Source organism: Macaca thibetana, chromosome 13 (assembly GCF_024542745.1).
Source record: "Macaca thibetana thibetana isolate TM-01 chromosome 13, ASM2454274v1, whole genome shotgun sequence".
Taxonomy (NCBI): Eukaryota; Metazoa; Chordata; class Mammalia; order Primates; family Cercopithecidae; genus Macaca; species Macaca thibetana.
Genome location: NC_065590.1, coordinates 39,810,730 through 39,882,818, shown reverse-complemented (window position 1 = coordinate 39,882,818; position 72,089 = coordinate 39,810,730). Strand labels below are relative to the sequence as shown.

The 72,089-nt window shown below is 35.1% G+C and overlaps 1 long non-coding RNA gene across 1 annotated transcript; it reads right to left on the bottom strand.

Annotated features, from left to right (window-relative positions):
* Positions 1 to 15,003: 15,003 nt before the first annotated feature.
* LOC126934119 (uncharacterized) lies at positions 15,004 to 69,772 on the bottom strand. The gene is made up of 3 exons (XR_007718839.1): positions 69,163 to 69,772; positions 17,781 to 17,925; positions 15,004 to 16,528 (listed from the first exon to the last, which is right to left on the bottom strand). It is a non-coding gene; the product is annotated as an uncharacterized LOC126934119 (long non-coding RNA).
* Positions 69,773 to 72,089: the final 2,317 nt, after the last annotated feature.

Here is a 72,089-nt window from a genome sequence, read left to right as displayed (position 1 = left end):
AAAGTGGGGCTAAAACACCTAATTAAGGAAGAGCATTGCTGTTGTTACAGATAAGAAACACTTGCAGAGTAAGGATTCCTACTTGGTATATGATAGCATCCTCTCAGGAGATACACATACACAAAAGAGATAGAAATCATTATCTGGGTCTCTTATCTGCAACCTGCCCATCAGGACTGAAGAAAGAATATCACCTCAATTTACCAATCACACTTCTTTAAAGTAGCCACTTTCTAATATTCAAGTCCAGATTAAAAGTAAAAGGCTTATATTTACTCCATAAGGAAACTCCACATTCTAATTTATTTATCTCTCATGTTCAAATTGGACATTGAAGCATACATTTGATTTGTGGTTTACACTTGAATTGTAGTTATGTTTGATTTCACAATGAATAATTTTTTTTTTCCTCAAGGATAATCTATTATGTCAGGGGAATGGAAGGGAAAGTTGATAAATTACTACGTGCCGCAGTACCCCACAGGTCCTTAATCTAGTCCTAGTGGCTGTTAGCTAACTCTACCTGGTAATGTTATGAAACTAGGCATAAGATACTGCATCATTAATGTTATACGCCAAACCCATAATTGTGATTATAAACATTCACAGGTTTACCTTTGCCATGTGAAGTCAAAAAGAAGCAAAGTCCATGACTAATTCTCTCATGAATTTGACTTAGAATTTCAGTATTTCAGGGCATAAAATACAGACTATTGCCAAGTTGTGGCATGAAGAAGGACATGTGGCCATGTGTCAACTGGTGGTTATAAGGATTGTGTGGTCAAATTGAAATGCCCTTTTCTTAAATCTCAGGGCTATTATGCTCTTTGGAAGCCAAGTCTTAGCCAGTCGGTCAAATGGTATTAAAAATTCAGACTATATCTAATTTGCCCTATTTCAAGAGCTAACCTCTTTTGAACAAGTCTGATTTTATTTTGAATTTTACTGTGCCTGCAAACCTTTTACTGTAATTAGAAGGGAAAGTTCTAGCATGGGAGATCTGGGAAGAGGTTGAGTTTGGCTGGCATCTGGTGTCCTATATACAGCTAGCTTAGGGTTTATTGCAAAATATGCTCTGTTGTCTGAACTGCTGGCTGGTTTTACTCTTTCAGAGCCAAGGGAGAGTTGCACAGGGATTTCCTTTCTGCTAACTGGGTCCTCTCACGAGAAGGTTTTGTTTAGCTGAGCTCTTTAAAACAAAATCATATCAGTAGTAATTCCAATTCCCAAAAACAAAACCCAAACCAGGGAAAAGTTGTGAGTATGAATGTTCATCTACAGCATTTCTGTTAAGCGGGGAAGCTGGGGCGGAGTAGGATGCTAAGGAAGGTTTAAGGAAAAGATGAAAGGTAGATTCGTTTATGATAATAGCCACTGGACTCACAGTTCCATTATGTAATTTTAACTACTGGGCTGGTTGCCAACCCTCAAAGAAAGCCAACAATAAGGCCAGGAGGGCCGGTCACAGTGGCTCACGCCTGTAATCCCAACACTTTGGGAGGCTGAGGCAGGTGAATCACAAGGTCAGGAGTTTGAGACCAGCCTGACCAGCATGATGAAACTCTGTCTCTACCAAAAATACAAAAATTAGCTGGGCTTGGTGGTGGGCACTTGTAATCCCAGCTACTCAGAAGGCTGAGGCAGGAGAACCGCTTGAACCTGGGAGAAGGAGGTTGCAGTGAGCCGAGATCACGCCATTGCACTCCGGCCTGGGCGACAGAGAGAGACTCTGCCTTAAATAATAATAATAATAATAAGGCCAGGAGGTCTAGACTTGGTCTAAAAGTCAGAAGATCAGAAATGAGGAACTAAATGTAGTGGTTAAGAACTTGGACTCTAGAGTCAGGCAGATTTGGGTTGATGTCCTGAATATACCACTTACTAGTTCTGTGACAGTGGGAAAATCGATTAACCTCTCCAAGCCTCATTTTGCTTCAGTTTCCTCAGCTGTAAAATTAAAATAATACTATTGATCTCATTTATTAATTGACTTTTTATTTTAAAGTAGAATTATATATTCATTTATATGAGTATAAACTTGTGGATTCCTATTTTATTACCATGGTTATAATCTGTTACTACAAATATGTTACTATAAATATTTCTTTTAATTATCAAATTGTCTCAGATTTGTCCTACAAGTTCATATTTTTAAGCACTTTCTTACCTTCTGGCACAGGAAATTATTTTAGTCCATCTTGTTTTTCCCCACTGATGCCCTGAAATCTGCCATTTTCCAAGCAGCCCTGGTTCCTTTAGTGGAGAATATCAAATAGAAACCAATAGCTGGATGATACACATGTTTATTGCTACTGGGATGTCACTGCTCTTACTCTCTCTTAGTGGACAGTAACGAATATACATATTATATATATGATAAATATATATTTATATATAAATTATGTATTTATATAATTTATATTATATTATATATGAATATTATATATAGAGAGACCAGCATAAAACTAAGAAGTTAAAATATATACTATATATATACATTACACTAATATATAAATTATATGTAATATACATATATAGCCTATATATTTATACTAACTTGTTCAATTTTATTATGAAACTACAGGATTTATTGTAGCTTTCCCCATTTTTATTTTTGTATTTCTCATCTCTGAGTGAGAACCCTGACTTCTAGTGTATTTGATATCATGTGGCAAACTTCTGATTGTACTGAGTGCTTTCTAGCTTTAATGGCCTCCTCGTGTGCACCTTGGTTGCCATCATGCTGTCTTCTCTTCTATCTTGAGCCTGCCTAATACAATTCTAATGAAGGAGGGAAGGTAGAAAAGAAATAAGGAAAGTTAGAAAGAAACAATGACAGCAGAAAAGAAATGTATTACGTAGGATTCAGTATGCTGTCACAAATGTTTGAGCTGGGAGGAGGGGTGCATAGTAATTATTTAGTTCTTATTAATAAGAAATAGCCAAGCCTTAGCTTTTAATTGAGTAAGGAAAAAAATGATAAATACTGTAAAAAAGGGCAAAAGAAAGAAAGACATACACACAGGCACAGAGACAGAAACAAAGATTCAGACATAAAGCAAAATAGAAAAACCTACTTAGGGCCAATATTTTTAGCCTTGGCTGTACCACAAGTGTGTGTTGAAAACAGAAATTACTGAAGTGTATTTTGTTTGTTTGTGTGTTTGTTTTTGAAATGGAGTCTCGCCCTGTCACCCAGGCTGGAGTGCAGTGGCACAATCTAGGCTCACTGCAACCGCCGCCTCCCGGGTTCGAGCAATTCTCCTGCCTCAGCCTCACGCATAGCTGGGATTATAGGTGCACGCCTCCACACCCGACTAATTTTTGTATTTTTAGTATAGACGGGGTTTCACCACTTCGGTCAGGCTGGTTTCAAACTTCTGACCTCGTGATCTGCCTGCCTTGGCCTCCCAAAGTGCTGGGATTACAGGCATGAGCCACCTAACCCGGCCGACACAGTGTATTTTTAAAAGGAACATAGATAAATATTAAACCTTAAAAATCTCAATAGATTAGAAGCTATTAAATAAAAAAATAGAACTAAAGAGGTGAAAATAAAATATCAAGATGAAAATACAGAGACACAGATAAATGGAAAATACAGAAGATCAGTGAAGTATGATCCAATTCCCATAAGACCATAAAAGAGAACGAAAGAGAAGGCTATTGAAAAAAGTGTGGTTAAGAACTTTCCAGAACTGATTATAAAAAAATCAATTCACAGTTCAAGAATCCCAATGGATCTCAAGGCAAATAGAAAAAATTTACAGAAAAATACATCATAGTAAAATAGTAGAACCAAAGTGAAAATGTTAAAAGCAAGTAGGAGGAGAAAAATATATCTGTAAAAGTTCACCAACCAAATTAACAATGGATAATTTAACATCAGCAATAAAAGTCAAATGACAACAGCAGAATATCATCTTCAATATGTTAAGGAAAAAATAAGCACACTTGTATTAGTCTTCAAGCATGAAGATGAAATACAGACACACACACACACACCAACACACACAAATAATTGAGTTCACTATTGCTGACCTACAATTAATAAATTCCAATGGGTGTTCTTCAAGTAAAAGGAAAATTGTGCTAGAGAGAAATAGAAGGAAGGTCATAAATACAGACATGAATGAGGAGAAAATGAAATAAGTCAAAAAAACTTATTTTGACTTTACAAACTGTATTAGTCCATTTTCACACTGCCATAAAGAACTGCCTGAGACTGGGTAATTTATAAAGAAGAGAGTTTTAATTAACTCACAGTTCCACATGGCTGGGGATGCTTCTGGAAACTTGAAGTGCCAAACTTTTGAACCATCTGGTGAGAACTCTCTCACTGTCATGGATCCCTATGGAGGAAACTGCCCCATGAACCAATCACCTCCCACCAGGTCCCTCCCTCAACAAGTGGGGGTTACAGTTCGAGATGAGATTTGCTTGGAGACACAGAGCCAAACTATATCACAAAGAGTATCTTGTGATAGCTAGTTACCGAGAGAAAAAGAGTTACAGACAGATAATTAAAATGCATAATCATATTAGCAGAAGTGGCAACTTACGTTATTCTAAATTCTTTGCCTGGTCTGGGAAAAGGGTAAATTTACTGATTAAAATTAGACTGGAATAAGTTTAATGTTATTAATGCACAATGTAATTTCTGGGATAACCACTAAAAGAATACTAAAACAGTATATGATTTGAAAATAAATAGGAGGAACAAGGAGATAAAAATTTATCCAAAGGAAGAAATAAAGGAGAAAAAAGAAACATGGCAGGACAAATAGAAAACACATCATATGTTAGACATAGGAGGAGTACACGCTGAAGTTAAAGTATAGAGTAATAGATTCCATTGTATTAAAAATAGGTTTTTGCAGTTAAGAAAATTTACTTCTAAAACATAAGGGAAACACACACACATTATATATATATAGGTATATATATGTATTTATTATAAGACTATATAATATATATAAATATATGTATATATAAAAGGCTAACCAAAAGAATGCTGCTCTAGATACATTAATAACAGGCAAAGTAGATTTAAAGGAAATAGCATTATTATAGACAAAAGCTTCACTATGTAAAGATAAATTTTAATTTATCAGAAATAGAAGCAATTCTAAATATTTATGTACCTAAGAACAGCTGGAACTTATATGATACACAATTGTACAGAATGAAAGGAGTTTATAAACATACCCTTGATCAGATTAGAAGATTTTAAAACACCTCTTTCAGGAATTGACAGAATATGACAAAATATTAATGAGAAGCTAGTTGATATAAACAACACAATTACCGAATCAGACTGAACAGAAATGCAGAGTAATGCTGTTCAAAGGGCTGTTCACATACCAGATTAGCGCGGATCCACAAAGAAACCTTAATAGACATTTAATGAGAGCAATTCTATGTTTTCGGATCTAATAAGAAATCTAAGCCTATATGACTTTTTCCATTCTATTTATTAATTTATTTTCATTGTATTTTACAAATGTTTTGTATATGATAAATTTAAAATTAAAAAATATCTGGTCCTTTACTGCAGATAGTTTAAGAAACATTGATATATAGAAAACCACTCCCCTCAACAACTGAGGAATAAACATTCTTTTTAAGTACACATAAAACATTTGCAAAAATAGACCATACACTACGCCATAAAGTAAAAATTAATACATTTCAGAGGTTTGACACCGCATATGGTATAATGCTAGAAATCATTAATAAAAAGACAACTTGAAGCCAGGCATAGTGGCTTATGCCTGTAATCCCAGCACTTTGGGAGGCCAAGGCAGGACAATCACTTGATCACAGGAGTTTGAGACCAGCCTGGGCAACATAGTGAGACCTCTTCTCCATGAAAAAATAGTAATAATAAAATAAAATAGATAGCTTGAAATTCCCATATGTTTGGAAATTAAGAACTTCTAATGTATGGGTTTGAGAATAAATAATAACATTTAAAAGTGTATTTAAATTTAAATGATAAAATCATGTCATAACATTAGACATATCATAACCTGTGCATATTAGAACCTCCATATTAGAACTTCCCCCCATGTGTCTCAGACTTTATGTTTACATTCAGGTGAAAAAAGTTGATCATAAACATTGTCAGTGTTATTTTATTTTCCTCCCATCTTTTGGTCTGCATTGATAAGTCTGAGAATATTAAATGATTTGAATGGCTTATTGATTTCTTCTCTCTATTAAAAGCTGAAGATATAGCTTCTAAATACAGCCTTGAGGTAAAACCTACCTTCAAGAGGAGACATTATTAGAAAATGCATGACATGCAAATAAGCTTTTAGTCAAAATAAAGCACATTTCTGTGAACTTTTATCTGCATAATAATTCTCTTCACACCTCAGCAGAAATTGAGAGCCCAGCTATTGCACATACACTGATAAAGCAAGTAAGTACTATTCCAAGGAGGTATAATCAGCATTTGAATAAAGCGCCTTCAATAAGAAATCCTTCCCAGGTTATTAACATAACAAGTCCTGAATGCTAAGGATCTTGTTTTCTCCATCCCCTATACTGTCACTTGAAGTCTTTTTCCAAGTTGGTGTGATTTGTAGTTTTTATGTATCATTTCCCCCATATATTCATTCATCTTGAATGTCTCCCAATAACTTTTTGAAAGAGCATGGCCATCAGAGGGAATATTTAGTGTTCTTACTAGAACCTTAATGCCATGATAGGGAGTTGTTACAGTACATTTATAAAAAGAAGAGTAAGTTTTATTATTAGTTACTCAAGAACACACACCTCTCATTATGTACTAATGGCCAATAAGCACATAGAAAGATTCTCAATGTTATTAGTCATCAAGAAAATGCAAATAAAAATTACAATGAGCTATTACTTCACACCCACTAAGATGGTGATGATCAAGAAGTCAGATAATAACAAGTTATGTGCCAAGCATTGTGAAGGTACAAGAGCTAATGTGCAGTACACTGCCCTCCCTTTACAGAGTCTTCTTTACAGTTAAACTGAAGAGTGCATATGAAGATAAAAGCACTGTAGATGAAGCAGAGAAGAAACAAAGGAAAAGAGAAATAATAGAAATGCATGGGGGCAGCCTCAACAGTTTGTGAGTACATGTATGTTGCATGTGAAAGGAAATATTAAAATGATACATTTGACACGCAAATACATGTGCTGAAGCACATTGCACTGATAACTGATAAACTGCAATATGCTTCATTAACAAGAAAGAAGATAAGAAGTCTTGGTGAAGATGTGGAAAAATGGAAGCCTCGCACACTGCTGGTGGGAATGTAAAATGGTGCAGCCATTTGGAAACGGGCATGACAACCCTATAGGCTTGATAAATGTATAAAGTTGTATCCACCACAATGATATAGAACGTTCTGTCACCGCCACCCCCAGAATTTCTCCAGCTTCTCCTTTAAAATCAACATCTCCTCCAACACCCAATTGCTGCCACCACTGCTCTGTAATTTCACAATAGTATCGCCTTTTTCAGAATGTCATATAAATTATATTATACAATATGTAACATTTTGGTTTTCAGTTATTTTACTAAGCAGCATGAATGTGAAATACATTCATAGAGTTGTGTGAAACAACATTTTGTTCTTCTGTATTGCTGAGTAGTTAGTATCCCATTGGATGGATATACCGTGTCTTTGTTCACCAGTTGAAAGATATATGAGTTGTTTTCAGTTTGGGGCAATTACTGCTAAGCATTCACATTCAGGTTTTCATGAATATAAGTTATTTTTTCTCCTGGGTAAATAATTATGAATAGGAAATATGATAAATGTAGGTATAACTTTGTTAAAAATTTGCCAGATTATTTTTCTTACTGATTGTACATTTTATATTTCCACCAGTGATGCATGAAATATTCTGTGGCTTCACATCCTCCTCAGCATTTGGTATTGCATGTTTTCCTTTCTCTCTTTTTTTCTTTTTTTGCCATTCTAATAATGTGTAGTAATGATATGGTTTTGTTGTGTCCCCACCCAAATCCCAACTTGAATTATATCTCCCAGAATTCCCACATGTTGTGTGAGGGACCCAGGGAGAGGTAATTGAATCATGGGGACTGGTATTTCCCATGCTATTCTCATGATAGTGCATAAGTCTCACAAGATCTGATGGGTTTATCAGGGGTTTCCACTTTTGCTTCTTCCTCATTTTCTCTTGCCACCACCATGTAAGAAGTGCCTTTCACCTCCTGCCATGATTCTGAAGTCTCCTCAGCCATGTGGAACTATAAGTCCAATTAAACCTCTTTTTCTTCCCAGCCTCAGGTATGTCTTTATCAGCAATGTGAAAATGGACTAATACAAATATAATCTTGTTGTGGTTTTAATTTGCACTTTCTTAATGGTTAAGAATCTTTTCACATACTTTATTGCCATCTATTTACCTTCTTCAGTGAAGTGTCTACTCAGATATTTTACTTAGTTTTTCGGTGGTGTTTGTTTTGTTACCATTGAATTTGGCAGTTTTGATTATAGTCTAGATACAAGTCTGTTGTCAGAAATAAGATTTGTATTGACATATACATTCATTTCACTTGGGTAAAGATGGAAAAGTGCAGTCACTAGATTGTATGGTAGTTGTTAGTTTAACTTTTTAAGAAACTGTCAAACATGACCAAACACAGTTTATCTCAGGAATGTAAGGTTGTCTAATATTCAAAAGTCATTGACTAGAATTTACCAGATTCAAACAAACAAACAAAGAAAAAACTAAAAAAGAAAAAAACCATATTACCATCTCAATAGATGCAGGAAGAACATTTGACAAAATCCAATGTCTTTCATGATAAAAATCTGCAATATATAGAAATAAAAGAGAACTTCCTCAACTTGAGAAATGAATCTTTGAAAGACTTTTAGCTAATGTCATATTTAGTGGTGAAAGACTGAATACTTTTCTTCTAACATTAGGAACAACACAAGGATATCAATGCTCGCCACTTCTATTCAATGTTGTACTGGAGAGCTGAAGAGTCTAGACAGTGTAGAAAGGCAAGGAGAAGAAATAAAGGACATCCATACTGGATAGGAAGAAATAAAATTTTCTTTGCAGACAACATTTATGTGAAAAACTTGATGAAATATAATAAAAGACTAACAGAACAAATAAGTGAGTTTACCCACATTGTACAATACAAGATCAGTATACAAAAGTATGTTTATCTTATATTTCTATGCACTGCCAATAAACAATCAGAAATTGAAATTAAAAACAATACCATCTACAACAGCATAAAAATATGAAATATTTAAGCATACAACTGATAAAAGGTATGAAATAGCTGAACACTGAAAACCATAAAATATTGCTGACAGAAATTATTTAAGACTTAAATAACAGTAGAGATATACCATGTTCATGGTTACAAAGACTCAGTATTGTGATATTAAGTATTTCTGAATAAATCTTCAATGCAATCTCAGTCAAGTTCTCAGCATGGGTTTTGAAAAATTCACAAGTAGATTCTAAAATTCATGTGGAAATGCAAAGGAGATAAAATAGCCAAAGAAATGTTGAAAAAAGAAGAAATAGTCGATTTTACAGACTCATTTATGAAGTTACGTGATAATCATAGTATCGACATCAAGATAGACAACAATGAAACAGGATAAAGTCTAGAAGCATAGTCACACATATTTTTAAAAGGTGCAAAATGGTGATATGATAGTCTTTTCAACAGATTATGATAGGACAATTGCATATATATTTGCAAGAAAAATTAACCTCAATCCTTGCTTCTTACTACAAACAAAATTGAACTGAAAATGGATTATAGACATATATTTTTAAATATAAAAACTAAAACTATATAGCTTTGGGGAAAAATAAGAAAATACTGACTTTGATTTAGGCAAAATTTTAAAGGCATGGCATATAAATTGCAACCTACAAAAAGCAAATTGATAAACTGAACTAAAGAAATGGATATTTTCAAAATACTGTTAAGATACGAAAAAAAAGCCAAATACTCCAGTGCAATATTGAACAATAGGGGTGACAATGGTAGTTCTCTTGTTTTTAATATTAGGGCAAAAATACTTAGGTTTTTAAATTATTACACATGATGATGTTTGCTATAGCCTTTTTATTGCAATATCTTTTATCAAGTTAAGAAAGTTTCATTTCATCTCTATTTTGCTAAGAAATTTTATCAGAAATGGATGTTAGATTTTTTTGTCAATGGTTTTATTTATTTTTTGTCTAATGAGATAAGTATATGGCTGATTCCTGTATTTTACTTTGTTAGTTTGTTTAATTATATTGACTAAGTTTTCAATATACAACCACTCTCAAATGCTAGAATAAATTATACTTGGTCATAATGTATTATAATTTTGTATATTAGAAAAGAGTTTTGATGAAATTCAACATCCCTTCACATTACACATTCTCAACTAGGAACATACCTCAAAATAATAAGAGCCATCTATGACAAACCCACAGCCAAAATCATACTGAATAACCAGGAGCTGGAAGCATTCCCCTGGAAAGCTGGCACAAGATAAGGATTCCCTCTCTCACCACTTCTCTTCAACATAGCTTTGGAAGTCCTGGCCAGGGCAATGAAGCAAGAGAAAGATATAAAATGCAACCAAATAGGAAGAGAGGAAGTCAAACTATCCCTTACATGATTCCATATCTAGAAAACCCCCATAATCTTGGCCTCAAAGCTCCTTCAGCTGATAAATAACTTCAACAAAGTTTTGGGATACAAAATCATAGTACAGTAATCATTAACATTCCTATACACCAGTAACAGCCAGGCTGAGAGCTAAATCAGGAACACAATCCCATTCGCAATTGCCACCGAAAGAATGCAATACCTAGGAATATAGCTAACCAGGGAGGTGAAAGATCTCTACAAAAAGAACTACAAAACACTGCTCAAAGAAATCAGAGATAACTCAAATGGAAAAACGTTCCATGCTCATAGAATCAATGTCATTAAAATGGCCATACTGCCCAAAGCAATATATAGATGCAATTCCATTCCTATCAAACTACCAATGACATTCTTCACAGAACTAGAAAAACCATTTTAAAATTCATATGGAACCAAAAAATAGCTTGAACAGCAAAGGTGGTCCTAAGCAAAAAGAACAAAGCAGACTATCACGCTACCAGACTTCAAACTATACTTCAGGGACTACAGTAACCCAAACACCGTGGTACTGGTACAAAAACAGACACACAGACTAATGAAACAAGTTAAAGAACTCAGAAATAATGCTGCATACCTACAGCCATCTGATCTTCAACAAAGTTGACAGAAATAAACAATGGGGAAACTACTCTCTATTCAATAAATGGTGCTGGGATAACTGACTAGCCATATACAGAAGATTGAAACTGGACCCTTTCCTTATACCACATACAAAAATCAACTCAAGATGAATTAAGGACTTAAATGTAAAACCCAAAACTACAAAAACCCTGGAAGACAACCTAGGCAGTATCATTCTGGACATAGGAACTGGCGAAGATTTCCTGGCAGAGACATCAAAAACAATTGCAACAAAAGCAAAATTGACAAATAGAATCTAATTAAACTAAAGAAAACTGCCAAAGAAACTATCAACAGAGTAAACAGACAATCTACAGAATGGGAGAAAATTTTTCCAAACTCTGCATCTGACAAAGGTCTAATATCCCACATCCATAAGGAACTTAAACATATTAACAAGAAAAAACAAACAACCTCATTAAAAAGTGAGCAAAGGACATGAAAAGACACTTTTCAAAAGAAGACATGCATGCAGTCAATAAGCATTTGGAAAAAAAGCTTAATATCACTGATTATTAGAGAAATGCAAATCAAAACCACAATGAGGTACCGTATCACACCAGTCAGAATGGCTATTATTAAAATGTCAAAAAATAACAGATGCCGGTAAAGTTGCAGAGAAAAGGGAATGCCTATACACTGCTAGTGGGAATGTAAATTAGCTGAACCATTATGGAAATCAGTTTGGCGATTTCTCAAGGATGTTAAAACAGATCTATCATTGAACCCAGCAATCTCATTAATGGGTGTATATCAAAAGAACTATAAATTTTTCTACCATAAAGATGCATGCATGTATATGTTCATCACAGCACTATTCACAATAGCAAAGACACGGAATTAGCCTAAATGCCCATCAATGGTAGACTGGATAAAGAAAATGTGGCACATATACACCATGAAATACTACACAGTCATAAAAAAGAATGAGATCATGTCCTTTGCAGCAGCATGGAAGGAGCTGGAGGCCATAGGTGAACTAATGCAGGACCATAAAACCAAATACCACATGTTCTAATTCACAAGTGGGAGCTAAACATTGAGTACACATGGACACAAAGGAGGGAACAATAGACACTAAAGCTTACTTGAGGATGGAGGGTGGGAGGAGGGAGAGTAGCAGAGAAAATAACTATTGGGTACTAAGTTTAGTACCTGTGTGACAAAATAATCTGTACAATAAACCTCTAAGACACAAGTTTACCTACCTAACAAAACTGCACGTGTACCATTGAACCTAAAATAATAATTTTCTAAAGAAAACAAAGAAAAATAATAATTTTGTATATCATTGGATTTGATTTGCTATAATTTTGTTTGGAATATTTGCATCTGTGTTCATAAGTGATATCTGTTTTTTTTTATTGTAATGTATTTTCACAGCTGTGATACTAAGATAAAAGTAGCCTCCTATAATGAGTTGAAAAGTATTTCATTTTTTTAACTTTTTGGAAGAATGTATGAAGAATTGGTATTATATCTTCCTTAAATATTTGGTAGATTTCACCTGTGAAACCACCTGAAATTGAAACTTTCTTTGTGGGAAGGTTTTATATAATAAATTCAATTTCTTTAACGATATATATTAATAAGGCAATTTATTTTTCTTAGAAAATCTTTGATTGTTTGTGGCCTTAAAGAATTTTCCAATTTCGTCTATATGTCACATTTATTGGCATAAAGTTGTTCAAAACATGTCCTTGCTACCCTTTCAGTATCTGTAATATTTGCAGTGATGTCACCTCACCTCTCTCATTCTGGATGTTGTTAATTTATAACTTATCTCCTAATCAGTCTGACTAGAGATTTATCAATATTATTGATGTTCTCAAAGAGCCAGCTTTGGGTTTCATTAATTTTCCCATCTGTTTTCCTGTTTTCTATTTCATTGACTCCTGCTCTAACCTTTCCTATTTCCTGTTCCCATTTCCTGCTTATGTTGGGTTGAGCTTGACCTTGTTTTTCTGTGTTTTTTTCTTTCTTTCTTTCTTTTTAAATTGACACTATTGATTTCAGACCTTTTTTTCTATTCTAATTTACGCATTTATTAGGTTAGATTTCCCTGCTTTTTTCTATGCCTGGAAAGTTTTGGTTGGATGCCAGCCATTGTATAAGCCTTGTTGGGTGTTGGATAATTTTGAACCTTTAAAAATATTCTTGAGCTCTATTCTGGGGCACACTTAAGTTACTTAGAAACAGTTTGATCCTTTTAGTATTTGTATGTAGGATTTGTTAGGCACAAACAGGACAGTGATCGTTACAGAGACAATTATTTTTCTCTACTGAGACAAGACCTTTCTGAGCACTCTTCCAAATGACCCATGAATTTTTCCAGTCTTACTGGTGGGAAGAATTACTAATCCTGGCCCTGCGTGTGTGAAAATAACAGTGCCAGGTTAGGCACTGGTTATTTTAACCCTTTCCAGATATTCTTTTGCCAGCCTTAGGGGGCTTCCTCACACATGTGCTGATGATTACTCAACTGAATACTTGAGGAGGGTCCTTTGCAGCTCTCCGGAGTTCTCTTTATTCATAGATTCCCCCTTCCCAGGATTTTCTTCTGTGAACTGTAGCTCCTCTCCCTGGACTCTCAGCTCTGTCTCCTTAACTCAGTGATAAGGTTCTGCCTCAGTTTCTTTTTTCTGCATCACAGCTTGGAAACTCCCTCAAGGCATTTAGCTGGGCAATTATAGGGCTCACCTTGTATGTTTCTCATCACTCGGGGGTGATGGATCTTTTTTCCTGATATCCAACATCTTGAAACTATTCTATTTATTTTGACCATGTTTTATTGCTCTGGAGGGATAGGTAGATCCAATCTCTGCTACTCTATCATGGACTAGTTATAAAACTCATGTAGAAGAATGGAAATGCTGGGAAAAAGTACTAAAAATATCTCATTGAGGGCATCAGAGAGGTACCATGGCAGGATGGACTTGCTAATAGCCAAGAGAAAGTCAATCTCTGAATTTTCTGTGGCTGAGGAGGAAACCTGATTTGAGACTTCTGTTTCTGGCCATGATTCTGAGAGCAAAATTCCTGCTGTGCAGTAAATGTCTTATCTTCATACCTTATCATTTTTGAATTCTTGACACATTCTCCAAGACACTGAGTAATCTTTCTAGCCCTAATTGGAATAACTCGACAGATATTCCTTTAGTGACAATTGTGTGTAAGGCCTTATATGAAGCAATGTGAGAGACGTAAGATTTGGTCATTATTCACATAGATTTTTAAGTGCTTAACTTAAGAAGTCATAATTAATTGGGGTAAATATATAATAATGCAGTGTATCTAATAATGTTAACAGCCACTTAAGTGCTTAACAAAGCATAGGAGTAACATATTTGTAAAAGTATTTGCGCTTCTGTTGTCAAGACAAACTTTTTTACTTGTAGATATAAATAGAGTCATTAAAACATCAAATTGTTACCCTAATTCAGTTTCCTAGAACAAAAAACCAAAACTTGTAAAATAAAAATATTTTTATAAAGTGTAGCCTTCACTTTTTCATACTAATTAATTTATATTACATGAATATGTTGAGTGCCTACAATATTGTTCTAGGCCCTTAGGTGGCAAAAATAACTGAAACAAAATTAAACACAAACCTATAATAAGTTAATGCACAAACATATTCATATTAATATTAAAAATAAAACTTTAAATGAAAAATCGAAATGAGATTTTTCCAATTTTATTTTGGTTAGATTGATATAAATTACCATCCATCATAGTAATCATTTGTGAACTCACACAAATGTGTACACATGCATATACACAAATAGACAAAATGTTACTTTAGAATTAAGCAGAAGAACAAGGACACATGATTAGGAGTCAGGAAAGAATTTGGTTATTAGAGCTTTTGATGCCATGCAAGATATCGAAGTATATATCTATGAAGGCTTAGGAGTACTGAGTTTAGTTGTTGTTGTTGTTGTTGTTGTTTTTAATTGAAGTTTTAAGAAGTTTTTATCTTAGAAATATTCTTCTTTAAAATTGGGTGAAAAGTAATACAAATAAATTTTAGGTGACTCTCAAGTGCCAGTCTATTGACATTGCTGAATTCCTTTGAAAGCCAAAGATTTTGCCCTTTGTAGACATCGTTTGCACCACTAGAGTAGGTGTTTCACTTTTTAACTAAAGTTAGCCAACTGCTAGTCAGTTATGAATTTTTCTGTCCTCCAAAAGGTTCACATAGGGCATATGCATCAAAAACCATAGGGAACTAAACACACTGAAGCTCTGAGGCCTCCAGTGATCCACATTTCAGTCAGAATACAGTCAGAATTTTCAATTATTTCTCTGAACAAATACTTGAGATTAATTGAGAGGCTAAGGATAGAATTTGTAAAAAACTTTTACTTGTCTTCAGTTGACGAATCAGATTGAGAAAGTTCAAGCAAAAAATCAGGTCAAAGCTGCCCAACATTTTTTAGTAATGTTGTAATAGTTTTTAAATATTGTCATTCATATTTATGCCAAACGTCTCTGCACAGAGCTTCCCTTGCAATTATGATTTTAAAGTTGAAGAAAATGGTAAATTTTCTTTCAAAACCATTTTGGATAACAGATTTATGAGAACATTTTTCTTTATAAAAGAAGGATACTTGGTTATGAAACTTTAATTTCAAATTGTACACTCCACTCAAAGACTATAAGGTTCTTAATAGCCATGATTTAGTGAAAAATATTACTTTTGTGTTATACTCATATTCAGTCCTTCCAGTCTGCCTTTAGGCTTTAGAGAAATGAATATAGTGGCCTTAATAGGTTCAGAGATTTCCCTAGGTGCATAAAGAAAAATAGCAATCTCTTTTTTGATATATAGATATATGTATATATGACTATACAGCTTTATGACTATATGCCTATGTGTATATATATGCATGTGAGTATATGAATAGAGAGATCTTGGTTCACTACATCAATTGTGAAGCCAGATAAAGTGTAACAAGGAATTCATAATGTTCAGACATTCATTTAAACAAATTCTTTATTCCATAAACATTGCCTTAGCCTTCAAATATAAATAAGGAAAGATGAATTGTTCATATCATCTCTCCAGATGTTTTGTGTTTTGAGACTGCATATCACAGCTGGGCCAGGGATCTCCGAATCCTGGGAAACTTGGAACTCTGGAACTCAGCTTGATCAAAGAGAAGGTTCTTTATCTCTGAGGTGGAAGCAGGTAGACTCCATTTTCTGCATTTGTACCCATAGAACAAAATTCTTCTTTAAGCAGTAGTTTCAGGGAGAAAAATTGATACAACTATTATAATCTGAATTGCATTTTTAAAATCTTAGTGAGTTTAGCTATCTGATATTACCTTTTCGTCTCTTGGACTAAATACTGATGTGTGGATAGATAGATAGATACATAGATAGATACACACAAGTATACACTGAAAATAATCTCTGGTCTCTAAGGCTTAGATCTAGTCACAGTTATCAGTGGACCTCATTAAAATTAGTTCTTGAGGTTAAAAAAATCCAAATACATTAATTACTCATTGAACTGGAGCATTTGTTAATATTCTGATTGAGGTTTTATCTTTGTATAAGAAGCTCAATTGTTCTCTTGGGCAGGGGTTTATGATTTAAAGTTTTTGGAATAGTGATTAAGGTTCCAAGGAAACTCTGAGATAACCAGGGTTGATCATGAAATTGCCCTTTATAATAAAATGATAAATAATTTAATATCAGGTATGTGGAGGGATAGCTGGTGTTTAAAAAGACTCAGAAATGCTGGGCATTTGGTGGAGGATGAGGAAAAGATGGAAGAAAAAACCCATTTGGCCATTTGGTAAAGAAATGACTGTAAGCATTATTTTCCTAGTGTGACAATACATCAAAATCTCTGGGGTACCTGATAAAAATCCAGGTTCTTCAGCCTCCTCCCATACCTATTAGATCAAAATCTCAAGACATGAAGCTTCCTGATCTGAGTGTAATGGATGTCACAGGCAATATACACAAAAACTTGAGAACCACTGGAAGAGGGAAAACGGAGATGTCAGGTGGGATTCAGGGAAAATAGGGAGGTACACTGGTACAATGTGAATATATCTTTAGTAAAGACAACTCTAGTTTTGAAATGCTAGATGGGAAAGGATTTCTCATGGAAATCAGCAAAATAATTGAGTTCTGCTGGCTAATTTATGCAAGGCCCAAATAGCCCATGTGATTGAAAGGGAATTGTCATCTAAATTACGCTAAGAAAATTTTAGTTCATGTGTTGCTTAAGAAAAATTTTCTGTAATATGAATTTATTATTTTGTTAGGAAGAACAGTCAAGGGCAGATAATCTAATTTTTCTTTGCTGATTGAAGATCTTGCACTTTCTCTAGGCCATAATTGTGATGATCATCATTTTACATTTGTCAGTGATGATAACAGTAGGTGTAAATACAGTAGGAGATTGGGCTAAATATGTATTGATGTCTACAGTACTCACAGAGAGTAAATGGTCTCAGGAAGGTGCTAAAAGTGTTGAATTACTTGGAGTCTGTATTTCCACAACCACAGAGGATGTGAACAGGGCTGGAATGAGACTCTGTCAAGATAGCCAAGCCCCCATTTAGTCAAGTCATGGAACTAACCTGAAAAAAAGAAGATGGAAAAAAATGAAGAAGAAGATGAGAGCAAGGAGTACTATGGCACATGGCCACTGAGCTCAGTTCTGCACTAATTTGAAATAGAAATAGATTATCTTTTGTCTTCAGTTTGTTGTTCCTAACAGAGAGTGTACTTCTGTGCACCATACCAGGCAGCAACTACCTAAAAATGACTCGAAACATGAACTTAACTGATGTATGTAGGTGCTAGTGTGTGTGTGTGTGTGTGTGTGTGTGTGTGTGTTCACCAAATTCCTGATGTAGACATCTTTTGCATGGGAACAGAGAATGCTCTGTTTAGTTGAAGATGTCAGTCAGTTAATGGGGGGCAAACCATGTACTCTTTTCTTTTTTGCTCACATTTTGCTGGCTATTCTTTAGAATGTCTATTCTAGGGTGAGAGAAATGGTCTTTCCCTACAGCAAAAAAATAAAAAGGAATCAAGGCTGAATAAGGGGCAACAGCCAAAGGAGCTTTCACCACTGAATGAAAATAGCATCCACACAAGTTTGTGGATCGAATTGATCATTTCTTTTTTACAAAATGAAGTGTATTTTGTATTCCACATTATAAAAGATTATATTCTTCTTAAAGAAAAGCCTGAAAAAATGGATGAGTAAAAGATTATAATAATAATGAAAATAACAACTGCTATTATTAATAAACTTCTTAATAGGCTTCTTAAGCCTATTATCTTGAAGACAACCACTGCAAACCTCAGCAAATATATTTTCAGAGATTGTACACGCAAGCACATATATTCACACAGATGTTTTGTTTTTATGATTTACAAAAATGAGATGATACCTTAGTTTGGTAATAAATTACAGATAATCATTTTTGACCTATAAAGACAATTGTATATAGTTCAATCTATACATACTTTTCCTCAGTCTGCTTGGTTTTTCTTTCAATATAGATCATGAATATCTTTCTAAATTATTACAATTATTTCATAATTTTCCCTTTTGTGGCTGTATGGAAATTAATTAGCCAATCCCCTTTTACTGATCATTTAGATTTTCATTTTTTCCTATTGTTGATAGTGTTTCTATAAGTGCACTTATAGCTAAATCTATTCTACATACTCTTAATTCCCCTTGCTAAGGGGTACATTTTTGTAGCTCACTAGAATGCCTGAGTAAAAAGACATGTACTGCAAATATATTTTTTAGCCTACTATTTTATTTACAAATATTCTACGATGTTTACTTGCTGTGGCTGCATCTATACACAAAAACAGGTTTGGCTGGCTGGGCGCAGTGACTCACGTCTGTAATCCCGGCACTTTGGGAGGCCGAGGTGGGTGTTTCACTTGAGATCAGGAGTTCAAGACCAACCTGACCAGCATGGTGAAACCCCATCTCTACTAAAAGTACAAAATTAGCTGGGTGTGGTGGTGCACACCTATAATCCCCAGGTACTTGGGAGGCTGAGGCAGGAGAATCATTTGAATCCCGGGAGCCAGAGGTTGCAGTGAGCCAAGACTGCACCATTGCACTCCAGCCTAAACCCCATCTCTACTAAAAAATACAAAATTAGCTGGGTGTGGTGGTGCAAACCTGTAATCCCAGGTACTTGGGAGGCTGAGGCAGGAGAATCAGTTGAATCCCGGGAGACCGAGGTTGCAGTGAGCCGAGATTGCATCATCACACTCCAGCCTGGGCGACAAGAGTGAAATTCTGTCAAAAAAAAAACAAACAAAAAAAAACGCTTTTGTTATTGACTACTTGTACTAGCTACTAATATATTGAATGTAATAAAATATTTGGGAAGAAAAACACTTTAAAAATAACATTTTTTCATCTGTTTGTGTGTGAAGTGTGGGGAGGTGGCAAAGCTACAGACCCCAAATGTGTTGATATCATTATCTTCATTCTCTTGGTTCAGAAGTATTAACACTGTGATATTTAGATTATTACCACGGCCTACATTAACCAGAGGAAATCTTCTCTCATCCCTCAGGTGAAAACAGGATTGATTGAGTGAGAAAGATTTAAGTATAAATTCCTGGCATTTTCTACACCTTGGGCCTGTAGAAACCTTGTCTGTAATTGCCTCTTCATTTTCCAGCACCTATGTTTCAGTTGCCATCACAGACATCAACTAAATCTTGAGAATCTTTCCTCACCTAACCTTGACTGATTAGTGAGAAAGCAAAGATAATAAAACTTGCAATATCAATTTGCGTCATAATCTGGAGCTAGGCTTCATGTTGAAGGACAATGAAATTATAAAGCATTGTGACTGGTTCTGTTGGAAATAATAATTCAGCAACTGCAGCCATAGCTCACTCAATGGTTCAAGAAAGCTGGAGCAGCAATTATGTGACTGATTAAGATTTAAGGTAAATACCTGAGAGTGTAGTGTCTTCTTCCCAGAAGCTGGAAAGGTGAGATTGGATCTGCGGTTGCCCTCCTCGTAGTGTGCTGAACTGGCGATGTCAGGGGAGCTGGAGACTATAGGCCTAACTCGAGCCACTCTCCAACTTCTTCCTAACTTGCCTTGCCCTTTTTCCAGAGCAAATGAATTGACTTTTGGGTACCCTAGGACTTCATTTCTGCCTCCTTCTGCTACTATCTGTGTTTTTGTCCCCCGTACACTGTGGGAGCTGCGAAAGTGGGATCACACTGTGTTCACTCCTCTCTGTGTAACCTAGGATCCAACATTCTGGAGACCACCCCAACAAGAGGATGAAGGAAGCAATGATAATATTTTAAAAATTACAATGTTTCATCAATTTCTATCAAAGATTGAGTCAATAGGAGTAGCGCATATATTCCCAAATTAAGGAACAAATCTAGGTGTGTCAGAGACCCCAACAGAAAATAATAATTTCATGAATTCAATCATTTTATATAAGTAGAAACTGTTTAAAATAAAAAGCAGTATTTAATCAGAAATAAGGCAGCAAGTTGCGACAAAAAGACATTATTCAAGGGCAGAGAACTGAGGGAAGGGATGGGATAGGATGGAATGGAATGGAATGGAGTGGAGTGGAATGGAATGGAATGGAATGGAATGGAATGGAATGGAATGGAATGGAATGGAAAAGACTGGAACAAAAAGAGTTACCAGAAAACCAGGTCCATTTCTTCCCATCATTTATATTGGTCTTTTGCTCTGTGAGATGAATAAGCCATTTACTTCTACCTCACAGATTAGATTGTATATTGGAGGTGTTCAATTTTGATTTTAGTTTTCTTGATGATCAGTTCCTGAGTAAGGTGCAGGGGAAATAATCAGAAAAATTCAGTGTGCAGGCGCCTGACTCCACTGAGCCATGACCACCCTAAGATTCAGAGCTAGAGGTCAAAGGATGCAGGTGTCTCTTTCAACACACAGATAGGCCCACGGGTTCCCCTCCAAAGGTCCCAACTAATAAAAAGCCCAAACTGGCCACTCCAAAGAGCATATGGCTTTTTAGTCCATTTTCTCTGATACTCCAAACAATTTCCTGATTCCATGCCTTTGTACCAGATGCCCACTCTGACTACAATGTCCCCATGCCCTCCTACAGCTAGCTCTTTCTTATGATTTAACTCAGATATCATGTTCTCAGGGTGGTCTTCCCAAGCATTCTATTTAATATTAAACTGCTACTTTCCAGACCCTTTCTCTCAATGGCAATGCTCTTGTTAGTTTGTCTGTGGTTCTCAGTATTAGAAACCATGTTACTTTTATATATGTACTACCTGTCATTCCCCACTGGAACGTAAGCCCTAGGAAAACAGGGATTCTGACCTAATCATCACTATATCAGTACTGATGCACGGTAGGCACCCAATACCTATTGGGTAGATGGACAGATGGATGGATGGATGGATGGATGGATGGATGGATGGATGGATACGTATAGAACCTCAGGTCTAGTTTTTTGCTTATCTGTTTGTTTGCTTTGCCAAGAGTAGGACAACGCTTTGCGTCAGTCTTCTTTATTCTCAGTAACTTATCACTTAAGTGAATTTTTTTTAAACACAGTAAGACGGTCCATATGGAACACACAAGCTCTCCTTGGGAATTAATGAAACAGAAAATAGGCCGGGCGCGGTGGCTCAAGCCTGTAATCCCAGCACTTTGGGAGGCCGAGACGGGCGGATCACTAGGTCAGGAGATCGAGACCATCCTGGCTAACACGGTGAAACCCCGTCTCTACTAAAAAATACAAAAAACTAGCCGGGCGAGGTGGCGGGCGCCTGTAGTCCCAGCTACTCAGGAGGCTGAGACAGGAGAATGGCCCGAACCCGGGAGGCGGAGCTTGCAGTGAGCTGAGATCCGGCCACTGCACTCCAGCCTGAGCGAGACTCCGTCTCAAAAAAAAAAAAAAAAAGAAAAGAAAAGAAACAGAAAATAGCAAAAGGAGACACAGGTTCTGGCCTCAGACAAATTTCTGGATGGGGGTAATAAGAAGGTGGCTGCCATCAGAGAAAAAGGCAAGTGCCCTACCTGGGTTGTAGGTAACACTAATTATATCTCAGGCACAAGAAGGAGATAAAGTTGAAACGCCAAACCAGTGTTTGGATGGAGGCCCTACAAGAATTGCTGAACATCAGACCCCTAAAGCTGTCCAACAGGAGGGCACAATTCTATCTTGATTTTACATGCTTGTAAAGGAAATGTCTAGATAAAAGCAACTTTCACACAAAAACATGAAGAATCCGTGTCTCTGGAGTCTGAGTAATGTTTTGTTAAATTTTGAGTAGTTTTATGTCAAGACAGAGAAGCTCAATGAGATTAATAGCTGAAAATGGAGAGTGGGGGAGAACATCGAACTAGAGAATGAAGCTGAATCATGTTTAGCCAGGGGTAACAGGGGTGAGAGGATTTATGAGGGTTTCCAAATTGCTAAGATTGACATTCCTCGTAAGTTTATCTTATCAATATTATAATTATTAAAAAAGAAAAAAAGTTACATGAGAGTTATTTTGACTATCACCCAAACAATTAAATATCTCAATTCCAGACTGGTTTATATTCTGAAACTTGTTCAGGGAAAACTCTAACATGAATAGATGTTACTCACCAAAGGCCTGATTAATGAAAAGAGAGCTGTGGCATTGACTGAGAGAGGACATTGTTCTGCAATTAGGGCACAAATGACCTTTCACTCTTCTGGCTGCAGATTATTTACTTTGGCCATATTTAGAATAACTTGATATATGACAAGATTTATGAAACTTGGACAAAACTTCCAAAGTATATACAAGTGCTGCTGACAATATGGGATCTTTCAGTACAGTCCGCATGGAAACAAAGCCACGCATTTCCATAATGCAACTAAAGAGCTGTGTTAAAATTTCCCTATAAGCACGATCTTTTCTCAAGTTAGCCCCCATTTGCTTAAATCACTTTCTGTTAATACTGGGTATTAGCAAAGATTACTGGATGGTATGAATGTCCAGACCACAACAGTGGCTCTGTGTACACATGCCTATACACAGATATGCATATATATATACACATATATACACATATATATGTATATATACACATATATATACTTGTGAATATATACAGAATAAATGCAAAATAAGATTGGCAAGTAGAAAATTTGGTCACACCAAGTCTCAGTCTTGGAAGCATATAAATAATAAAAGTTTGGCTTTTTAAACTAAATTGAATTGGCTTTCAAACTAAATTCAGAGAGTTGATTTTTGTCTTTGAAGACAGAACCATTTTGTACAATATACCTTTTAGTGCTTAAGTTTTGGCACTTCTTCCAACGTATTTTGTGTGTGTGTATCTGAGAGTAAGCCTTCCCCTTTATTTATTTATTTTTTTAATTTTACTTTAAGTTCTGGGATACATGTGCTGAACATGCAGGTTTGTTACATAGCTATACATCTGTCATGGTGTTTTGCTGCACCTATCAACCCGTCATTTAGATTTTTAAACCCCGCATGCATTAGGTATTTGTCCTAATGCTCTCCCTCCCCTTTCCCCCCACCCCCCAAAAGGCCCTGCTGTGTGATGTTCCCCTCCCTGGGTCCATGTGTTCTCATTGTTCAACTCCTACTTATGAGTGAGAACATGTGGTGTTTGGTTTTCTGTTCCTGTGTTAGTTTGCTGAGAATGATGATTTCCAGCTTCATCCAAGTCCCTGCAAAGCACATGAACTCCTCCTTTTCTCATGGCTGCATAGTATTCCACAGTGTATATGTGCCACATTTTCTTTATCTAGTCTATCATTGATGGGCATCTGGGTTGGTTCCAAGTCTTTGCTATTGTAAATAGTGCCGCAATAAGCATACATGTGCATGTGTCTTTATAGTACAATAATTTATAATCCTTTGGGTATATACCTAGTAATGGGATTGCTGGGTCAAATGGTATTTCTGGTGTTAGATCCTCGAGTAATCAGCACACTGTCTTCCACAATGGTTGAACTAATTTATACTTCCACGAACAGTGTAAAAGCATTCCTATTTCTCCACATCCTTTTCAGCATCTTTTGTTTCCTAACTTTTAATGATCACTATTCTAACTGGTGTGAGATGGCATCTCATTGTGGTTTTGATTTGCATTTCTCTAATGACCAGTGATGATGAGCTTTTTTTTCATATGTTTTTTGGCTGCATAAATGTCTTCTTTTCAGAAGTGTCTGTTCATATACTTTGCCCACTTTTTGATGGGGTTGTTTTTTTCTTGTAAATTTGTTTAAGTTCCTTGTAGATTCTGGATATTAGCCCTTTGTCAGATAAGTAGATTGCAACAGTTTTCTCCCATTCTCTAGGTCTTCCAACCTATTTTTATATAAATCTAAGTTCTTGAATTTGTTGTTGTTATTTTGGGTATTGATCTAATTTTCAATTTATATTGACGTGCAGTCTCTATATCTATGAATTTACATATTAGTTGCTTAGAAAACACAAACCATGTCTATTCCAGATTATATATTTTCATAGTTTTTAGCATGAGCACATTTCAGGAGCACATACAATGTTAGTTAAATACAGTTACGCCACTTTCATTTTAACTGCTTCTATATTTTACTTAAAAACAGATTAATAGATCTACTATTTATTACTATCATCATGTAGTGTGAACATGCCATTCTCATTTTATACAAATATCTTGTTGAGACATATTTTTCTCATTCATGGTAATCAATACTCAATGAAAAAGAGGTTAGATTAAATCAAATAATGCCTCCTTTGAAATAAAATAATTACCTATTTATGAGTAATGTTATGTCAGTTTTAAAAATATCAACTTTTTAAAACCAAAATTACAACACTTAATTGAAATTTTCTGGGCCAAGTAAAAATTTCGGAAATCATGTAAATGACTCCCCAATTTCTACTTATTCCATAATGTGTTTCCACACTGAATGGAGAAGTTGTTTGTAATTGCAAACATTCTCTAGTGGTGGGAGAGCAATTTCATGTAGTGTGTAGGGATGAGGTCTCTGGAGCCAGACTGCTTGAATGTGAATTTTCATTGGTCACTTAATATTTGTAAGACCTCAAGCAATTCATTTAACAAATGCCTTAGTTTCCTTATCTGTGAAATGGGCATGAAATAAATCAGTATGGGTGGAATGTGAAGAATGGAGCATTCCACATAAGAAACATTCATAACTGATAGCTATTACTCATATTAAAAGGTCTTTTCGCTGCCACTAATACCAGTACATTTGCTTCATTTCCTCTGGTAAGTTTTATCTTTGAAGAAAAAAAAAAAAGCAAAACAAAACAACTTCTACACTTCCCCATGAGTCTGTACCTCAGGAATGTTATTTTTTGACAAACCTACTATATCTTTAAGAAGAAAAAATGGTAGACCAGTTAGATATTACATCAGGATCTAGTCTTAGTAATTGCATTAATGTATCTACCCTTTAATTCTAACATCAATAGTAAGATCAAAAATTGCCATTTATATACATCAACTTGACAAAATTAGAAATTAGATCCTCTCTCCAAAAGCTGAGCAAGTTTCTGTCAAACAAGGGAAGCTATGTTAAAATAAGATCATTCTTTTGGATCCTAGAAAGGAAATAAAACATCCCAAAAAATCAACAAACACAACAAATAATAAAAATCATCATTCATATATGTGTGTGTGTATATATATATATTCATATATATGTGTATGTATGTATAAACACACATGGGTATTAGAATCTGTGACACTTTTAACATAAGTCTTTAGGATAGGATTAAAATATTACTCTTGTTGACATTTTGGGTATTATTACAAGTGGTAAGAAAAGATTCAAGAATTTGGTTTGAAAAATGCCCAGGTGTTAATGCCCTAGTTCAGTCAAGCATGCCCTGGAGACCTAACCTTCCCCCCACCACCCCAGGGATGCAATACTGTTCTGGTCTAGTGGGTACCACCATTAATGTGACCTTTACAGAGGTGGCCTGAATGAGTTATCACTACAATGCTCTTGGAATGAAAAGCACCACATCAGTACTTATTGTGCTTTGCATTTTTTATGATTCAAATCTTTTACAAGAGATGAGCAGCTCCTAAAGATATTAGAAGAGTGGTTTATAAATAGGAAGTGGCCATAGTTGCAATTCATTGGTTTCTGAAGAGCTGTAATTGCTACATGAATATTTTTATCTCGGAAATGTTAATCGAAACATTCACTAAAAAACAGAAAAAAGGCAAGACTATAAATAATAATGCTACTTAAGGAGTATAGAGTTATTTTTAGAAAACTTGAAGGTACAATTTTGTTTCCTTCCTACAGGAAGACTAACAAAAATAAAACCCTCTCTCAGAATAGACCACTATTGCTTATGACATCTGCGTCCACGTGTTGCTCCAACAGCAATGGCCACTGATGCCTCCATCTTGGCGTGGGGCATCCCACGTTGGCTGCCATTTTGTGTTTCTCCCTATATAAGAACAGGCCAGCAGTCTACATACAGCTGTTTTTATCAGCTATAAAAGATAATTTAACTGTATTAACTCCATAAATTTGATAGAGCCAGCAAGACTTCTGTGGCGTAATGGCTTAATTTTTCATTCTAATAATAACTGCCTGCCAGTTGAAATGAATAGGAGCAAAAACAAACATTCCTGTTCTATAACATGATCCGTGACAGATGTACCACTTAGGAGGCCCTGGGCAGGGAAGGCCTGTCCCCCTCCAATTCTGCTCATGGCAATAAAAGCATGAACACTAGGGAGAAATTCTGACAGGAAAGGAACTCACGAGAAAGTGTCCCGGCTGTCCCACACTTAAATCCACAATTGGCTGGAGGCCTGATTTAAGATGAGGCACATTTTAGATCTTTACATAGTGCTGTGTTTTTTTTCTCAGTCGCATTCTTCTTCAGCTTTGAAGGTTCCCTGGAAAATTCTAGTCTATTTTCTTCCATCTTTTTTCTTTTCTTCCCCACCCTTCTACCACTGTATGCATAAGAAGTGAATAATTCAATTATTCGCTTGTTTGTATAGATTTTTTGGTTGACAACTTAAAAGTGTTTCTTTTTAAATGCCAGGACAAATCTTGATACATTTGAGTGAAAATAAGGTCATGCAAGTTTGTGCCAACAAGCTACTCAGGCTTTATGTAGTTATTGATTTATCTACCTAATGAGACTGAATATCAGCAAATTGTTTTTCATTCTTTATAAGAGAGATCACTTTCTGGAAGGAAAATGTAGTGAATTCCAATGCAAATTTACTATTTTGAGAATGCAGTGGATTTATTTTCATCAATAAATCAACATTTTCATCTACTCTTGTCCTCCCTTCCATTTTTTTTTTTTTTTTTGCAAATGATTTTGATCCTTCATCCAAGAAAGCTCAAAACCTTTTAACTCTCTTCTCCTTCATTAGATTATCACAATAATTTTTCCTTTCCTTTTTATATATTTTTCTATATTTTCAAGGTTTTCTAAGAGAATATCTTTTGCGTTTTAAATTGCAAGTGGAGAGATTTCTAGATACATAATTTTTAATATACCTTTCAAATTATTTAACAACTTAATGTTATACATGTGGAAATTTACAAAAGAATACCTCGGCATAACTGATGGGTGAACTATGCACAATTCCATTTCACAGGAAACAGTACTAAGCTGGAAAGAGGATAAAGGATCATGTAGAAATCCATTGTTTTAAAACACCTGTATTGCAGGAGAGGCATTTTTTCTTGATGATCATGAAAAGTTTATACTTCTCTCCATCCAGTCAGTATTAATATTAACCACTTGTAATGATACAATAAAAAGTATTTCCTCAGAAGGTGTTACTAAACACAATTTTCTGTGCTCCATTTTTTGAACTATTTTTCCAAAATAATTTCAAACTCACAGAAAAATTGTGAGAACAGTAGAAGAAATTTCTGAATATTCTTTACCCAGATTCCAAGTTAACACTTTACAACACGGCTTTATCATTCTTTCTATAGATATTTGCATATTTTTTTCAGAACTGCCCAGGAGTAGCTGCATACAATATTATCTTCTAACCCCTAACACTTCAGTGTTTATTCCTAGAAACAAGTTTTAAATTCAGAATATTTAACACTGATTTAATGCTATCATCTACTTTACACTGTATATTTCAAATAAATTGTTGTAGTAATATCCTTTATAAAAATATTCCCCCAGTACAAGATGCAATCTAGGATCTCTTTAGTATCCTTTAATCTGGAACAGTTCATCCAACTTACTTTGTATTTCACATCTTTGAAATCATTAAAGAAACACAGGCTGATGTTTTATAAGAAATATCATAATTTGGGGTGTTTTTTTTTTGCTGTTTCCTTATTATGTTCAGGTTATGCATTTTAGCAGAAATACTACATAAGCAATGCTTTCATACCTGATTATTATATCAGAAGGAACATGATGTCCGTGTGCCCTTTACTAATGATGTTAATTTTGATCCCTTGGTTAAGATACCACTGCAACAAACATCCCTATTACCAAGAGGTAAAGATTTGTCTGCAGTTGTTTTTTCTTTTTTTGAAGACCAAGGATACATAGTCAAAACTGCATTCAAGTCACTTGTATTTTTTTCCTTTAAGTGTAGCTATTCTGTTTGAAATAAGTTGAATTATTTTGCTTATCTTTGCATTGAGTTTTAGATTCCCCCCCCACCCCTAGCCTTGTCAGTTTTATTTTGTTTTTTGAATCTGCAGAATATTTATGTAATTACAAAAGTCAAAATTATGCAAAAACACTGTACTTAGAAAAAAATTACGCTCTCCCCTATAAATTCCACCATGAACTCCTTTCCATAAAAAATTAGTTTTAGTAATTTCTGATTTATCCTTTTTTATATAAAAATAACCATGTTTTCTTATTTCTCCTTTCTCCCAAAAAGGGTAGCATGCTGTAGATACTTCTTTGTACTTTGGTCTTCTCCCCTTAATAATATGTATCGAAAATCAGTTTCTATCAGTTCATAGAAATTTTCCTCATTCCTCTTTACAGTTACATAGTACTTTACCATGTGTATGTTCCATAATTTATTCAGTCTTCCTTGCTTAGGAAATTTAGTAATTGCCAATAGTTTCTAATTACAAGTGATACTTGTTAGAGGTGTATCTTTAGGCTAAATTGCGAGAAGTGGAATTTATGGGCCAAATGAGTTTGTAGTTTTGTTCGATATTGTCAGATTCCCTTTTAAAAGAGTCACGTTTTGGATTGTCACCAACAGTGAAAGACAATGTCCATTTCCAACAGGTGTGTCAACAGTATATTGTTAACCTTTTGCGTTTTTGCCTATCTAACCAGTGAGACCTAATATTTAGTATATTTTAATGTAAATTTAAATTTAATAGTATTCAGTACACTTAAACTTGAATTTCTCTTTTATAAATGAACAACTTTTAATAAATTTTAGGGTCATTTTAACATTTAAAAAATATTATCTGTTTAGGTACTTTGCTCATTTTGAACATAGCCTTTTTTCCTTCATATTAAAAAGTTCCCTCCCTGTTAAAACATTAGCCCTTTAAGATACCTTGTGAATATTGTTTCTGAATTTGCCATTTGTTTTTAGGCCAATACCTACAAATGGTTTGATTATTTTTATGTGGCAAAATGTGTCAGTCTTTTATTGCTTCTCATTTTTGAATGATAGTTCAAAAGCTTTACCCTAAATCTAAGTTATAAAGACACTTACTGATGCTTTAATCTAATATTTATGCATTTTTACATATAAATTTCTGAACCATTTGGAGTTTGTTGTTTTCTGTGGTTTCAGGAGTTAGTTTATTACTTTTAATTTTTTCCAAGTGAGTATCTAGTTGTCCCAAAATCATTTATCAAAATGTCCAGTTTTTGTTTTCTTATTTTTAATAAAATGGGCCTTCTTAATGGAAAAAAAAATGAGTTTGACATTCAAAATGTGTTAACCAACCTAGACTTTCATCAGGCTTTCTCTACTACATCCCAACCAGGAAACAAAAGACTGGGCCCAATAGCTGCCCTAGAAGAGAAAGTCTTAAGTAGTTAATTATTAATAATTTTATCCCTATTCTCTAAATAAATTCTTGGTTTCAATACAACACTCATTTGTATTCAGGAAGTACCTGGCCTCGTTAGAGCAATCTCTGATGGTTTGCAAGGAGCTTTTGTCTTGGATTAAATTAGTGATAGAGTTAAAATGTTGATACGGATATTCCCATTTCCTTCATGATAAAATAAATGCTTTCCAAATAATAGTGTCGTCATTAATGCCTATGAATAAAAGATAAAGAAAAAAGTGCAGTTTTGTTTCTGATTTGAGATACCACTTTATCATATATGAAATTTCCATATGAACTTAGGTCTATCTCTGGTTGTTCTCTTCTAGTCTGTTGATCTGTCTATTCAGGTATCAGTACCACACTGCTTCAATTATAGAGGTTGTGTAATGCATTTTAATGTTTGTCAGGACTAGCACCTACCCTTTCCTCAAAAAGCTTTTCATTTTTATTATTTTCCTCAATATTTTTGTATCATCACTTTTTCATAAAATCTTTAGCATCAAATTTTCTAGCTCTAGAAGTAAAGCTTGTTTGTTTGAGAACACATTCAATTCATATATTGGGAGAAAGTGACATATTACTGATGTTGAGACGTTCTTTCCATTTGCAATGTGTACTTTTCTGTCTTTCAGGTGTGTTTTATAATTTTCTTCATGTTTTTCACATTATTTTGTTAAGTTTATACTTTAGCATTTTTATTGTTGCTGACAACGTAATAGGTTTTTATTCTTCCATGGTATCTTCTAAAACTAGTTATTATTAGTGTATTAGTCAATTTTCACACTGCTATGAGGAACTGCCTGAGACTGAGTAATTTATCAAGAAAAGAGGTTTAATTGACTCACAGTTCTGCATGGCCAGGGAGGCCTCAGGAAACTTACTCTCATGGCAGAAGGAGAAACAAGTACCCTCTTCACAAGGTGGTGAGAGAGAGAGAGGAAGAGAGAGAGTTCAGGGTAAACTGCCACATTTAAACCATCAGATCTTGTGAGAACTCCTTTACTATCGCAAGAACAGCATGGGAGAAACCTCCCCCATGATCAAATCACCTCCCACCAGGCACTCCCTCCACATGTAGGAATTACAATTCGAGATGGGATTTGGGTGGGGACACAGAGCCAAACCACACCAACTGGTATATATGAAGACTAATGATTTTTGCCTGTTAATTTATGGCCTGCTACAGTGATGAATTACTTTATTGTTTAAGTTAGTTTTACCATTGATTATTTAGGGTTTTCCAGCAGGCATATATACTATCACTTCATCAGCAAATAAAGACTGTTTCACTTTTTTAGCAATTTGTGTGTCTCTAATTGTTTAGTCTTGTCTAATTACAACGGCTAACAATTTCAGGATAACATTAAATGTAGTGGGCAGAGTGGACATATTGGCTTATTCCTGATCTCAGTGGAAATTCTTCTGCTTTCCTGTTAAGTAACATGCTGGCTTCATAATGGAAGCATATGTTTTTATCAGGTAGTCATTTATCCTTTCTTAAGGGCTTTTTAAATTAAGAATTGGTGTTGAATTTGTCAAATGCTTTTTCAGCTTCTATGAAAACAGACAATTTTTTTCCTTAGACTTAGTAAAATGGTGCTTGATATTCAGATTTTCTATTATCAAAATTTACATTCTTGATACAAATAACACTTTGTCATGACCTATTTTTTTTGGATACTTTTCTATTTGTTAATATTTATTTAGAATCTTTGTGTTAATGTTGATGAGTGGTATTGGCTTGTAATTTTCTTTTTTTCTATTAACAGCAAGTCTATGTATGAATGTTGTACTAGCTTCATATAAAGAATTTCAATGTTTATTTTTATGCTTCCAACATTTTATATAGCATTTGAACTAATTACTAAGTACTTGAAATAATTATGAATTATTTGGGGATAGTCATTTTTGTAGAGTGGTTCCCTGTCAACTTCTTACTTTTAAAAGATCTCTCAGTGGGTTTATTTTGGTGAACTCTATTTTGCTTGGAAATCATACATTTCATCTAGATTTTCAAATTGCTTGTGTGGAGGAGTGCAAAGTAATTTCTTATTTTGTATATTTGTGCTTTCTCTCCTTATTTCTTGATTAAATTGTGGCTTGTGTGTGTATTTTAAATACTTTTTCTCAAAGAAACAGGACTTTGGTTTATTAAATTGATCTACAGTTTTACTATGTTCTACTTCATTAATTTCTGTTCTTTCTTTTATTGATTCTTTCCTTATGCTTCTTCCTGTTTACTTTGTTTTTCTTTTTCTAGATTTTTAAGTTGGAAATTGAATTCATTTATTTTTATTTTTAAATTTTTACCGATATTGGTGTTTAAAACTATAGATGGTTTCCTGGTTGCTGCTTTAAATCTATCACTTAGATTCAAATGTATAGTATTTCATATTATTATTTTTTAGTATTCTGATTTTTGTTTGCATTTCTTCCTTCACTTAAGGTAAGGTTTGTTTCTTTTTTTTTTAATTTCCAAGCAGAATGGGTTTTAGTTTTATTTTTAGCTTTATTTCATTGAATCAGGCATGTTGATTTTATAAATGTTTTGAAATTCATGAAATTTTCTGAGCAACTTATATGATCAATTGTTGTGAATATTCTGTATGCACTTGACAAGAAGCCTCATTCTCAATTATTATGGCATAGTGTTTGATATATTTCCAGAAAATCTACCTTACTTATTTTGTTTAGTTCTGCTACATCTTTACTCATATTTTAATACAGTTGATGTGTTTTGCACTAAGAATGGAATGTTAAAATATCATTCTATCAGTGTTTCTAATTTTATTTGACTCAAAAATATCCATAACTGTTATATGTACATTATAAATTGTTGCTTAAGGTTCTCTGTCATTTCAGCAGCCTCCTTAATTTTTCTCCTACTTCATTCTTTCTTTTCACTGCCAAATCTCAAACATCACACCCTTTATTTATGTCTATATCTCCTAGAAACAATACTTCTTTTAGGCTTCAACCTCTACTCTTCCTCACATTCAAGCCCTTTTTCTGTAAATGATGTAGTGAACCACTCAGGCCCAGGTCTCTGCTCAGTATTGGTCTTTCTCTTTCTGAGGTTGATTTTGCCTATGCTTCATTGATGACATTGAATCCTATCTACTTTTTCACATGTAGTCACCAAGGATTCCCCTCCTCCCTGTTTTCTTCACCCACAGATTTGTAGAGGCAAAGGAAGCTCTGACGGATTTTAGTATGTATATCTCTACTTCCAGGCAATACAAAGTTTATGATATTCTCAGTTTCTAGTAGTAATGCTGAAGGCATGGGTCCTGTGTGCTTTTATTAAGCAAGATCCTGTTGATCTTGTTTGTTATTTAGGATCATGTATACATAGAGAGAGACTTAGGCAGCCACGATTTTCTTAAGCCAATCACTTTTAACTTGAGTTGGAGGCACTGGACCCTCTGAGCAGAATGTGCTTTTAAATGTGGTGTTTGCTGTAAAAAGTAAATGTTCTTACTGTCTTGCTGAATTGACCCTTCTAATGCTGTTCTCTTCTGGCACATAATCAAACATTCAGAAAAAAGTTTCATGTGAATTTTTGCATAATCATCCTTCTCTTTCTTAAGTGTTTCTTTTTGGAGTGGGACAGACATTTCCTGACCCAATTTGTAAGGGAAGATTATCTGTTGGCTTGAGTAATGTCTGCATATTTCTCCCAAGAAGAAGGTCTTAGGAAGACTCATATTTTCAATTTTAAGAAATTTCATTTTAGCAATCTCCTCTTCTCCTGATAAAAACACAATGAATATCAGGACTACGAGAAATGTGAAAAGCTTGGCCTTATATAAAATTAACATGAATGTAATGTTCTGTGCAACTCATAACAAATGATCATTTGAAGGTAAATCAGTCCTCTGCTCATTGTTCACACTACCAAAACACCTAAGCATAAATCTATGTATTTAATAAGAATAATCAGCAACCACAGGAACAGCAAGCACTAGAGAAAGATAAACATCAAATAAACAGTATGATAAAGTAATGTACGTTTAAAATTTCCCTTTTATATCTGGAAAGAGCTGTTATCTGCTACTGTTTAAAAAAATACTCACAGGTGGAACAAGGAATACAGTTCCAATCTCATGTGTGTAAAATTAATAAGTATTAAATTCAGGAAAAATTTTGAAATAAAATCATGAGTTTATGCTGACACATCTCAGAAAACATAGTCTTTTTTTTAAGTTTTATGTTCTATTCTGTCAGCAAACATGCCTGAAACTTTAGGATCTTTGAATAGCAGATCATTCTGTAGACAAATATTTCAGTGCATTTTGGTACCCTTTTGATGACATTGGTCACATAGGCTAGACTTGGCTAATTATTTATTGTATAGGAAGTGGTGGTGGTAAATATACATTCCATGCAAAACTCTTAGTGACTGGTCAGTTCAGCTGAATGTATACTCAAAAGTAAAATAAGTTAATATGCTATTAAGTAGGAATCTGAATAACCTATCACATGGTATCAGTAAATGTCTAAAAGACAGTTTGTTCATTTATGTTATGAAGTTTAAGACCTCACCTAAGCTCTATAGTTTGTCTTACCCATATAAAAAACAGTAGGAATTTTGCCTATAGACCATCCAGCACTGGAACCTGATAAGGTAAATTATCCCTGAATTAAATAATGAGTGGTGTAATTCAATACTATAACCACATCTGTATTTTTGAAAGAAAGAGGTAAGAGATATGAGTAGCTTACATGAGCAGCTACTTACTCCAGTGTGTCTTTTTCATTTCTTTAGTTACTTCAAAACCTACAATTAGCCCACAAAATCCTTTAGGTTCTCTGTAGCCAAATAAAGTAAAATTGTGATTAACCCAAGGTGGAGCATTATGGTCACTAGGAATGGTGGTTAATTGTGTTATTGTTGTTACAAATTCACAGTAATCACTTTCTGTTTCAGTATTCTTGCTGAAATACTTTGAGAAAATAAACCAACTTAATTTCTCCACTCAGTGAGAGATAATATAAATAAAGTTGTACCAGTATACTAGGACATATGCTAGAATTATTTCTTTGTTAAAAAAAAAAAAAAAAAAGTCCTGATCTTAAAACCCAGAACAATACTTTACACATAACAAAGCCTTCAATAAATATGTTGAGAGGATGAATAATTAGAAATTTCTTCTCCATATAAATGTAACACAAAAATAGTTCATTATGAGTCTTATTAGCAAAGTTCTGGTTAAAAGTATTTTAAGGTAATTGGTTCTAAATCCTCCTTAGCAAAGAGTGAATATTTTTATAACATCCCACTTAGGATCATAAGGCTTGCCAATTCATTAGGGTACCTGTGAAATAGGGATTTAGATGAAAATTTTAGGGTTCATTAATAATCTCCAATTCTAAGAACAATTAATCTTTGTATTGTGAATGATAACCAAGCTCACGTACAAACTCTCTGAATTACTAATAACCTTGGCAGGAGGTGTGTTTTAGTAAGGTCTGTAGTAGGTAAGCTTAAGTGTTAGTTGATGGAATCTTGAAGAGAAACAGATTTGTTCCTGTTGAAATGCTATAATCCTTGGGGTGGTAGACGGATGAAAGAGGAATTCACTTTGTTAATAACGTGTAGCATTCTAAATCCGCTAATAGGTCATTTATTTATATGGCTCTTGAATGACTACCTTTGGGAAATCCCAAATGATTTCAATTAAAGTGGTCATTATGGAAGTCAATAATTATGGTGGTATTTGAGAGGCAATTCTTTTGTAATATGAGATAAATGAAGAGAAGATATCACCAAAGCCTTAGGGACTTGGAAAGTGACAAGAAATATGCAACAATATTTAATGTACATGTGAGGACATATTTGAAACATGGCTGTGATCCTTGTGGCCTCATCAAAAGTTTCTTAACTTGATGATCCTGGAACAAGTGTGAATGTGAGTGTTGGAAACTAAGCAGTGTTGCAGAACAAAAGCAGTGCCTTTGGACAACAGTTGCTATGCATGAGGAAATGAAATCGTAATAATCCTATGGAAGCAGAAAGTAATGTGAGAGAATTGGCTGAGGGTTTCCTGCAAAGAACCCAGGTTTCCATCTTCTGATACCCAAATATAGTCCTTTCACTGACCTCAACACCTGCCTCACACTAGATTTTAGAACTTCCTTGATATGGATTCAGTACTAACTTCCCACTTGCTGTCTGGCTGTACTTTTTCAGCTCACAAAATGTAACTATTGCTGGTAAAAGATTGTTGGTCATACTCTTAACATTATTACTGAATTATGTGGTACAAACTAAATGTGCTACTGTATTTCTTTGTTTCCACTTTCTGCATTATGTTGAACATGACATTATTTTACCAAAATCTGCCCACTCCCAGCTAGCTCACTGTAATATTTGTGATTCATTTACAAAGAATAACTTACTTTAGCCAAAAATCTGTACTAGAGCAAACAGGTACAGCTTCTGACTCAAGAGGATAAATTATTCATAGCCACTGAACCATGTCTTTGCTTGGTTTCTTGGAGTTCTTTGAAAGGTTTTATGGGAATTATCCAAAACTTGTACCTCTTCCCATTCAGTCGTCATTGAATTCATTTTTTCTTTTTCTAGTTGTTTACTTGCTTATTTATTTATTCATTCATTTATTTTAGGAAGAATATTTAACATGTGATCTATACTTTTAACAAATGTTTAAGTGTACAATTCAACACTATTAACTATAGGTATGATGTACAGCAGATCTCTAGAACTTATTTATCTTGCATAACTGACATGTTATCCCCATTGAATAGCAACTTTCTATTTCTCCCTCCTCCCAGCCCCAGAAACCCCCATTCTACTCTCTGCTTCTACGAGTTTGGATATTTTAGATACCTCATGCATTCTTACATTATATAGATGAAACCCAGGTTCTGTTTAACATCTAAGCCAAAAGGGGAGCTTGAAACCTCTATGATTTTATGATCTTTCTCGTCATAAAGATATCTAAAATCACTTTAAGATATTTATGAAAATTTTCAAAAATTAAAGACTTGAACAGGAAAATTATGCACGAACAATAGAGAACGTGTTTTTCATGCCTTTCGCTATACACTTAATAGCAAAGTGTAAAACGATCATCTTTCTAACACCTAAACTAAGTCTTTGTCTGCAATGATTTCGGCTTTTTCTGTTCACTCTGTCGAGACACTGATCACCCTATTCAAGACCAATGCATGCCACTGGAGAATGTCAGCAAAAACCTCCACCCAGTTGTGCTGTGTAAGATTTGGAAGCACAGTTTCACAGTAGGTTGGTGATCCAACACTCAAAGACTAGACATCACTGGATGACTCAAGGCCCATGAACTTGATACCAGAGACTAAGCTGACATAACAGACGTAAAACTCCTATCTCATGATGCCACAATCCTATCTTCTTTTAGAGGTTATTGAATAAAGTTTTCTGTATTCCTGAGTGCTGAAATACATACTGTATTCTTGTATAATTTCTTAGCCTATTTTATTACATAGCTTTACATTACCAATTGATTCAGGGAAGCTGAATCAATACTTTCCAAATGTAAGCAGTTGGAATTTGAGTTTGCCTGAATTCCAGTTCCTGAGCATATCACCGTGCTACAGAAATCCATATATCCTTTATCTAGCCCAGTGTTATAAGATGGTGAGACCTCATGAATGTGAGCAACCAGCACTATCCAGTGTGTTTGGATTATAGCCAGGCCTCATTGCATGCTTTTCAATACTAGGACTTCCTCAGCAACTGTGATACTCAGTGACTCCTGCCTCCCTCTGCAACCTGTGCTACCACCACATTTTAACCTCAATTGTGCCACATCTACTTACCAAGAAGATATCAGGGTCCACTGAGGTCTGTGTTGCACAGGGTTAGCTCTGTCCTGACACCACAACATGTGTTGATCTGTCTTGATTTTTCCTATAACAAACCTGCCAATGCCTCAAAGCAGTTTAACCAGCAATGATCGTTTTTAATGTCAGCAAAGTGTGTGCCCCTGCCTCGGTGTTCACATAAATAATCATCTAAAGCATAGGTACTTAGAGTAGTTTTTCAGGTAAATTTCTTTGTTTAAGTGAAATATGATATGGAGTTGCCCTAGTTGAAGTAGGAATGGAGGATCCAGAACACTTCCTTTTGGTTCTTTTCTTTGCTGCTCCACCTCACCCCTTACTATTGAATTCCCTGAGATACCTTCAGGTCTGGTCTAGAAATTCTCAAAGCTCCAGTTGACCTTCCTGACCCCACTTTAGCAGCTGAATGCTGGTGAAATATTTACCATCTATAAGCAATGCCTCCTTAGGGAAAGACCAACTCTGAGCCATCCCTGGTTTATCTGACAATCCCAGCAAAGCAGTGATTGCTACATAGAAGCCATCTGCTCCACTGGTTCCCATGCATGGTTTTCCATCCTGGATCTTGCTGTCCTGCTGTTCCAGGATAACCCCACACACCCAGCATCAGGGTGTGATCCTAGTTTCTATTGAAGACCAGCACCCTGACTCCACACTAACAAGGGCTGAATTGAACTAGACTTCTGATGGTTCTAAAACAGAACTCAAATACATGGTTGATTTGGAGAGATTTTTACCCTGAGATTCAACTTTAACATGAGTAGTACATTTAATCCAACACAAAGGGTGACAATTGGATAGATATAGTGCATAAACAAGAGAAAATCATTAGGAAAAACTTTTATGAAGTACCTGAAGCCAGTTTCCTGTAATCTAACCAAGTTCTTTATCTGTTCATTTCAATCTTTCATTAAACTACAGTTTTCAGAACATCTTCTTGGTGGTACTTCATAAACTTTCAATACCAGTTGGCACTTTTTCTTCTGAATGTGGCTATTTAGTCACAGATTGTACTGCTGGCCATTCACCTTTATCTAGGACTGACCCAGCATTCCCCATCTCTGCACAGCCACCACCTAAAGCCACCACAAGCATTCAAATTTCATGTTTGTCATATGGAGCATAACTGTGATGAGTTATTAGAAAAATATTTCAGGTTTCTCTTAAAGTTGATGCATCTTATTGCAAGTATAATATCATTTCATTAAAAAATGAGAAAAACATTTTTCTTTGTTTAAATAAACTTTGCAAATAGTATACCTCTGAAAATAAAGTATAGGACATGATGGGGATATAAAAGAGAAAGAGAAATTGTACATGGGAAAATGACTTTGAACACTTATAAGTACACTTACAAGTATGTTGAGTACACACACATGTATATATGCACACAAAATATATAAATATAAAATATATATAACAATGTATATGTATAACAATATATGCACAAAATTCCTAACCGTACCTTTAAAGAGTTGTTTTCATGTTCAAATGCATTTTTCCTGTATTATTTTCACCTGGGTGTGGAAAGGCTTTAGTGTAAAGAAAAGATACTAAGTATAAATACTAATACTGAGGAGAGGCAGAGCAAGATAGTGGAATCGAAAGTTCCACCAATTGTTCCTGCCACCACCCCCAGCAAGACACCAAGTTAACAACTATCTACACAGAAAAAACACCTTCATAAGAACCAAATATTAAGTGAGCACTCATAGTACCTGGTTTTAACTTCACATCTCTAGAAGAGGAACTGAAGAGATTAAAAAAACAGTCCTGAATCATTGACACCACCCCTTCCCACCCCTAGCAGTCATGGACTGGTGTGAAGAGCATCTCTGGGTGCTGGGAGAGGGAAAACACAGCAATTGTGAGGCACTGAACTCAGTTCTGCCCTGTTAGTGCAGAAAGGAAAAACAGACCAAACTCAGATGATGCCCACTCACAGGGAACACTGCACATCCTAGTGGTCTGAACTTGAGTGCTTGCAAACCTTCCTTGAAACAGAGATATGTGACCTTTTGGACAGAGAATTCAAAACAGCTTTTTTGAGGAAATGCAAAGAAATTCAAGATAACACTGAGAAAACTCAGAATTCTATCAGATAAATTGAAAGAGGCTGAAATTATAAAAAAGAATGATGCAGAAATTCTGGAGCCAAAAAAGATAATTGGTATATTGAAGAATATATCAGAGTCCTTTAATAGGAGTACTTTAATGAATCGAGCAGAAAAAAGAAATAGTGAGGTTGAAAACAGCTATTCGAAAATACACAGCCAGAGGAGACAAAAGAAAACAGAATAAAAAGCAATGGAGAATGCCTATGGGATATAGAAAATCACCTCAAAAGGTCATATTTAAGAGTTACTGGCCTTAAAGAAGAGGTAGAGAAAGAGACAGAGGTAGAAAGTTTATTCAAAGGGATAATAACAGAGAATTTCCCAAACCTAGAGAGAGATACCAATATCCAAGTGCAAGAAGGTAAAACACCAAACAGATTTAACCCGAAGAAGACTACCTCAAGTCATTTAGTAATCAAACTCCCAAAGGTCAAAGACTAAGAAAGAATACTAAAAGCAGCAAGAGCAAAGAAACAACATACAATGGAGGTCCAATATGTCTGGCAGCAGACTTTTCAGCAGAAACCTTACAGGCCGGGAGAGAGTAGCATGACATCTTTAAAGTGATGAAGGAAAATAACTTCTACCCTAGAATAGCATTTCTGGTGAAAACATCCTTCAAGCATAAAGGAGAAATAAAGACTTTCCCAGACAAACAAAAGTTGAGGAATTTCATCAGTACCCGACCTGTCCTATAAGAAATGCTAACAGGAGTACTTCAATCAGAAAGAAAAGGACATCAATGAGCAATAAATCATCTGAAGGTACAAAACTTACTGGTAAAAGTAAGTGCACAGAAAAACACTGAATATTATAACACCGTAACTGTGGTGTGTAAACTACACTTATCCTCAGTAGAAAGACTAAATGATGAACCAATCAAAAATAGTAACTACAACTTAATAACTTTTCAAAACATAGTACAACAAGCTATAAATAGAAATCAAAAGCTAAAAAGTGGATAGATGAAATTAAGGGAGTTTTTATTAGTTTTCTTTTAGCTTGTTTGTTTATGCAAATAATGTTAAACTGTTATCAATTTAAAATAATGGTTTATAAGGTAGTATTTGCAAGCCTCATGGTAACCTCAAGCCAAAAATCATACAATGGATTAAAAAATGTAAAAAGCAAGAAACTAAATCAGGTTAGCAGGGAAAATAACCTTCACTAGAGGAAGACAGGAATGAAAGAAAGGAAGGAAGAGAAGATCACAAAACAATCAGAAAACAAATTTTTTAATGGCAGGAGTAAGTCCTCACTAATTAATAATAATGCTGAATGTAATTGAGCTAAATTCTCCAATCAGCTAATACTGGAAGTCCTAGCCAAATGGATGAAAAAGTAAGAGCCATTAATCTGTTGACTACAAGAAATATATTTTACTTATAAAGACACACATAGACTGAAAATAAAGAGATGGAAAAAATATGCTAATGGAAACCCAAAAAGAGCAGGAGTCATTATACTTATATCAGACAAAATAGATTTCAAGACAAAAACTATAAGAATAGATGAAGAATGTCACTATATAAAGATAAAGGGAGCAATTCAGGAGGATATGACAGTTTTAAAGATATGTGCAGCCAACACTGGAGTACCCAGACATATTATGGAAATATTATTGAACTAAAGTAAAAGGTAGGCCCTAATACAATAATAGCTGGAAACTTCAACACCCCACTTTCAGCATTGAGATTTTCCTGAAAGAAAATCGACAAACATCAGACTTAATCTGCACTATAAACCAAATAGATCTAGTAGATATTTAAAGAACATTTCATCCAAGTGCTGCAGAATATACATTCATTTCCTCAGCACATGGATCATTCTCAAGAATAGATCATATGTTAGGTCACAAAACAAGTCATAAAACATTTTTAAAAATTTAAATAGTGTCAAGCATCTTCTCTGACCACAGTGGAATAAAACTAGAAATTCATAACAAGAGGGATTTTGGAAACTATAAAATACACAGAAATTTAACAATATGCTCCTGAATGACTGTTGGGTCAATGAAGAAATTAAGGAAATTGAAAAATGTCTTGAAACAAATGGTAGTGGAAACACAACATACCAAAACCAAAGGGATACTGCAAAAGTAGTTCTAAGAGGTAAATTTGTAGCTATAGGTGCCTACACAAAAAAAGAGGAAAAACTTTAAATAAACAATCTCATGATGTGTCTTAAGGAACTAGAAAAGCAAGAGCAAACCAAGCCCAAAATTAGTAGAAGAAAAGAAATAATAAAAATCAGAGCAGAAATAAATGAAATTTAAATGAAAAAAATACAAAAGATCAATGAAACAAAAAGTTGGTTTTTTGAAGTCAAAATTGACAAACATGTAGCCAGACTAAGAAAAAAAGAGAAGATTCAAATAAATAAAATCAGAAATGAAAAAGGAAACATTATAACTGACACTGTAGAAATTCAAAGAATCATTAGTGCCAACTATCAGCAAGTATATGCCAATAAATTGGAAAATCTAGAAGAAAAGGACAAATTTCTAGTTATGTGTGACCTACCAAGATTGAACCAGGAAGAAATCCAAAACCTGAACAGACCAGTAACAGGTAACAAGATCGAAGCAACAATAAAAAGTCTCCCAATAAAGAAAAGCCCAGGACCCGATTGGCTTCACTGCTGAATTCTACCAAATATTCAGAGAAGAACTAATACCAATTCTACTCAAACTGTTCTGAAAAAATACAGGAGGAGAGAATACTTCCAAACTCATTCTATGAGGCCAGTATTACACTGATACAAAAACTAGACAAAGACACATCAAAAAAAGAAAACAGTAGGCCAATATCTCTGATAAATACTGATGCAAAAATCCTCAACAAAATACTAGCAAACCAAATTCAACAATACATTAGAAAGATCATTCATCACGACAAAGTAGGATTTATCCTTGGGATACAAGGATGGTTCAACATTCACAAATTAACCTATGTGATACATCGTATCAACAGAATCAAGGATAAAAACCATATGATCATTGCAATTGATGCTGAAAAAGCATTTAGTAAGATTCACTATCGCTTCATGTAAACCCTCAAAAAAATGGGTCTAGAAGGAACATACCTCAAAATAATAAAAGCCACAGATGACAGACCCACAGCTAGTATCACACTAAATGGGTGAAAAACTGAAAGCCTTTCCTCTAAGATCAGGAAAACGACAAGGATGACCCTGCCAACACTGTTATTCAACATAGAACTGGAAGTCCTAGCTAGAGTGATGATAGAAGAGAAAGATATAAAGGACATCCGAACTGGAAAGGAAGAAGTCAAATTATCCTTGTTTGCAGAGGATATAATCTTATATTTGGAAAAACCTAAGCTCCACAAGAAAGTGATTAGAACTGATTAACAAATTTAGTAAAGTTGCAGGATAAAAAATTAATATACACAAATCAGTAACATTTCTTTAGGCCAACAGTGAACAATGTGAAAAAGAAAGAAAAAAATATAATCCCATTTACAATAGCCACATGTCAAATTAAATACCTAGGAGTTAACCAAATAAGTGAAAGATCTGTGTAATGAAAACTATAAAACAGTGATGAAAGAAATTGAAGAGGACACCAAAAAATGGAAAAATATTCCATGTTCATGGAATGGAAGAATCATTATTGTTAAAATGTTCATACTACCCAAAACAATCTAGAGATTCAATGCAATTGCTCTCAAAATACCAATGACATTCTTCACGGAAACAGAAAAACAAAATACTAAAATTTATATGGAACAACAAAAGAACCAGAATAGCCAAAGCTCTCCTAAGCAAAAAGAACAAAACTAGAGGAATCACATTACCTGACTTCAAATTATACTACAGAGCTACAGTAACCAAAACAGTATGGTACTTGCAATAAAACAGACGGATAGACCAATGGAACAGAATAGAGAAACCAGAAACAAATCCACACACCTGCAGTTATCTCATTTTTGACAAAAGTGCCAAAAACATACACTGGAGAAAAGACAGTCTTTTCAATAAATGATGCTGAGAAAATTGGATATCCATGTGTAGAAGAATGAAACTAGACCCTTATCTCTCACCATATACGAAAATCAAATAAAAAAGGATTAAAGACAAATCTAAAGCCTCAAACCTTGAAATTACTACAGGAAAACATTGGGGAGAATTTTCAGGACATTGGTATGGACAAAAATTTATTGAGCAATACCCCACAAGCACAGGCAACCAAAGCAAAAATGGACAAATGGGATAACATCAAGTTAAAAAGCTACTGCAGAGCAAAGGATACAGTCAACAAAGTAAAGAGGCAACCCACAGAATGGAAGAATATATTTGCAAACTACCCATGTGGTAAGCGATAAACAACCAGAATACATGAGCTCAAATAACTCTATGGGGAAAAAAATCTTATAATCTGATCAAAAGATGGGCAAAATTTTTAATAGACACCTCTGCAAAGAAGACATACAAATGGCAAACAGGCATTTAGAAAGGTGCTCAATGTTATTGATCATCAGAGAAATGTAAATCAAAACTGCTTATCATCTCATCCTAGTTAAAATGGCTTATATCCAAAACACAGGCAATAAGAAATGCTGATGAGGATGTGGAGAAAAGGCAACCCTTGTATACTGTTAGTGGGAATGTAAATTAGTGCAACCACTATGAAGAACAGTTTGGGGGTTTCTCGGAAAACTAAAAATTGAGCTATCATATGATCCAGCAATCCCCCTACTGGATATATACCCAAAAGATGGGAAATCAGTATATCAAAGAGATATCTGCACTCTTATGTTTGTTGCAGCACTGTTCACAATAGCCAAGATTTGGAATCAACCTAAGTGTCCCTCAACATACAAGTGGATAAGGAAAATATGGTACATATTCACCATGTGGATATGTGTATCAGCCATCAAAAACAATGAGATACAGTCTTATGCAACAACATGGATGGAACTGGAGATCATTATGTTAAGTGAAATAAGCCAGACACAGAAAGACAAATATTGCATGTTCTCACTTATTTGTGGGATCTAAAAATCAAAACAATTGAGCTCATAGAGAGAAGGATGGTTACCAGAGGCTGGGAAAGGTAGTGGGGGGCTGGAGGAGAGGTGGGAATGGTTAATGGGTAAGAAATGAAATAATTAGAAAGAATTAATAAGACCTACTATTTGACAGCACAACTGAAAGATTATAGTCAATAATAACTGTATATTTTTAAATAAAGGATATAATTAGATTGTTTGCATCTCAATGGATAAATGGTTGGAGTGATGGATACCCAATTCTCCCTGATGTGCTAATTTCACATTGTATACCTGTATCAAAACATCTCATATAACCCATAAATATATACACCTTTTATGTACCCACAAACATTGAAATAAATAAAAATACATACTAGTGCTAATAGTTCTCATGAAACAGGGATAAAAATCAAAGACAATGTATTAAAAATCTCAAAGTGGTCCTTTTTATATATATTAAATACAAGAGTAAAATAGGTACATTATTAAAGATGTATCATTCCATCCAAAACTGTATAATGGTCTGTTTCTCAGTCATTGTGGTGAAAACCATTTTTTTAATGTAGGAATGCTCTGTGAGGGAAACATTTTATCATCTCTGGGTCTTAACCTAAGCATTTGGGGTTTTACACAACTTCTTTTCTCTACAAAGAACATATCCATCCTTCTGAAAAAAAAAAAAAAAAAAGGAAAAAGAAAAAAACACACAGAGGTTGTAAATGCACAGAAGTCCTAAACATATACGAGTCATTAAATGGTTTCCTTGCTATTTAGTTTTTTAACATTTTATTCCAACTGCCTGAGGAACCATTATTTTTCTTAATGTGATAGATTGGAATAATGAATCTATTTGCCCCTTAGAGTTGCTGAATAAAGCTGTGCATACTACACATTACCAGTTTCCAAAAATTCTATGCAAACCCCATTTTTGTTTTGGTTTGTATGGGTTCAGAGCTGCTGAGCTGTACTTTGAGAAAAAAAAAAATCAAAGTAAAACAATTGAAACCATGAAGCTTCACAGGAGCTCTAAGTTATTATATATCAATTTAGACTTGTTTAAAAAAAATAGGCTGTTGGTTTACAATAGTTAGTAAATCTTTAAACATTATTGCCTGAATATTTTGTTCTGCATTACAGGCCAAATATAACACAGAGTAGCCTAAAGACATTTTAGTAGCCTAAGGTTCTCATAATACTAAACAATTCAGTCCCTTTTCTTTGGGTTCTTATTTTAAACTGTGCTCATAAGAACAAGGCCATGTACTCTGGAAAAATTCCATACCTTTAAAAGAATGGTATTGTAAGATGTCATCTTAGGACTCTCTTCCAAGAAGTTTTGTTCACACCATTTATTCAATGGATATTTCTTGAGCTCCTATTTGATGCCTGGCGCTGTTAGGCAGCAGAGATATGATGATGATCAAGTACCAACTCGCCCTCAAGAAGCTTACAGTTAGCTAGTAAACAGATATGTGCAAATAAGAGTTAGAGGTGCACTGCAATGAGATACCATCTCACACTAGTTAGAATGGCAATCATTAAAAAATCAGGAAACAACAGGTGCTGGAGAGGATGTGGAGAAATAGGAACACTTTTACACTGTTGGTGGGACTGTAAACTGGTTCAACCATTGTGGAAGACAGTGTGGCGATTCCTCAAGGATCTAGAACTAGAAATACCATTTGACCCAGCAATCCCATTACTGGGGATATACCCAAAGGATTATAAATCATGCTGCTGTAAAGACACATGCACACATATGTTTATTATGGCACTATTTACAATAGTAAAGACTTGGAATCAACCCAAATGTCCATCAGTGACAGACTGGATTAAGAAAATGTGGCACATATACACCATGGAATACTATGCAGCCATAAAAAAGGATGAGTTCGTGTCCTTTGTAGGGACGTGGATGCAGCTGGAAACCATCATTCTCAGCAAACTATCGCAAGACCAGAAAACCAAACACTGCATGTTCTCACTCATAGGTGGGAACTGAACAATGAGATCACCTGGACACAGGAAGGGGATCATCACACACCAGGTCCTATTGTGGGGAGGGGTTGGGGGAAGGGATGGCATTAGGAGATATACCTAATGTAAATGACGAGTTAATGAGTGCAGCACACCAACATGGCACATGTATACATATGTAACAAACCTGCATGTTGTGCACATGTACCCTAGAACTTAAAGTATAATAAAAAATAAAAAACAAAAATAAAAAAGAATTAGAGGTGCAAAGGAAAGAGAAAGTATAGGACTGGAGGGAATATTAATGAGGAAGGGGAAAAGTCCACATGAAGATGGTTTAGAAAATTTTCATAGAAGAGGTGTGCACTCTGGGCTACATAGTGGTAGCAGTGAAGAACAGGCAATTCTCAAAATAGACTCTGGATTCTGCGTTTAAATGTTGAGTCGGTTATTTCATAACCATATAAATTGAGTAAGTTACCTATTTCTAATATCAAAGGCTCAGACCCCTAAACAGTAAAGGGGACTGATAGTGGTGTCTTCCTCATAGAGTTATTGTGAGGGTGAAATGACAAATTCCAAAATGTAAAGTATTTGTGTCTGGAAAGTCTCAATAAATTAGGTTATTAGAAATATTAAAAAATAACTAGTTTACCAGGCAACAGAAGTGAGGAATATCAAATGGTCCTTCCTTAGAATGTATAGGAAGAACATATTTTCCCACTAATACATCTACTGAAATTAAAGCAGTAATACATTTTAACAAAGGCAAATATTTCCAAAGGCCCTCTTCCCTTTTCTGTCTGTTCACAAATAGTTTGAATAGGTGCTAAATGCAGACTGCTGCTGGAATGGGAATATTACACCAGGTTGTTGACAACATTTTATGGGTGTATAGACTACATGAACCAAACTGCATAATGGGAGTTAAGACAGTGGTTTGGGAATGAACTAGAAATAGAGTGTAAAGATACAGTTTTGTATGCCAAACATTTTAGAAATATCTATCAGAAAGAAAATGTAGCCTTTTTGATGATAGCTCGGCAATATAATTTCAAAACCCTCACAAAAGTCCACAATTCTTGACCCAGTAATTCCCTTTGTAATCTATTTTAAGCAAACCACTTGAAATGCAGTAAAGGATTTAAGTACAAAGATGTTCATTACAGCATCAGTTGTAATGGAAAAAATGTTGTTGATATGACAGTCAGTTGTGATCTAAGAGGCTTTTCATGATACAGGAAAATATTCAAATTAAAATGTAAAATCAAGAAGGTACAATACGATCTTCATTATGTAAGATCCATAAAAGAAACACTAGAAATAAACAAGTCAAAATAATAATGATTTCTTCTGGGTGGTGGAAATAAAGGTAACCTTTTGTTATTCTTTTTTACTTTTGGCACTTTCGAAATAAGGTGCATACGTTGCTTTTAGAATAAGGCAAACAAAAGACTGAAAAAGGAGAGAAAAAATCAGTGTAGTTCTCTGAAATTCCTCAATGAAAGAATGTCCAAAGGAAGAATTTTACGTGACGGTTTCTCTTTGGCCATTCATCTTTATCCATCAAACTGTCATTCGTGGCCTTATACATCCTTTCTTTGCTGTGAGTCATGTAAAATCATTTGCTTTCCCAACAATGCATCCACTGTGTGGTGCCATCTTTTTTGCATTTACTCATATCCTCATGTTCTGGCCTGGGAGGCTCTGAAAAATCTGTCCCCAGAGCATAAAATGCCTTTTCCAGCAGAGACTTGAGATGGGAACCAATCACTGAACAGAGTCTTTATTGGGAAAATGATGCTCCTCTATTTGTAGCTGTGAATAAACTCTTGCTCAATGTGACCACCAAAAATTATTCCTGTGTGTTTTTTCTTCTCTTTGTCATAGTTAATAGAGAGATATTTCCCACTGCCATATTTGAATTTTATGCATAAATGCATAGATGCTGAAATTCAGCCTTAGGCCTTCAAGAAACTCCATATGTCAGCTTTCTGTTTCAATCCCATATGCAGCTCAGGTAGAGTATGTGCTGTCAAACTGCATGTGGCCTGAAGAATGATCACTGGCTTGTTTGGTTGCGTTTTGTTTTGTTTTTTATGCTAATAAATGTGCCCTGTTGACTACTATAGTCACAAGGTAAGTGAGATGGTAAAGGCAATGGGAAATGCAAATCTGAAATATAAAATGAAGCAGAAAACCTAGTTCATACCTTCAAGGTGTTTATATTCTTTTGCCACGCTATCTACTGTAGCACTAGCCACATGCAGTTATCAAGCGTTTAAAATGCAACTACTCCAAATGAAGGTCTGCTTTAAATGTAAAATATGTAACAGATTTTGAAGACTTAGTACAAAGAAAAAAAAATGAAAATGTGAAATATCTAAATAATGTATACTAACTAAATATTGAAATAATATTTGGCTATATTAGGTTAAATAAAATATATTAGTAAAATTAATTTCACATTTTTCATTTTTCTCTTTTAATTGTGGCTCTAGAAAATTTTAAGTTACATACGCTGATTATCTTTGTGACTCATGTTATATTTCTACATAAAGACATGAAAATTAAATGATCAGACAAAATTAATGACAATACTGAAATATTAACCTGAGCAATATTAAAACAAATATATAATGGATTTATAAATTTGCAATAAAGACTATAAATACCATTAGTTCAGAAGAAAAAAAAGATGGCCATGGACAAAATGAGGACAGGCCTTGGAAAATGTGTTCAGAAATTCACCACGGTCCTTCAACTTAATGGCCTAGTCCACTCTGGTGATTGTTTGCTCTTACTTCCTCCAGTTATGTTTTGATCTAATTCCTAACTTTTTAAACATTAGTTCGGTGTCTTGGACTTCTATCCTACACTATGATGCTGTCTGTCTGACTCACTTCTAAATTGAAGTGCATATATAAAAAAAATTGAATCACTCCAATGATTTTAAATCACTCTTCAATGTGCAGAGCAATTTAAAATTACTGGAGTGCTTCCAATTTTTATTAGTCCTTGAATTTGGAAGTGATCTAGGCTTTTCTGGGCATGTGCAACACACTGTGACTTAAAATTATTAAGCTCTCATGCACCCCCACCTTTATTTGTAAGAAGCTGATTTCACTTTGCAATGGAAACCATCAGAAGGGTATGGCATGGAAATAGTATGGATAACAAAAAACACAGGGGGAAAATAGCTTCCATTTAATAATGAGAACTATGCTTTGTAATTAGATAGTGTCTTGCCCAAGGATCTCTAAGTGCTTCATAAACATTAGCTCATTCATCATGAAAACGTCTTATTGGAGGCATATTTCCAGTGTGGGAGGGTGGTGATGGGGATGGGCAAAGCCATTTAGATTGGCTTCAAACATTGAATTGGGTAATTTGAATGATGTGAGAACTATGCCTAGGACATTTATTTTTGGTACTGCTTTTTTTTTTTCTTCTTTTTTCTCTATGCAAGGAGAAGGAGGTAATGTTACACTGTCTGGTCCATTTGCAAATGTCATAAAAAATTAACTTGGCAATGCAGAATCTACTAAATAAATGGCTTATCCCAAATAAACTCCAGGAGCACACATAAAGTGATTGGTTTCCTAATTTAATTACTTTAGTTAAACTTTGGAAGAAAATACATAAACTTGTCCACTATTTTCTTTCAATTTAATTCTTTTCTATTTAGCATATGCTGAATTCACTGAACCTAAAATATTTACCTGTAAGATGGTTTATCTGAGAATTTTCAAGTCATAGACTTTTCCTCTGTTACAGTTATATGAGAACTTTTAATCAATATAGGAGTCTAGTAAAACCTTTATTGTAGAAGTGGCGTAATTTAGAAATAAGAAAAAGAAATTCAGTAAATTTTTAATGTTGACTAAGAAGTGTGCCTGCTTGTTCTTCACTATCAAGGAATCGATTTTTGAGACTTACTATGATAAGTGCACGACGCTAGGCATTGAAAACATTAGCAGTGAATCTGGTAAAATGAAGCTGTGAACAAATAGGCCTATTTAGAAGGAAAGATTTCAAGTGAGCTCACTATAAGATAATACACTGGTAGTAATATGTAATATGTCTCACACACAATAATAGTATGAATTACCCAGAGTACTGACTGAGATCTTGACAAAGGCCTTGTGTTTCATTATCTGTTATAAACAAACAACAGTAACAACAATAAAGCATTAAAATTAGAGAAAGAGGTGCTTAGGGTCCACTCCTACAAAAGACTATAAGAAATAAAAAGCAGGTCAAACAAAGTGACCTCTGTAGAAATGACAAAATAAATGCCCATAGTTGTTTGCTTTAGACAACATGCAAAATCATATAGATGAGTATAAAGTTTTTATGTCAATTCATGCAAAGAATCACAGTTCATTCTTCCAAATTCACAATGGCAAGGTCCTGCAGAAATCCAGGGCCACAACTCTCTCACCCAATTCAGTAACATCTCAGCAAAGGTGATCTTAAACCAGAACCTAACATGAAATATGTGTGTATTGTTGTTGTTGTTTTAAATCCTATTTGGAACATTATGACCCATAGGCGGAAATAGAATTTACAGTAATGCCAAGGATTAAAAGGAATGAGCCTCTTGTTTAGAAAATTAGCTAATCAATATGCCAAGCTTATTTTTAAAAATGCTTTAATTTTTTAAAATACAGCATGTCCGCTCTAGCTTCCTGTATTTGACTCTGATAATAAAACTTTCAGTATGACTAATGTAGTTTAGCTAAACAAATTAGAGAACTGCATCGTTTGTGCTGAAGAGAGTTTCCATTAGCCATTGTGATGTTCTCTTCCTGGTCAGTGAGTAATGACTGTGATCCAGGCCAGGAGAGCGAGGTTTATGTCTTTTGATGGAGAGACAGGAATCAGTGAGCAAAGACTACAGGAAAGGGAGGGCCATGGTTTCTCCATCCGGAGACTATAGGCTGCTTTGGGGAGAGAGAAGAGAGGAAAAGACACGAGCATCCCTCCTATTTTCTTGGTTGCAAAGCTCCTGCTATTTTTAGTTAATGGAACACTGAATGTTAAAGAGAACCAGGGGAGGAAAGAGGGATACCCAGAAGAACTCACTGTACTGGACTCTCCATTCTTCCCAGCATCTCTGTTGACCTCAGCCTGCAAGCTAGGGGGTATGTTACGAGTTGAATTGTGTGAATGCCCCCAACCATGATGTTGAATTCCTAGCTTCCAGTACCTCCAAATGCTACCTTATTTGGGAAAAGGGTCATTGCAGATGTAATTGGTTAAGATGAGGTCATGCTGGAATAGGGTGGGCCCTTAGTCTACTCTGGCATTTTTATAAGAAGAGGAAAGATGATGTGAAGACAGACGCTCAGGGGAGAAGGCCATATGACAGCAATGACAAAGATTGCAACCGTGTAGCTGCAAGGCAAGGAATGCCAAGAGCCGCCAGTCACCACCAAAAGCTAGGAAGAGGTGAGGAAGGATTCTACCTACAGCCTTCAGAGGGAGTATGTTTCTGTTAATACCTTAGTTTTGGACTTCTAGCCTCCAAAACTGTGAGAAAAGATGTTTTTGCTTTTATAAGCCACACAGTTCGTGGTACTTTGTTCTAGCAGCCCTACAAATCTAATACAGGGTATGAGGAATTACAGAATTTTCTGGAAATTCCCTGATGTCAGAGAGGCTGAGTATGAATAGCTGGGACTGAACTAGAAAGGAGACCTGAGTTTCATAGTGATTTTGCCAGAAACTAACTCTTTGCCCCTAGTCAAATCAGTGCCCTTCTCCAGCTTCTATAAAATGCCATTTCTATTGTCCCTTCCAGTCTTACTATTTTGTGATGTGGGAGTCACTAGTGGCAATAGATCACATCTAGGGGAGGGGGTAAGGCTGGCGAGGAAGAGGGTGGGAATCAGGTCAGGTTCTCCTTATCTTCATGGCAAGCGGGCAGATAGGACGTATGAGGAGAGAGGATATTTGCTGTGGTTGCCTATTTAATCTCTGCTTATTTAATCTAATTCTTGAGGCCTATGGTTGACGTCAGCTCTCCCGCATCACCTCAGGTCACTAAGCACGTGCCCTATACTCAATGTACACTTACTGATGCACCATCCTTTAAAACAGCACTGCATTCATTCTCTCACTGTCTCCATTATGATGTATCTGTGGTCCACAGGGTAATGAGAAGAAAGTCCCGACTTTAACGTGAAGCCAGAAGAGAAGGTGTCTGCATTTAAACGGAGACTTGCAGTATCTCCCAGGAACACTTTGGATGGAAAAGAAAATGTCCTTAGCTAAGTCAGTATAAATCAAAGCTTATCAGTCTGGCAAACTATATATTGGAAGAGCAAGACCACTTAGGTCAAGGTACAGTTCCTGTCAAGGTTTCTGAATCTTGTTCTAAGGTTGGAGATTGTGGCTATCCTTACAGCTTCATGGAGCAGTAGACATGTTGAGATAGGATTTGGTCAGCAAAATGGAGAATTAGCAAGTTTCAGAAAAGGTGCCCACCTGCCAGCAAGTCCAGCTTATCTTATAGTTGACAAATACAACCTAAATTGATAGTAAAGATCAGCTGGTTTCACTTCATTTTACAGAGGAAGAAACTTTGATTCAGAGAGGTTATTGCTAAAGAACATATATTTAATAAATAGATTAACTTTGATCTGTTCGCAGTATTTTTGATTGATATAATCTTTATGTCTTCTTTCCCGTCTTAATAAAGATTTTATAAACATTTGGGATCCTGTTTTTATATGTAATTATAAACATGAAGCAATTTTCATCAAATATATAAAAGTTAAAAACATAATAGCATTTCTTGTGGCACATATACACCATGGAATACTATGCAGCAATAAAAAAAGGATGAGTTCATGTCCTTTGCAGGGACATGGATGAAGCTGGAAAACATCATTCTCAGCAAACTAACACAGGAACAGAAAACAAGGTGCATATTCTCACTCATAAGTGGGAGTTGAACAGTGAGAACACATGGACACAGCGAGGGGAACATCACACATTGGGGCCTGTCTGCAGGTGGAGGGCCAGGGGAGGGATAGCATTAGGAGAAATACCTAATGTAGATGATGCGTTGATGGGTGCAGCAAATCACCATGGCACACGTCTACCTATGTAACAAACCTGCACATTCTGCACATGTATCCCAGAACTTAAAGTATAATTAAAAAAAAAATACAATTTCTATAACTCTTACTGAATAAATGATTAGAAGAATAAATAAGAAATGGATTACTTTTATGACTAACTACAAATTAATTATTAGCTGCAAATTTTTAGCATTTCTAAGTCATTTCCTATGCCCGAATTCTTATATTGCATCACATCCCATTAAAATTTTACCCCCATTATTAAATTCCAATGAAATACTCTGCACAAGTGATTTAAATCACCTTACAACTTATAAAATGGAAATAAGGCATTATTTTTGCTGTTGTTCAAATAGAGCACTTAGGTCCTAGATTAACTTAGATCATCATCTTCTTTGGAGACACCTAGTATTGTTTTTATACTTAACCCATGACAACAGTATTCATTTAAAAAATGATAATGATAATCACATCCAATTAAGTCCCTTTATCTCACCTCTAAGAGAACGTAGGGGTTATTTTTCCTTTAGAATTTTGATGTTGTACGATACTATAATACTCCACACTTTAATAAGGAATGAAAAAAAAGGTGAAAGTGTTAACAATGATGGATCTTCAAAAGATATGGCTGAGTGTGGTTACAAACTATACTGTTTATTCTGTTTGGATTTCAAAAAGAGCAAATCTACTATTGATTTTTTTCTCACTTATGAAATGTAAACTACACTACCAAAGTTTTTCTAGAATATCATCAAATAGTGTAGTCTTAAAAACTATAAAGAAACTATTATTATTTGTGATTTTAAAAAAATTTTATTGTTGTTTGTTTCTTGTGAGCATATTTATGTTGAAAGAAAAGTTTTCATCACTATCAGTTACCGAGACCTTTAGCCATTGCTGGCTTCTGGACACATTATACAATTAAGGACCAGTGCAGTTCCCTAATAGTTCTGACGTCATTGGCAAAAAGTCCTAGAGAGTCAGTGGCAATAAATAGACTCTCGAAAGATGAAACTCTTAAAGGAAGACTCATGGGACAATAACTGAGTCAAACCATCCCGCAAAAACAATGAACAAAAATGAAAACATTTTTACAAAGTTGGAAAATGCATTGTTTTATAGTAGGCATCTTGCTTACATAAAACGATTTAAAAAAATAATTGATATATTTTGTATTATCTCATAATCTCAAAAGATAAACTGTAAATAAAGGTTTGCTAATATATTTGAGGCTTGAAAATGACTCATAAACTAATGTTTGAAAACCTTGTGCTTAAAATAGTATAACATGTAATCTGTGAAAGATGATAAAGATCTACAGAAACTATAATACAAATTTATAAACAGAATGAGTCTAGCCTCTGTAAATTAGCCCATGTGAAAAATTTTTCCCTGTAACTTCCAGAGTCAGTATCATGAGGACTTAACCATCATCCACAGAATTGTTAATTATAGATCCCTGATGTAGAATACTCAGAAATTGAAATTTCTCAACTAATATTTAATTTTTTTCTCTGCTTGATTCTTGATGTGCCTATCACTTTAGTAAACCCATGGTTTAGAGGCCACATTTCACATTTCCACCTAGACAAATTAGAGAAACATAATTTGAATGGACATTATATACCACAGATCTCTTTTCAAAAGTAAATCTTCAAGTGACCATAAATTAACTATACTATTATCTGGACAATTTCAAAGACTCCTTCTTAGAACCCTGCAGTAGTATACAAATGTAAGAATTCATTTAAAAATTACATTAAGCCAGTGCTTTTCAAATGTTAAAATGATATTTCAGTGATTCTTACAGTGTATAATTACTGCAAGCAATTGCTGTACTACTTTCATCTACTATACACAAGAATGCATTCTAATTAACAATATCCAACAATTGAGCTACAAGGCTATAAATGCCAATTTGTGGCCGTTATGGACTGAATTTGTCCCCCAAAATTCATATGTTGAAGGCTATTGCTCAATGTGATATTTGTAGGTGGAGCCTTTAGGCAGTAATTAGGTCATGAAAGTAGAACCCTCATGAATGGGCTTAGTGCCCTTGTAAGAAGAAACAGGTAACAGATAGTCTCTCTAGGCCGTATGAGAATGTTCTTAGAAGGTAGATGTCTACAAGCCAGGAAGAGGGCTCTCACAAGACACCAAATCTGCTGGCACCTTGATCTTAAACTTCCCAGCTTCTGAAACTGTAATAAATAAATGTTTATTGTTTAAGCCACCAAGTCAATGGTGTTTTTGTTATAGCAACCCAAACTAAGGCAGCAGACTATATTTAAAAGCAAAAAATGCATTTTTGATATGTATCATGTGACATGATTTTTGCTGTCTCAGATCTTTTCATAGGACCAAAGTGATCTCTCTGTCTCTCTCTCTCCCTCTCTCGAGAATTTGTGTAATGTGGTATTAGGTGACCAATGAAATAAAACAAAATGTTGTAGGCTTTTTCTTTAGATTCGCTGAAAAAGTTACTCTGATGAAGTAACTCACTTTGGACACTGTGCCGGGACCCCAGCTCACTTCTTTTACGAATGGCTTATAAATACCAATGTAAATGTAAAACTGCTGACATGGGCAGCACTTCCAGGAATTATCTTAATTAAGACATACAGTACCAAGAAGGGTTAATATTATTTGAAAGTAAAAGCTTTCATACCAACAGCAAGCCCACTCTGTGTGCACTGCTGGCTCAGCACTATAATTAAGAAAATTGCCTCTAGTGTGCTTGTTTGGTAATGCTGTTATCATCTTTTTTTCCCCTTTTAACAAGAGTAAACTACTTGGAGATGTCCCCATTTATTCTTCTTGCTTCCACTAACCCCTGATCCCACGAAGGCCATGCTAGGCTAGCATTTAAATGACTAAATGAGCTACTTTATCATCTGGTTCACCCTGAAGTCTTTTACATATTTTTCTTGACCTCTAACCCACAGACTATTATTTTGACAGCTATCATTAATGCTGTGTCCTGAGTAACCACACATTGACTATGATGGATGGTGAAAGAGCCGAGGAGTTGAAAGAAATGGACACCCACTTTCATCTTCCTCTTGATTAAATCGAAACCATCCAAAGCTATTGCACACTGAGCTTCCTGTGGCAGTGTTGGAACATATTAACTGAGATTTTTGTGGGATACCCCATTCAGAAAGAGAAAAAGAATTCCGCTATAAAACAAATAAACCACATAAACTAAACATCAGAACTCTATAAATTTGATAAATTATGACTATTCAAGTATGAAATTAGATGAATCAATATGTGGTTAGAATTAAAATATTTCATAGTGTTCCACTGAAGAAAAGCCTTGCTGGTAAGGTTAACAAAGAGAATCCCCGTGTCAAGAGATATAAGTTAAAATGACATAGTTACAAAGTCTTGTCATACATCTCTTAAGTGCAGGCTCCCATTTGAAAGGTCATGTTGACCTGCTGTGATCATTTACATGGAACACCATGCTCTGTGGTTCCTGTATAATTGTGAAGTCATTACCAGCTTTGAACCCACACAGCTTAATTGCCTCCCTCCTCCAGGAAGTGACTATAACTAAATTTGATGACTAAATTTACACTATAGGAAAGGCACCTAGTGAACACGGCATTGATAGCATCCCAGAACCCGGTAAGCTTCAGAGTGATAGAGAAGTTGACCAGCATGTTGAATCTTGATAATGTACAAATACATAGCAGCAGCAGAGACCAGAATGCTAAGAATAAAATTAATGGGGAAGGATGTATGGTATTGATAAGAAACTGTAGTTAAAACTGGGGTATTAACTTTTATTCAGAAATGTTGCCATGCCATAAAACAAATTAAGAGTAATTATCTGGGGTTTGGGAGACGGGATAGAAGAACAAAATACCATATTTCATATTCAGGAAATGAGTCCTTCTGAACAGAAAAAGTATGGGACCAACTGCTCCTAAACGTATTTCTTTTTCTGACGTTGTTAAGATTCCATTAAGACTCCATTCTCTGGCTACTATTAAAGTAAAAAAAATAAGAGATGCTGGCAAGGTTGTGGAGAAAAAGGATATACGCTGTTCATGGGAGTGTAAGTTAGTTCAGCCACTGTAGAAGACAGTGTGGTGATTCCTCAAAGACCTAAAGAGAGAAATACCATTCAACCCAACAATTCCATTACTGGGTATATATCCAAAGGAGTTTAAATCATCCAATTGTAAAGACACATAGATGCATATGTTCACTGCAGCACTATTCTCAACAGCAAAGCCATGGAATCAACCTAAATGTCCATCAGTGATAGACTGGATAAAGAAAATGTGGTACATATACACTAAGGAGTACCATGCAGCCACAAAAAAGAATGAGATCATGTCCTTTGCAAGGACATGGATGGAGCTGGAGGTCATTATTCTTAGCAAACTAACACAGGTACAGAAAACCAAATACTACATATTCTCACTTATAAGTGGGAACTAAATGATTAAAACACATGAACACAGAGGGGAACAGCACACACCGGGGCTTGTCGGAGGCTGGAGGGTGGGAGGAGGGAAAGGATCAGGAAAAATAGCTAATGGATACTAGGCTTAATACTTGGGTGATGAAATAATCTGTACGAAAAACTCCCATGATACAAGTTTACCTATGTAGCAAACCTGGACTTGTACCTGTGAATTTAAAATAAAAGTTAAAATAAAGACTCCATTCTCCATTGTTAACAGTTAACATTGTCAATTGTAAATATTGCAATATAGATGTTTCCCAGCTCTTCTCCCCCTAATTCAAATGCAGACATGAAATGAAAATTTATCAGACATGAAACGAAAATTTATAGATCATTGTAGAATCACTGTCAGTGAAGCTCTTTTAAATTTTGTAGATGAGAATTCATCCATAATGGCCCAGTTATATTTCTTAAAATCTTGAAAAGTTGATAAAATCAGCTCTTGAAATAATACGTAATATAATTATTCTATGCTTCTATTTACCGATTCTAAGGGGAGAATTATTAAGCATAAAAGTCTCAAGAATAACCCCTCCCTCATTTTGAGAGTCAATGATAATAATTCAGACAAAGAGGCATTATTTTATAATAGCCACACATTTTTCTATTCTTGACACTAGTCTCTCATATGTGTTAACTCTCTCATCCAGTAAAATTTTACACCAATGGACACTCTCCATATTCTAAATTCTAGATAGCTACTGTAGTATATCTTTTTTTTTTTTTTTTTTTTTTTTTTTTTTGAGATGGAGTCTCGCTCTGTCACCCAGGCTGGAGTGCAGTGGCCGGATCACAGCTCACTGCAAGCTCCGCCTCCCGGGTTTACGCCATTCTCCTGCCTCAGCCTCCCAAGTAGCTGGGACTACAGGCACCCCCCACCTCGCCCGTCTAGTTTTTTGTATTTTTTAGTAGAGAAGAGGTTTCACCATGTTAGCCAGGATGGTCTTGATCTCCTGACCTCGTGATCTGCCCATCAATCTCTTCAAAGGGGTTGAGTGCAGTGGCTCACATCTGTAATCCCAATGCTTTGGAGGCCAAGATAGGAGGATCACCTGAGGCCAGGAGTTTGAGACTAGCCTGGACAACATAGAGAAACCCAAATCTACAAAAAAATCAAAAATCAGCTGGGTGTGGTGGTGTGCACCTGTCATCCCAGCTACTTGGGAGGCTGAGAATGGAGGATCTCTTAAGCCTGGGAAGTGGAGGCTACAGTGAGCCATGAATGTGCCACTGCATTTCAGCATGGGTGACAAAGTGAGACCTTGTCTCAAGAAAAAAAAAAAAAAAACCCTCTTCAGGGTTCATGCTTTTATAACAAACAAAAGAAAAGAAAAGAAAAGAAAGAGTGTTTTTGACTCCTCTTTGTTAGGTGAAAATGTGGGAAAATAAGTAAGCCTAGTTTATTTTCCAGAGGCTGCTAACTGAATTAAGTTCAAGCAACATACAAAAGTTCAACTTTTGGCTTTGTGTAACTACAACTCCAATCCACTCACTGATTCTCTTCTAAACATTGACTCAAACAAGTAACATTTATTGAGCACTCAGATATATTATCACTGTAGATACAAGAGAAAAAATGAGCTCTTAGAAAAGATTATGAAGAAAAGGAATTCTACTCATACATACATTTTGTGCACTTTGGAAGACCTTTCTCTAGGCTAATAAGAAGAAAAGATAAACTGACAAAAATATTGGAGTAAACTTTCAGCATACGAATCTCTTGGAAATAGTACAGGAAGACCAGGGTAGAAAGCACAGACTTAAACACAAGAGAAAACATCTTTATTTTTTAAAAAGAAAAGTAATATCCAGATTGAAATAACTTTCTTCAACTTTGCAGTTTCTTTCAAAATACTCAATAGGATTTATGGAAAATGTTTCTAAGAACTAAGGCTATTTTGCTGAAAAGCAGTGTAATGATCATGTGTTTTTAAAACCAGACTAACTAAAAAAATTTTAAACTCTACAGAGGGCAAAAAAATTAGATTTCATCTCTATTCGTTTTCTAGGGCTGTCATAAAGTAACACAGATTGGGTGACTTTAGTGACAGAAATTTATTTTTCCATAGTCTACAGGCTGGAAGTCTATCACTATTAGCTGACATTATCAAGGTGTGAGCAGGGTTGGTTTTTTCTAAGTTCTCTCCCCTTGACTTACAGCTGGCCATATTCCTCTGGCGTCTTCACATGGTCTTTCCTCTGTGCGTATCTGTGTCTTAATCTCCTCTTTTTGTTTTTGGGGGGTTTTTGTGTTGTTTGTTTTTTTGAGACAGAGTCTCGCTCTGTCGCCCAGGCTGGAGGGCAGTGGCATGATCTCCACTCACTACAATCTCGCCCCCCAGGTTCAAGCGATTCTCCTGCCTCAGCTTCCCGAGTAGCTGGGATTATAGGTGCCCACCACCATGCCCATCTAATTTTTGTATTTTTAGTAGAGACAGGGTTTTGCCATGTTGGTCAGGCTGGTCTCGAGCTCCTGACCTCAGGTGATCCACCTGCCTTGGCCTCCCAAAGTGCTAGAATTACAGGCATGAGCCACCATGCCTGGCCCCTAATCTCCTCTTTTTATAAGGATACCAATCATATAGGATTAGGGACTACATTAATGACTTCTTTTAACCTTAATTACCTTCTTACAGATCCTATCTCTAAATACAGTCACATTCTGAGGCACCGAGAGTTAGGATTTCAACATGTGAATTTGAGCAGGTGGCACAATTCAGTCCATAACAGGGTCTAAGCTGTGGCATGAGTTTTGGGGTTACAAGTGTTGGAAACATATGTAACTACTAAGTAAGAACAACTTTGTAAGTACAGAGTGATTCAACTTTAAGACAATAAAAAGTCTGCTTTCAGTAACTTATTATTTGGTTTTGTAATTTAACATCTTTTCACTTTAATTCAAAACAATGTGCTTCCAATAAAAAAAAAATCAGATTCCTTTTTATTCATCTTTCACAAAATGCTTCTGAGCACAATGGTAACCTGAGACTTCCATTGAAATTCTTGTCTTCATCATCATGATCATCAAGCTAACATTTATGAATCACTTCATGTCAGATATTGTGCTACGCACCTATGAGTACTATCTTGCTTGATTCTTACACTAATGTGATGAGTGGAGTACAATTACTGTTCCTTATCATGAATGAGAAAACTGAGATGGAGACAGTTAAATTAGTTCATGAAGACATAATACGGGTAAATGTTGGGGGTTGATTACTCATGTCTGAGTTTGGAATCTCACTTCTCACACCTGATGTGATAGACCTAGAAAGGAAAACCTACATCAGCAATAAACACTAGAGATACACAAAACGAGAACTTCCGAGAATGTCTGTGACACAGAGACCACATTGAAGTAAACCCTGTTCTGACCCCTTTGTGAAGGAGCATGTGGCCCAGGAAAGAGAAGGAAGAGCTCCAGGCAGAGCATCCCCAATGTCTCCTGGAATAAGGAGAGCTGGAGGCAAAGGGTAGGCCCAGCAGCAAGAGGGGAGCTTGCCATAAGGCGAACTCCCAGCCCAGCTCACTGTCTTCTCTGATGGCCAAAGGGTAAGCAAGAAGGAAAAGAATGCAATAAAAAAGCCTTTTTAAAAAGAGGATGAAAACAAGAGATGATATAGAAGACAAAACTTGTAAAATACTAAAATCGTTGTGCATGGTTTAAAGTCCCCAAAGAGTCTAAGTTGGCATTTAAAAAATAAAATCCAAATTTGGACATTTGGAAGTGAAAAAAAAATGGTGCCAACCTAAATGCCCAAAAAAAGGAAGCTGTTTTTTTAGAAAGGATAACATGTTCAATAGAACACCAAGCAGCCATTTAAAGTTATGATCTATAAAATTATTCATAAATATTGAATTTCTTCAAGGTAAAATTTTTCATGTGAAGTATTGGTTATAAAAGGTATTTTGATACTATAGGATACTGTTTGTAAACAAAATGTTTATATATATATATATGTTTATATAAACATAGGAAAAAGATTAAAAATACATACCCTGAGAAGTACTGCTTCTTGGAGTAACCTTTGTTCTTATTTTAATGCTTTACTAATTTTCTATAAAAATACATTATTTTAATGCCTTACTAATTTTCTATAAAAATACATATTTTATAATAAAAATAACATATGTTCAAAAAAGGAGGAGAAAATTTAATTCAGTTTCCAGCAAAAAGGCATATTAAGAACTAGATGAAGAAACTTGCCCCAGAATAAGAGGAGCACACTACTGCGCTAAAAGGGTTATAACTGGCTGTTCAAGGAAATGAAAATGAAGCAGGGAGAAGCCCAATGCTTCTGGGGCTTCAGAGAAAGCAGAGGAGGTTAATCCAGGCTGTTATAAACCCTAGCAAGTAGTGAGTCCTATTAATATGGTACTTGAAAGTTGAAGGATTTACTCAGATCTCAGATAGAGCTGATAGAAAAAGGCCACTACTCTAAACCAAACACTCAACTCTTGGCAGGACAAAATCAACTGGGGAGCTCTATAAAAATACTCATTCCCTTAGCCTACCTCAGGCCAATTAAATCAGATTGTCTGGGGTGGAAACCAAGCAGTGTATTTTTTTTAAAGATCTACAGGTGAATCTAACATGTGACTGGGATTGAGGACAGCAACTAATCTAATTCTAAACAATCATCTATTTAAATAGAGAGTACAAGTACTTTCATTCTTGACATCTTCTTGCTTGAGAATTATCTACTGAGAATTGTTAAATATATATGTTTTAGTGTGAATTCCTTCATGAAAAGAAATATTTACTTTACTAGGAGCAGCAAACTCCCATTCAAAGCAATCATCAAACACTTACAGTCATATGAGGACTAAGTGAAATGCAGGTGCCATTCAGAGGTGATTACAAGAAGGAAATAAATAAAACTCAGAGGGACTTTCTTCCAATCCTCACTCATAAATAAAACTCAGAGGGACTTTCTTCCAGTCCTCACTCAGATTTGTACCCTCTCTCCTCTCAAAGCTCCCACCAATCTATTGACTTGTGTCCTTGTGTGTCACTCTCTCCCTCTTGGCCCTTGCTCATGGATGGAAGATACCTTCTCTATCTTTTTACTATCAGCATCTGGCATGTAGTAGAAGCTTAATAAACATTTGTTGATTGGATGAAAAGATGAAGTGCTAGGCATTATTATTTTTTCTCTTACACTCCTTTCAGTTCTATGCCTCTATAATACTATGGTAACGCTTCCTGATGTTCCAAATGTCCTCATTTTCCCTCTACACTTTCATATTGTTGTTTGGTAACAACCAACATTCATTATAAAAGGTTGTTAGCAATTCTGGAATAACTTACAATATTGTCATCACATAGATAATGAGTTTTAAAGGTTACCAATAACATTTAGCAGTGCACATAGTAAGCTATGTTGTTTTTTATTTGCTTCAAAAGCCCTTCGACTTAATGAGTATCAAGTTATTTATGCAGGTTGAACTAGACTGGCGGTAAGAATAATTGTAGTAAACAAATTTAACATGTTTAGGTAGGTGTCCTATAGACCTATCGTCCAGACTTCCTCAACTAAAGATAAAAATTCTGGAGCTACATGCATAAGTTACAGACAAATCCAATGTGTTCTGGGATGTGCCAACTGGAGAGTGAATTGGTTTACACTAGGGGCCACCTGTCAGAAACTTCAAGGGTGAGGAAGGACATGTTGTCCCAGAAAACATGTATAATCTTTATTTATATACACTATGCAGTGCTGATTTAAGATACTGGGTATTAGAAAGATCAAGCACTGTGTTTTTTTTAACCCATAGTAATTGTAATTAATAATTGCAAGGAAGAAAATGTGAAATAGATTTTAAAAGATTTTGCATGGCCTGCCTGCCCAAACAGGGTATTTTGGCACACAAATTAAAATATTTGTCATAGAATATTTTATGCTTGTGCTATTGCAAATAATTGAGATTTTATTTGTTGAAGAGCTGTTATGAGAGTAAAAATATGAATATGAGTGTATTTCACATACTGATTCTTTTCCCTTTTTCACTTTGGGGATCTTGATGCAAACAGGTTAAACAGAGTTAAGATCTTAAAACTTAAAATCAAAAAACAATATTATATAATCTTTGTTTTGGCTTCTCCACCAAGCAACTTGAATTATATTGTTAATGCCATTGTGATATTGAATAACAGTAAAAGCTTTATTACAGTTTGTATATCAGTTGAGTGTAAGGACCCAATGTAGTCATATTTCAGAAGATGTTATCATTTGCATTAGTCTGTGAATCTGCCTTTCTCCAGTAATAGCAAGTTTCAAATATTCTTCATTAAAATCATTACTTTTTATTTAGTGAGTGAGTCACTATTATTTGTTGAAAGGTAATGAGGACCACTCGCACTGTGGAACTGTCATATGTATTATTCTGCATTCAGAAAACTGCTTGCTGCATACTATAATGCTGGAGATTTTACTGCAAACATGTCAAAAGTTACTACAAAGATTTTTAAATGCTCCCTATATACACAGTTGAATACAAGTGTTTGAGTGAATATTTAGTCCTGGAAATTAAGGGTAAAAAAGTTCACCAAGTAATTTCAGAAAGATTAGCATACTTCAAGCTTGAGATGCCAAATCAAGCAAACTTGAGACCAAATGAACAGAAAGGAATGGACTGTTGATACTTATACAATAGTTCAAACATGTATCCTCGTTATATCTGAATATTACCTTTTGTACCTTCCCAATGCTGAAGTTCAGAAACCTTTTGTTATAATAAAAATGTAACAAATCAGAAATGAAAAAAGAAGGCTTAAGGTCTGAAGTTACTTACTTCTAGCTATGCGTGGAAAAAATAAACCAAATATATACATATATTTGGGACCTTACCTACATATTTATTGGGACCTTATGTGGATTTTTGAGACCTTCCTTAGACCAAGACTCTAAGAACCCAAACCTGTGTGAAGAAAATTTAGTAATATTCTTATTTAGCTACAGTGTATTGCATTTTCTTTTAACCACTAACTTGAGAACAAATTGGAAAGTGCATGGTTTCGGTTGTCGCATACTATAAGTTGTTTTTTCCAATGTTTTATTATGAAACATTTCAAAAATACAGAAAAGGTAAAACAATTTTACCATGAATACCCTAAATAGGAGTGATTTTAAAAGATGTGAGCTGGTCCATCTATATCTTTTATGAAATAAATATCATTGATATAAAAAACTACATGTTCACACACATATTTAATTATACATGGAAACTGGGCATAGAGCTGACCAGAATGACAAGGAGTTTAAACTAAGAGAGGATGGAGAGCAATTTATTAGCAACATATAGTTTAACTATAAGTAGCTCTATATTATCGGTGGTAGAATGATTCAAATAAAATTTAAGATACCATTCAACTGAAACCAACCATCACTGATGTATTGGAGAAAAGGAAACAACAACACTTTTAGATCTCATCAAATTGTGGTAAAATGTGTATAGGACACTGCCAATTGATTTAGCTGCAAGTTACTATTTTAATGCATTGTTTGCAAAGTGTGGGAGGTATACTACTAGCGGTATTGGTTTAGATGCTAAATAACATGAAGTTATAATGTTATAATTATCTTTCAACCCTTCTGATTTCTCAAGGAGAAAGCATTCATTTAATACCAGTATATATTGAAGGCCTCTCCACCCATCTGAATGTCTATTTTTATGATTTATTCTTCAATAGGAATAGTATCTAACTAGAATTAATAAGATTGATTTTATTTTTTAATTACCTTTCACTTACGGTTGTTAAACATGGCTTTAATTCATAGTTGTGATATCAAATTTCCCTTATGTAAATTTATTGAAGTGAAAAGTGAGTTTATTTGAAGAAAAATTAGGAAAATAATGATATAGGTATAATAGATTCCTATAGGCAGAAATTATAAAGGTAGCCATCAGATGTCTGAAGTAAGAGAAATATTATTTCAATGGCTGCTAGTAGACAATATTTTGAAAGAGCCACCCACGACATATTCTAAATGATAAAAGTCCTCCAAATATGTAGTTACAACCCTTCTCTACTAACTTAAGAACTGATTTCTGGGCTTCTCTTGCCTAAAACTTGAATATGCTCCCACAGATTTTGTTCATAAATAAAAAACTCTAAAAGTGACCAAGAGTCTCATTTCCTTGAGAACCTTCAAACTATTGAAAAGATTATATTTATTTACCAAGAATGGTGGAGCAAAGCATTTTAATTCCTTCCCTAATTCAATGCAAATATGTAATTTGAAAATCTTTTTTATAATAAATTACCATCACAAACAAATAAAGTGATTTCTAAGCCATAAAACAGCAGGTGGATAAAAATAGGTTGTGATTGCTTAGAATATAAAGTTAGTGATGTATCATGGAAAGTCTTAAATTATTGGCACTAGGCTCCCTGCAAACCATGAGAGTAAATTTCATCATCTATCATCAGCCACGATAGTCTTTATAGCAAATGTGGAGTCTAGGAGAGGTTACTGGAGTCATCATATTCTACGATATGAACCATTTGGAGACAGATTTCCTCAGTGAATGAGTTGAACAAAAGATTAAATTCAATCATAGGAGTTTTGAATGTTCATTTTATTTCAGCATTTTAATACAGTTTAAATAAGTCATATTTCCTCCCTATCTCCCCCTTCCCTTCCACTTTCATAATCTTGAGGTTGGGGGGACAGGGTGCTTAGCAGGAGTCAAAAATGAATCTAATCCCATTTGATGGAATAACACCATTGCTAAATAGATAGACATACACACATCACATGAGAGAAAAAATTATTTTCCAAAATTTTTGTTTTTGTAATTCAATTATTACAATATTCTGTTATTTTCTCTGACTAAGCTCTGATTTAAAAAACTAGATTTCCATGTGAGATTTCAAATCATTTCAAATGGAGTTTCCTTTTACACATTTTATTATAGGTTTTGAATCTTTACAAATATCACAGTAGTTGTGCTAGAATAACTGAAGCTCATTTTCTTCTACTGGGCCTCTTCTTGCGGAGGGAATATTTGAAGTTAATCACAAGTAACCCATAGTAGAGACAGAAACTAGGATCACGCTCTCTTTTTTATACATTTCACTATAGCCAGCAGCCCCTAGGATCAAAATAAAGTCCGATTTTCTAACTCATATATGGAAACATTTATTTTTAAATGCTTCTAATTATTTTTAGTGTTTTATGTTTAATTTAAAGTTAATTTTCAATCTACTTCCTCATCCAGGATCCTATTAACCATATTAAACCCTAGCGCCATGACATGGATGCTAGTGGACCATGGCTAATGAACCAGAGTTTAAGCAGCCCTATAATTGCTTGACTCAACATAGACTGAAACTCTGTAACAGAAAGGAACATGAGATAATAGAGAGATATAAATAACTGAGAAAAATCTGGAACCAAGAGATAAAGAATTATTGTATGTCCACTGTAATTTTGGTTCTAGTTGTGACTGGAGATGTAGAACTCAATTATGATGGTAGCCTTGTAGAGCAGATGTTATTTTTAGATGGACAAAGAAGACCTTCAAACAAAATGTTTTAGGCTTCTAGGGAATTGTTTAAATTAATATTATTCATTATAATCCATATGAAAATTATCTACACAAAGCAGGGCATGAGATCTGTGAGAATCAGTAGACTGTTTCTCCAGTTGGAGGTGTTGGATTAGGGACTCCTATTCTATCCAGTTCAATTTGATGAATAGAGGAAGGAAGCCTAACTTAATATTAAATAGAATAAATCTTTTCCTCAAACTCCATGTCCATGTGATGTGTTTTTTTAAATAATGGAGTAGCCCACTTGGAAATAAGTGAGATTCATTATGTTCTGAGTTTTGTTCATGCCAGTACTCAAACAGTAAGGTAAAAGTAGGAAGAAAGACAATCCATTATCTTGTTGTTTCCAAATACAGAATTATCCAAATATCAGAGAAGAACTTCCTCTGTTTTCTATGACCCAACCTACCAAATATTTTGCAAAGTTTATCCCAGCATTCAGGACCTGGATTCAATTTTATCTTACTCCCTTGGGAATCTTACACCAGTGACTATTCCTCTTTTCACTTACCTATATTTTCACACTCCTGTTTGCTATATCTTTTTCCAACAGCATTTAAGCAAATTCTAGTGGTCTTCACATCTTAGTTTTTGAAAATAGTTTGTCCACAACCCCCTCTGATGCTTCTGCTGATATATCTTCTCCCTGACCTTTAAATGTGGATGTTCCTCAAGGAAGATTATTTACCTTCTTCTCTTCTTAATATTCTTCCATAGGCAATCTCCTTCATATCCATGGTGTCTTTACCCATTAATACCATATTTCTAAAGTTACTGTGGTTTTGTTTCCCCAGAAGCAGACCTGTGGACAAGAATTGAGTGTAGGTAGTTTATTTTGTAAGTGATCAGAGGAGACACCAGTGAGAAAGGGAAGGAAGCCGATCAAGGGTATGTTATCAAAACAACTGCCACTGTGACTCAGTGGACTTCAATCAGAGGGAACTCTGGGACACAAAAGAGTTACTCAGGGACAAGTAGGTTTAGCAGTGTAACATCCCCAGACATCTTTTCAAGAATGTTGCTATAGCAAGTCTTCTTTTCTGTATGAATATAAGTTATGTTGATATGTGCAGTTACTTAAGATGTTCTGTGGTCGTCGTCTTTTCTGTGGAGATGTAATGTACATATAATTGATTCAAATTGGTTTAAAAGGGTGTGTTTATCTCAGGGGAAGAGGAGAGACTAATACCTCTTAGACTTCAGTATATTATAATCATCACTATTGTTGTTAAATTAATAGATGCCACATAGATTATCAGATAGATCATCCTTTGACATTGCAGTGGGAACACACTGCTCCCCACTTTTGACAGGCTGCTTACCTGTTCTGCATATTTAAGAACATATCTCTGATTCCTGTTCTATCCTCTGATCTCCTGTTTCCTAGGTAGGAAATCTTCCTTTTCATGTTAGTCCACATCCTTTTCTTCTGAATGATCTTCTCAGAGCACTTCATCATCTCACCCCCATCAGCTAAGTTTCTTGCCCCGTGACAACTAAGTGCATACATTTTCCCAACGTATGCAACCTGTGTTGTGAAATCATTATAAACACTAATGAAACTAATCAAATGGGGTAGGAGAGTATGACATATGCAGGAGATAATAATAGTGTGACTATAGGTATAAAGTAGAAAGTGAGGGAAAATTGAATGATCCCTAACAAAGCCCTACACTAAAACAGGGATACAACTTTGTCTCCTGCCTATCTGCTCATTCTACCCTTTAAGGAATCACAGTCACACATTTTAGGAGGCAGGATAGTTTGTTGCTTATGTAAGTATCAAAATGCATGTTTGCCAAGCCCAGCTCTACCCATTTGCTAGGTTAATTTATTTCCCTAAGAAGTAGAAGTAATAACAGAATCTACATCACAGTGTTGTAATAGGCAAGTGCTCCTACTTGGCCTTTTCCAAGTTCCTGTTTGAAAGTCACTAGATGTGTCTAACTCCAAAAAATACAGATAGCATGTGTCTTCCATCTACCCAACAGAAACTAACAAACATGGTGGTGGCCTTTGTGGAACTCTCCTTCCAAGGAGGAATTTAAGATTGTTTTTTGAGGGTTTGTTTGTTTTAATTAAATGCCATTGTACATTCACGGATGTATTTGGTCCAGTGATAACCCCTCTCTCCTGTTACACACGTCACCCTTTGGTCCTAACATTATGATCACAGATGCCTGGGGAATTGAAAAAGTCCAAAAATTAGAGATCACCTGGTTCTACTAAAGCCCAGGTGAAATACACGATACATTCCTCACACCATTTTTACTTCTCATGAGCCAGAGATCTAGATGTGAGATACACATTCTTGGGTTCTTAGTGTTCTTTCCTTTCCATTCACTTCTTGGGAGTATCTAAGAACATTCCCTGCAAAGAGCTGAATTCCTGATAGAGGAGCCATAACATGGGTGAAACTCAAATAGAATCAGAATTTTCATATTAAAAATAAAAGGGAGACTTTTCCCTTCTCACTCTGATTTACTTAGGCGAGCAATTCTCTTACTGACTGACTGCTAGACTTCTTAAGTGTATACTTAAGGCTCTGAAGTCTTACTTTTAAAATTAAATATCAATTAGGAAAGCAGAAATCTGCTATCAGCTATTTGAAAATGTTGTTTAAGTAAAAATATCCAACTTTGTTTTAAATGAGCCAAGTAATGGTTCTTTTAATAAAGGAATAAGTATAATATTTGTAAGCAGATGTAGTACATACACAAATACACACACACATATACACATGCATGTGCATTGCTTAGCCATAGGTGGACATTCATCAGGCAATATATGCACCTCTAAACCCTAAGCACCTTCAGGGTGTAAATGTAGGAGTTGGGCTGTTGCAGGTACTCCCCATTGTGAGTTATGGCTTAGAGAATAATTTGCTCAGCTGAGAAGCAGTCTAATGATTTGCAATCAGCAATGCTTTCTCCTGATTCAGCTGATGTCTTAGCTTCCTCACAGTATTCATTAAGTAATTTTTTGATATTTATGTTCCACTCCTATACTTTATTTTCTAGCACTGTGGTTAACATGTAGGAAACAAATCCCTGACAGCTAAGTTTAATCACTACAAAGAAGAGATTCTGTTCATTACATACTTGTTTATGTTTTATTACATGAAAATTTCCTGTAACTAAATAATGCATTATTATCTAGTTTGTTGTCGTGTTGTTGTGTAGTTGTTGCAGACTGGGCAGTGTGAAAGGGCTAAAGGATCAAAAAGTGGCAGTGAAGGACAAAGGGGTGAGGCCAAGATCAAATTAGATTTGCTTTCAGAGCAGCCAGACAAGTAAAGCAAAGAACTGAAAGAAATTAATCCAGCTCGGAAAATTTTGAAATTCTCTGTTCGGGACAGAAAAAAAAAAAGGCATCAATCGTGACTGGTAAACAGCTGGCAAGAAGAATGACTGATACAGAAATCAGACACAGGCTCTAGCCTGACTCTTATATGAAAGTAAAACACAAAGAAATAGCATTTATGGGAAAATCATATTTCCAAGTTATTTGAAAGTAGGTCAGATTCTACTTTCTCTCTCTGGATTTGGACATACTGTTACCCTTGCAATGCCTTTGCCTGCACCCTCTTGTGCATCTGGGAATGATAAGAATACC